Here is a 72,089-nt window from a genome sequence, read left to right as displayed (position 1 = left end):
ATTTAGATTTTATTTTTTGCAGAGCCTTCCTTTCATTTCCCCTTACCTGGCAGGCCACGTGCCTTGGTTATGATGAGCCCACCAGGGTATGGCTCAGAGGGAGATGTAAAAAATGACAAGCTAATCCCTACCTCTTTGGACATACACTTGTAGCAGTTTTAAAGCCTGTTATTTTGGGACTTTCCAGAGCTGAAAGTGAGTACTGGAAATTAACTTTTTTCTCAGTGGTATAAGGGTCATTTGAAAATCAGTGGCTCATGAAAATGTGGGCTTAGAGGCCATGTGGAAAAAATCGTTGTCTGATTAGGACACTCATGGTTCAAAACCACAGGTGTATCCAGGGTGAAGGAGAAAATATTAATATTGTTTTTGGATAGCAGAGATTGTCATAGCTTCCTTGAAATATTTTAGAATTTTTAGATTTATTTATTTTTTGATTTTTAGAAAAATAACAGCTGTCCAAAATATTTCTGAGACTTGGAAACTAGAATAGGTCTTCTAGGTTTTAAGAAGATGAGCACATTATCACCTGACAACTGTAGGACACATTCCTTATACTAATGGTTTGAAAATGGAAAAGAAAGAGTAAGGGGTAGTCCAGTAGTTGGAACTCATCAGTCCTGGCTTGGACAAAGACCTATAATATAACATAGGAAAAATAACTTCACCTTTAGCTTCTCTGAGTCCTCATTCCTCATGGCTTCACTGCTGATAAGATTCTCCAGAGACTGCTTTGTTTTTTTATGTGCTTCTTCATATTTTTATACATGTATTTATTAATGTAGAAAAAGATAGTGGTACCGCAGAAAGTGTGCAGGGACCTGTATTTTTAAGATCTCATCTGTCCTCTCTTTCACCAAGGACTTTTCATTAAGTCTGTAAATACATAAGAATGACTTTTCTGGGCAGTAGGATATCATACTTGTCTATTCAGTAGAAAATCTGGTGAAAAAGCACTGTCAGGAGCCTGTTTAACATATCAGATAGTCTGAGGAACAAAAAAGAGAAGAGCACTTTAAAATTACTTTTGTATTCTCTGCATGGAGATACAATCAAGGCACTTTTTAAGACTGAAAATTCTCTTTGTTATAGCTCAAACAATGATAATATTGACATGCAGTCTTCAGCCTACAAACACTTGTGATTACCCATATTTTGTATCATGGGGGTTTAGAAGGGTCATGGACTTATTTGGGCTCTCAAGTTCCCTCTGTCTTACTTGTCAGTAGATTTTCAATTTCCTTTGTGAGGATGCCTGTGTCAAATACTCAGTGACATCTTTTGGACTGTTTCATGTGCTCCTATACTGTGCATCAGTGGATAACAGGCAACTACACTAAAGCTTACATCAAAAGAAACGAGTAAGAAATGTCCTGCTACTCTAAACTCCTACAAAGCCACTTCCACAAGTGTCTATGGTTAATTTTGACTGGGGTGTGTGTGGATATTCACATCATTTCCCTAGCTTTAGATAATTTGAAAGCCTTTTCATGACAGGGGAAAAAGAGTAAGGGATAAAAAGTAGATGTGTCCTCAAAGGGACTATATTTTGGTAAACAACTAAAGTTACGACATTTTGAGATCTTTGTTAGGTCTTACAGCTATCTAGGCTTTATGATACCATACTGAGTACTCAATTCAATTTTATTATATCTCTTTATGAAACATGGTTTGTATGGTGTGTGTAAAATAGGAATATAGGATCAGATCCAAGTACTATGTCACCCAGAATAGAGCAGTTGCCAAGAGCAGAAACGGGAAAGTACGGGTTAGAAAATATGTCATAGGCTAATTTGGCACCCATATAGATATTTTCTTGGTTTCTAATAATTATTTTCTATTTTACAGAATTCATTCACTAATTATAGTCATCATATTTGTGTTGCTAGTTAGCCTTTTTGGTGTTTCTCTGCACAGGCATTACATCTCAGATATTTATCTTTGTGTATGTGTTCCTGGACTACAGCTGGATTTCTTTGATTTAACTTTTTTTTTCCTTTCTTGATAGTTCATGTCTGTGTAAAGTCATGCAGAAACTGCAAAACCAGGAACCTTCATCCCTTCCAAAATCATTAAATTTCATATGCCTTCACAGTATTTTATTATGAGAAATCTTTCTGGAGGAAATTGGCTTTCTACATAACTTAAAAAGACTTATGCAAGTCAAATTCACTGTTTTTCTTCAGAATGGTGATATGTCTTTCCAAATTCTTACCTTCATTACCGTGGAAACCCTCCTTTCTAATAGTATTTGCAACATGTGAGAAGAGTACATGTTCATTTTAGTACAGGCACATTCTCTACAGAAAGTCCACACTGCCACTGCAAGACCACCAGAGCAAAACCCATGAAACTGGAAGCTCAAGGATTCTATTTCTCAGCAGATATGTAAGCAAGGGGAGGCAGAACGTGGGAACAAACAAGATTAGTCATCCAATCTACTCCTCCACATAGAGTATTAGTAAATAGAGTTGTGTGAATAATTGATTTTTTCCCTTTGCTGGCTGAGCAGAACATTTAGAACAAAACATTTTTTCTAGATTTCTCTTTAAAATGAAAAAGCAGGGAAAATCGTTTGAGTGTAATATCTTTCTTAATTTAAGGCTTTTAGTAAAAATTTTATTTTCTCATAAAATACTCCTCTGAAACAAAACGTAAATTTCTGACTAATTACTATTTTTAGTTGAAACTGCTAACTGATTTTGACATAAATTTCTTAAATAGTGTGAGCTAGGATAAATCTGCATTATTCAGTGAGTAAAACCACTGATCAAATACTCCCCACTCTAACATAAAATCTGAAACTTTCTAATTGCTTTCTTCCTTCAGCTGCATGCAGTGTAAAAGAGTGTTAATGAAGCTGCTCGATATGGTGGAAACATAAACTTCATCACATTAATGTGCTGTATTTTACTTTTACAATACACTGTTGTTGCTAGGCAGGTGCAATTTGCCAGTATGAATCAGCTATTACTAATTATTACTTAAGAACCTATCCTCTCTTTGACCTTGTGCACATCGAGTCAGTTCTTCACACCTGTAGGAACACATCTGTCATTATGAAATTTCCTGGCTGAACTCTGTAAAAGGTGAGATTTACATAAAATCCATCCATTCTTTAAGTAACTCTCAGCAGACAAAATTTCCCATGAACTCTGTGCCGTTGTACATACAATGTTGCATCTCTCTTTTATCGCCGAAGAAATGTTTTCTATCAAGTGTTATTCCAGTTGGGGAGATGATGAGAGTAAATGGTTGTGACTGCCCACTGTAGTAGAGATATAAGGTGTAGGTATAAAAATACATTCATCAGTCGATGTACAATAATACTCTCAAAAATGTTATTTACCGCTGGGTGTCAAAACCACTTTATAATAATTTTATATATCCTACCCTAGATTTCAAATTGATTGTCTATGTCACTATTATCCTTGTTGTTTTTGCTGTTATTATTATTCTATGAGGCCCTAAAGGCAACAAATAAACATTTTGAATTAGATTCATTACAAATGGAAGTATCTATCACAAGAACTCACAGTCTGAAAAATCTCAGAGTGATTTAGAACAGTATAAGATTTAAAACCTAGATAGGATACAGAATTAAAAATGTCACTGTAGAGGCATAGGTTTTTTTCTAAGAAGCATTGTGTTGCTTTGCCAAAGGATTTACATTTAGTTTTGACTAATTTTTTCTCCTCAGTTTTTAGGAAGAATAAACAATATCCACTATAATCTCATTGCCACAAAATAAATATTAAGCTCTTACATAACACCGACTCTTTCCACTCTGGTAATGATTTTCATTAGAATGTTTCAGGACTTTCTTTGGTTAAAGAACATTATTTAAAACTGAAGTGAAATCTAGTCAGCTTTTTAATGCAGATATACTTTCAGGAATTTCAGTTCTTTGTTAAGACATATTGCATTATTAGAGCTAGTCAGGGTTTAGCCTTGAAATTGTTGATTCTTCCAATTTTGATGACAGCCATTGAATATACAGGTTCTCAATATCTCCAGATGTGTTCTTTTAATTTTCTATAGAGAGTTTTGCAAGTTTAGAGAAACTACTTTAATCTTAATTACTGTAGGAAGAAAAAAAAAGAAAAAAGCTAGTTTCAAAGGCTTTCCATCCTGATTAAGAATTTTTTGTAATATGTGAAAGCAATCCACGCTTTTGTCCAAACCAGGAGCTATGTTCCTGGTCAAGAATTTCTCCTGGAATGTCATTTGCTTTGCAAGTGACAGCATTTGTGCTACTGAAGAGTGAGGTTGTCCATGAAGGCCCATCACCACCAACAAATGCAGAGACATTATGGTGCCATCATCTGATGTGCTGCCTGGACAGCTGGTGCCCCAAGATGGTTTGGTGATGTTTGGTGAGAGCCCATCCCTCATCTGCATCACTGCTCCATCGCTGGCATTCAGACCCGTGTGCAGCCAGTGACAGGCTCCAGGCTGGGCCAACAGGAATTCAATGCTCAATCCTTCAAAATATTCAAGACTTTAAACTCCAATCTTATTTCAAATACAAGGAAACCAAAGCCTATCTAGTGTGGGAATTCCGTATCTGTACATATCAATGTAAGCTGATAGAAAAAGTGAAGAAGAAAATTTAATAGAGCAGAAAGATTCCGTTTTTAGCCTTTTATCATTTAGATAGATAATTTAGATTAATAATAGACAGTCAATGTACAATTTATGCAAGAACAAAGCAGTTTAGGCAACTTAACATCGGTGAATAAAGCTTCAAAAAAACTTTAAAAAAAAAGCCATTCCACCATGTCATTCTGCTTACAAGTGATCATGTGCTAACAGCACAGCATGGCTTACTCCCTTGTAAACTGTTTCTCTTTTGTATGCAAATTCTTGAAACCATTTAAAATGTGGAGAAACTCAGTCATTTATTTTAAAGACCGTTTAAGGAGACCAGATCTGGGAAGTAATGAGAAGCTTGTTTGTTGTGATTCTGGTGGATATGATTTCAAACACTGGCTTTCCTCATCAGCAAATGTTTATCTGAATACATCATTAAATATAAAATGAGTTAAAAATTGAGTTAATTTCAGCACATTTATTTGAAAGTTTGGACTACTTAAAATAGGACAGTAAATATTGGGAGTAATAAAGAGAATGTTTGAAAAAAATATTGTGTGTTTTGCAATATGATGTTCAAACAGCCTTATTAAATGGATCTATGTTGGTTCATGCAAGGCAAGATGCTGGATTGTTGTCTTTCATCCGTCTTTTTAGAGACCTCTTAAGAAACAAGTAAACAAAGAAACAATTAGATGTTTTCTCATTATAGCATTGTGCTACTATTATAATAGTTATGCCTGACAAGGCATTTCCATTATTGTTTTCTATTGTCAGCTGCCACTAACTTTCTGAAACAATTATTCTTTCAGTTGAAATTTCTCATGCTTGTTCTTAATCTCAGAGGTAGGTTGTTTTGTAAAGATTGTAAAATTACTTTTGGCTGTTTTTCTGAAATATCTAAGCATGAAAAATTGATGTGTTTTACCAGTTATTGTATTTTTTCTTTATATCCTAAGTTCTTCTGGACAGGGATTTTATGTTCAGTATATTTTATTGCAATAGAAGCGAGACTGCAGCAATGATACCATATAAAAAAAGCTAACTAATTCTTCACAAGCTTTCTTTAATGATTTGGTAAGTCAAGTACATTTCTGTTCAGCACTTCAGGGGCTATGGATTTTTAAAAAGTATTAGTTTGTTTACAAAATTCTGTGTTATATGCATATAAGAATAATGGCCCAGATTCTCAGCTGAAAAGTGCTTCATGAAACTCAGTGTGGAATAAGACTCTCTACACGTAGGAATTTGCTATATTTATTCTCCCTGGGTCAAGGCTGTTCTCATGCATTCAATTCCCTGTCATTTCTGATGATAACTGTGGATTCATAGTTGTAAGCAGCATCGTTGGAACTTCACCTGTGAGGTGGCCTAGACTACATGTTTGGACTTCCCTGGATTTATAGCAGATGAAAATCTTGTCTTGTGTATGTCTTGTGTCGAAAATCTCAGAAATCTCTTACCTTCCCTCCATTCATATCTTTCAGCAGTGGGAGAGTTTTTGTATTGCTGAATTCTTTTCTATGATCTATCTCACCAAGACTTTTTCATAACTCTCAGCTCTTTTCTTCTCTGTCATTTCTTGGTTCTGTGAAATACTACTTGAGGTTTTTAACTTCCCTCCCCAGCCTCATTTTGTTTGTCTCTTCCCTTCTAAACTTGTTTTACTATTGATGTCTTCCTTACTAATAGCAGTTTCTTTTTCTTGCAGTTTAACTCATTTGCTACCCCTAGGAGACTGTTATCCAATTTTTGTGATGCCTAGAAACTGTTTAATGCAAGTATGGACAGTAGAAACACATTTATTCTTCTGCCAAGGTTATCTGCTTCATATGCGGCATGAGATCCATTTATTTTCCAGAGAACTATCAGCAGTCTCCTAGAAACTGCTTTCCTTCAAAAGGGAAAGTTAAAATCAGTATGTAGAAAAGTCAATGGTTTTTCTCCACCCATACGTTGTATACCTCCCTTACCTTTGCTTTCCTTTATTCCATTCTTTTATTTTTCCCTATATATCCGCAATCATTTGATGTGACTCTTACCAGCTTTTTTAATCACTGGCAAATTTCAAACACATTAAGAAAAGAAATGAGAATCCAAAACAAAATACTTAAAAATTCTATAAAAGTAAATAAACAAAGAGGAATAAGAACTCTGTATTGCTTTGCCTGAGTGGAAAGGTTGCAGTAGAAGATATATTTAGAAAGACATCTCTTGCAAAGTCTGTTTTGGGCAATAAGCTTAAATGTGAGCTCTCTCTTTGACATCGTGATCAACTTTGAAAAGATTCAAGGCAGTAAGCGTTGAGTCCCATACCCATAAATCTTTCCAGATTTTTTTCAAATGTATGTGAAACATTTCAAGATCTACTCCATAAACTTTAGCAGTGGGAATTGTAGGGGTACAGTTGGGGTGGGACACCACTCTGTTTGTACACAGACACGTGAATTAGAGCTCAGGTTGAAAATTTGCCTGTCCAGATGATATTGAGGAGAATTTCAAGCGTGGAAGTCAAGAAGTTCATCACATGGAGCCATTATATTCTATTGGAGTCGAATGCTGTGAATGCAACAGAACAGTGAAAAGAACTCACCATCAGGTCTGGATGTGCATGCAAGTTTCCCTGGAAGAGTATTCGTCATAGTATGAGATTGCTCAAGATCCAATTACTTTAATGTCTCTTACCCTCACTTTTCATGCAAAACACCTGCTAATAACACAGCAGTAATATCACTCTCAAGGACACTGTTGTATTAGGGGTGAAGAACATGTATATATTTATGAGATGTAGACACCTTTTCAAGTGATAGTGTTCCACCAGGGCTATATTCATCTCTATTAGCTTTGAAGGCTAATTCAGTAGCAATTTTTTCACCAGTTTGAGTACTTCAAAGGAACCAGAAGTAGATGTTTTTAAGACACAGATTTTTAAAGTAATTTAAGCACTTGTGTGACATCATTAAAAACATTGTAAAAACCCTTTTGTCATAATCAGTTAATTTCTGAATGCATTTAATGCAATATTTTGATGTTGTCAGGATGCATTGCTGTTAAATACCACTCTTCATATGCCTTATTACAGAAATATGGATCAGATTTTGAGGGTTCACAAATGTGAGAAGTACAGTATGCTGTACTTCTATATATAGCTGTTCAGTAAAGACTATTCTTTGCATTTTTGTGTGGATTTTAGAAGTGCATCACCCTAATCTGAAAAAAGACACCTTTGTCTTAGAATAATAAGGTCTGAATAAGGCATTATTGTTATCACACTCTAAATTTATGCTGTGGTGGTTTTATATTGACTTTCTTAGTATCCTTATGTATGCAAGCCCTGTATGAGAACAAGATTGCAAAAGCACAACTCTCTCTTTTTATAGATAACAGCAAAACTGTGATTTGAGGAAATGAATTTAAATTAAAAAAATTTGGAAGTATGTTTAAAAACTATATAAAAATAGATGTTAAATAGTATGCTTTACAATTAACACTTTTAAAATACAAGCAATGATTCACCAATGGTATTATAATAATTAAAGGTAATATTACTGAAGATAAGGAGGAGAGAAAAATAAATTTTTTTTGTTTAAAGTTCTCTGTGACTGTCGAGAAACACCAGTGTTTTTGTAGGATTTTCAGCAAGGATCTGCAATTTAGGCTCTTGTTTCTGCTTTAAGACATTTTCTTTCAGTGCCCCTCACCTAAATTCCTGGCCTTCCTTCCACCACTTATTTACTATGCCCTGGATTTCAGCAAGAGAACTATGACTACACTGTTTTCAGATTAGCTGAAACTGAGATCATGTTTAGTACCTAATAAATCCTCCCTCTCATTGCTAATAATATGCGGCCACATGGTGCCTCAGAACATCATCGTCAAAATACATGAAGGGAAAAAATGTACAGACTGTTCCATGAAGGTTCACTACAAGAAAGGTCTTTGGCTTCTGAATCTGTGAGCTGCTTGGTTTCCTGTTCTTGAAGAACACGCCCAGAGCAGGGAGGGTGCTTGCAGGAAGCAGCAGGAACTGGAACAATGGTCTGAAGCACATCTGGGAGCTTTGGTGCTGAAGGGCAAATGAACATGGAAAAACTAAAGGGCACTGTCCATCAGAGGGGACATCAGCACTGCAATAAACTAGACCACCACATAGGTGGGATTTCCTATTTTTCGGCCTTTCTGAGTGGAAGAACCTTTTCCAAGACATGTAAACAGTGTTTCAGAGATGGATACTATCAACAAAACCTAATTAAATACTAATGCATAGCATAACTTAAGGTAGGCATACTGCATGAATTTCAGATGTTTGTAAGAGAGGAGTAAAGACACACCTATGCAAAACGTTCATAGACATGTCTGTGGATCTTCAAATACTTACCAAGTTTCTCCCCTATACATGCTGGGGCAGGAATGACACACATTGTCTTGATTTCTATTGTTATAATTCTATTCAGATGTTTTCACATAATTACATTATGTGGGTATTGTTTTTATATTTTGAATGTAAATTTCTCCGCTCCATTTTTCACTGAATATGATGTATATTGAACTTCTTGTATAAGCTTTCATGAGGTAGGAACCATTAAGACATAATTTTATTACACATTCCTAAAAAGCTCATTAAACATATCAGGGCAAAAAGTCCCTTTTTGTGTGCACCCTCTGAAGTTATTTTACATCTGTGCATGTTTGAGTGTTGATGGGAGTAAGCTGGGACTCCTTGTTTCTGTTTAGTCTGGAGTAAGCAAATTTCCTGCTTCGTGTTTTGCAAATACCACCAATCTATTTACATCAATCATGGTTAAGAAATTGGATACATGTGTATCTACATTGCATTCTGCATATACTACAATCATTAGAGAAATATTTTAGCACAAAGTAGAACAGATTATGAATGCTTTTTCATTAGAATCTCAAAGTGGGAATTTAGACATAATTATGTTTTGTACGATCAGTAACACACAATCGTATCATTTAACTACAGACTAAATTTTAAAGTGAAGGCAAATCAGAGCTATCATTATTTATGATGTGAATATGAAGTAGTCAGCAAGTCCATACAAGTACACATAGCTAAGGAAAACAGCTACTCTCCACACATGATTCAAGAATGGCAAGCAAGTATACCAAATAATTTACTCCTAAAATATTTCAGAATCATAGAATCATCAAGGCTGGATGACACCTTAAAGATCTTCAAGTTCAACTGTCAACCAACACCCCCAATAGTTTTGATAAAAAGCTCAACAAATTTGAACAGACAACTGAATTAATTTTCAAGTCCACATTAGAAGTGGCAAACGGTACATACATTCTACATTTTAAAGTCAATCTTCTAAGTAACAATGAAATAAGTTTTGAAACATGACATGCAGTCTTTTATCAAAAGAGTAGGAGGTAGGTAAAGGAACTACAATTGCACAGAGGAAAATCTGTCATACTCAGTAATCTGAGACTATGTTTTCTAGTTACTAATGTAGTAGAGAGATTAATTACTCTTCTGCTTCCTGAACTAATCAACCTAGAAGTGGTTCCTTAGAACAGACAGCAGAAGAAAGTGATCCATTGAGTTTTCGTCCACTAACCCTGTTCAAAAATCCTGACTGTACAGTCAAAACTTGGCAAGAGGTGTACAGGACCACATACAAAGGAAAACAACACAAGAGCATTGTGACATTTATTGTACTTGAGAGAATACAAAGCCTCTATCTGAACTCATTGAAGGGGAACAAATACTGTTTGCAATAATATGAACCAAGTTTCCCAAACATCAGGATGTATAGAGATACAATCAAAGACAACAAAATACCTATGAAAAAGTGCATTTGTTATTTCAGTTCAAAGCCTTGTTGCCATTTCTATTCTGATTTTACAACAGGAAGAGTAAATGCCAATAACTGTAGGAGTGAATAAAATAATTTATTAAACGTACATGCATGTTCAAATGGGAATGGAGTATCTTGTCCAGTAAAGGAAATCAAATACCACTAGAAAGTTATTATGGAAAGTAGTTATTGTGCCTCCATCTACTGAACTGTCTGAAGGTTTGAAAGATTACATTTTGTTTATAACATTTCAAAGGTGCCTGATCCTTTTCACACCATGTGAGCATTATGTATGCCAGTAGGTTAAGATTTCCTTTATCATCACCAAAACAGTGTTGAGTGTGAGCTGGTTTTTTGCCTATATACTATCTACTATCTACTTTTCAAAAGAATATGGTTGAACTCTGCAGTCAGACAGGGGAAGAACAGCTGTGCCCTCTGAGCCTCAAGTCCTGTTCTGCTGAAACCTCCTCTTTTGGCAGTTCTCGTGTGCTGCTCCTGCTAACGCTGCCCACAGCAAGCCTGTGGGCTTGGCTCACAGGATGGGGTCCTACATCATGGCTTAGTAAAGAAGAAGGATTTTTTTAATGGTTATCTGCCTTTGACATAGAAGAAACACTGTGAGATTCTGTGGTCAATATTTTCATCAGTCCTCTCCTAACTCAAATGATTATGACTATTACAATTCAGTGAATGCAATCATGAACTGTATGTGCAGTGTTACCATTCATCTGTTAGATTAATGTGTACTGAAAAGCATCTTTGTGACACAGGCAGGTCTTTCATTTAGAGACAGAATTCTACTCCATTTATAATTTTTAACTTTTTTTAATATATTGAAGAAAGAACAAGCTGTTCCCATGATTAAAAATTACATAAATTTCATGTTACTGTATTACTGGAGGCCTTCGAAACAGTGCTTTCAGATTATCAGCCTCATATCCTGATTGTTCCATGTCTTGAGGAAACTAGTCTGAAGACTTCAAGATTGCAAAGTCTTGGGTAAATTGACTGCAAAATTCAGTTCAAGAGAAATTAAAGCACGGTTATTATAAATTCCTAATTTATGAGTTTTGCAATTAAAATAGGAACTCACCTTCAATTTTGATATAAAAAATCTGGAGTGCTAAGAAACCTTTGATGTTCATTCTTCATCTGTATTGTCTCACAAGATAGTGTAAAAATGTGTGGTTTTTTAACATTAATTGTATAGACTTCAGCTGTCCTACAGCTTTAGGAGGCCTCTCCTCAGTAATTAATGATCCTTGCCAGTCCCTTCCAACTCAACATATTCTGTGATTCTTCAGTGAATTAAGAAAATAAATTAATTACTATATTTTTCCATTAACCCATAGTGCAGGGGCTTTTTGGTCTGTATTTTGTAAAAGTTCTTGTGACAATGCTTGTCTTGAGATAGGTTTGATAGCTTGTGGATAGAATCAGTATTTAGGTTTTACTATATATGGTCATTTTTTGCTATACTAGACAACTCTATGTCCTGCTCCTGTTTTGCGATTGTGTTTTATTTTTATTCTAACATCAATAAATGCCTTGTATTTTGAATTCTCTTTAAGACTTTGAACAGGTAAGTTTACAAAAATAGTCGTATCACAAATATCATGAAGGACAATTAAAAATCTCTGTGAATTACAAGCCTGTATATAAAAGGATGTTGGACATTTTGGTGCTATATCAAAAAGATGTATTACCCTGAGAAGCAATAAATCTTCTAACCATTTATACAAAATTTATCTTTTTTTTTTTTTTTTTTTTTTTTTTTTTTTTTTTTTTTTTTTTTTTTTTCTTCTTTCTTGAAAATGCAAGCACCTCGGGAAAATCAGAAGTAAAACAACAGAGCAGAAATCCTGGACACACTATAGCTCTCATTACAGTTGGTTCCAGCCTAGGATGGGAAATGTGCAACTGGCTTACAGTGTTTGTCACCCCCTTGAATAAATTGCACTACTCTAAATGACAGAAAAATATAAAGAAAAATAAAAATGTTAAGGGTAATTTGACTACTAATGAGACTCAATGCTCCTGCCATCTGATGGTTCTGGGACCATGTGGGTGGTCTTCGGCTTAGCCTTGGGTTTAGAACTCCAAGTTATTTAAAGCCATTACCATAACAGAGTGGGGTCCTTGGATGACAAAGGATCTAGATTGAATGACTAGAGATGTATATTATTTTAACTAATGATTAATGAATAGTCAGTGTCTGAGCTTATAACTAAGACAAGTCCTTAATTAAACAACAAATTAGCTAACATACATCAGAACAAAGAGACTCTGTGACAGAATGAAGCCATGCTTTCACTATGGCTGATCAACATGTATCCAGCTGATTGCCAAAATATTTGTTGGAAAGCTTCAGGAGTTCCTCAATTCAGCAAAAGCTTTAAAGGGAAGTATTTCCTTACAAGGATGATTGGAAGAATGTTGATATTTGACCATATATATATTTCTATACTGTTTAGATATTTGCTGAATATCTAATATAGGTAACATAAATTGAAATAGTATATCTGTACAGCTGTAAAATCCCAGCACTTTAGAAACTAATTTTTATATATGTTGATTTTTCATTTTTCTTTTGTTCTGTCCAGCTTTGCCTGTGTCAATTTATATAAATCAGGTTTCTCTTATTCTTCAGCAACAACAAAATCATTAGCAAGGCTTATAATATAAAGTCATTTTCTGTTGCTGTCGTTATTGGTGATGAGGTATGAAACATTTCCAATGAACCTAAAATGCCAAGAGCAGCAAACAGCTTAGTTAGATTTTGTTTTCAAGCTAGACTATGGTAATTCTCTCTCAACTGCTAGTCTCCCCATGGGCAAATATAGCACCTACTACTTTTGCACTACTTTGTGCAAAATTCTACCTTTTTTTTTCCTCACATAGGATCTCACTAGAAATTATCACTTGCACACTTAATCTGCTCTGTTTTATTCAAAGTCCATGATTTACAAACAGATTTTTTTTCTACCATTTGCCTGAGATCTGTCCCCAAAAATCGATAGCTGACGCTGCATTGTGAATATTGCATTTTATCCTCATCTTACTTGTTCTCACATAGGCATTTTATTTTCTTCTTCCATTTGACTCCTCTGGGTTATTTCTCTTCAACTGATGAAAGATGTAAAATAGATTGAAAACCAGTGCCCAACCTTTCAATGAGAACTTTATTCTCCAGTCCTAGAAACATGCAAGGGTAGGCTGCAGTCACTGTAACTGCAGTTGGGAATGCATTCAGTTGTTCCTAATTACTGTCCTTGGACCTTCCTCCAACATCATATTGGGCTAGGGATACATACTAAGAATTAATTGCAAGTATTACATGCCTGTTTCATTTTAGGCATAAGCTAGATGAATTTGTATTGAATATTAACATCATGTAGCCACGGCAGAGGCTGCTGGCTTTATATAGTATCTGAAGAAGTTTAAAGTACTGGACAGTACTTTATATATAGTATATATATAGTATAGTATATAGTATATATATATATATATATACTATATACTATAGTATATATAGTATATACTTTTATATAGTATATATATATACTATATATAAAGTATATACTTTATATATAGTATATATATAGTATAGTATATAGTATCTGAAGAAGTTTAAAGTACTTATCTTGAGAGCTGCCAGCGAGGTGCTTCTGCTGAGCCTCACTCTGGCTGATGAAGTGAAGGTGTTCTCAGTTCTGGGGAGATGGCTGTGGCACAGTCTGAATTCTGGACTGACCACAGTTGACCACTGAGTGCCCAGCTGGCCTGAAAGCATCTCTGGCTCCTCTACATGAATTCTACCTAGAAAAAGTGTGGTGGAGACCCACCCTTGCTTTAGTACTAGCCAGGCTGAGTAAATGATTTGAGCATGAGGTGGTACACGAACTCAGGAAAGAAAACAGGTTGGGTTGTCTTGCTCAGTCACACGGAAGGAAATATTATTAAGGACATAATCCAAGTAGAAAACTGGACTAGTGAATGATTTAAAAAAGCATATTTTCTGTATAGATAGATTAAAAATGTCAAGTCTTGATCAGTTGTTTGGATATCTATGACTGTATCCATGGGTCCAAGACATCATCTGTCAGGCTTAGATAAGAACACTTTTTTTTTTTTTTTTTTTATCATCGTCTGGCATAGTTCAAATTTGCAACCTTTTTCTCCCTTTAATTCAAAGGGTAAAACACTTGCATTGCTCCCAGAGGGTAAAAATATCTCTAAAATTTGCAAACTTAAAGTAAATTTCAAACATATGTTTTCTGAACTCATTACACTGTTCTCTGGTAACCAGGCTCATAGCACATTTCTTTTTTTAAACCAGACAAGTGGGACTCCATTTATAAATATTTTGTTTGAGAGTGTAAATCTTGAAGATTAAAAAAAGAGAAAAAAAAAAGCTGCCAAAGGAAGTGTACAGACCAGTATTGTCCCAGCTGAGCTATAAAAAACAGTCCTTCAAATATTTGACTCAGGAAATATGCATGTTTCTGCAAACGTCCCTTTCCTCACCCCTGTTCTTTCCTTACCCCCTCATCTCTGCTAGGTTTTATAAATCTAAAAGCCAAATATTCTATTTATGTAACGAGCTTCATATGTAAAAGGTAAAAAATTGCCCTTTCAGAGATATATAATTGAAAAAAAATAGTTGAAAAAATTTATTGGGGAAAAAATTAATATGCTACCTGCTTTCTGTTTACTATTGGCATTTTGTGCCCTTTTCATTCTCAGTGTATGTCCATTTCATCATTTATGACACAAAGAGATTGGTTTTTTACTCTGAAAAAAAACCCAACCAATGGGAAGGAGCTCATTTTGAAGTAATTCGTTAAAATCTAGTAATGAAAACAGTGAAATGGTTTTGATTTTCATTATACTTAAGGTCATTCCCAGGTCACGTTTGACACAGATTCAATGTTCATATAAATTTAATAAATTCTGTAAAGGAAATTCAAGTAACAGCTGCGAAAAAATGTGATTAATAGGAGCCAAAATAAGTGTCACTTTGAAATTTGCCAACTGCTGATGGATAGTTAAATGAATAAAACTATAATGTCTCTACCAACTTTCAAGAGCAGAAAGCCCTGGGAAATCAGTCACTTAAGTGATAGAAACTTTGCCTGCTAGCAAAGCTGTAACAGTTACACTGTTCATTTTATATCAGATTTCCTACTCAGGATTTAAATCATACTGTGAGTTATTTCATCACACTCCTGGTCTTTTGATAACAGCATAGTGATAAAGTTATGTTAAATAGCTCTTTTGCCACAGTAACTGATTCTCCAAAAATACTTCAAATACACTCCTTAACCTATGGATTCAAAGGAGGTATTAATCTTCTTGCAGAACTATTCAGCCTTCATCTTAAAAATAGAATCCCTTAAGGATGTTTCCTGCATTTCCAGGTGCCTCTGTGCTGTGCTGTGGTGGTGTCCAGGACCCAGAGGCAGGGATTCTCCATAGCTGAATCCCCACCCTGGATGACAGTAGGGAGCTGAGAGGCACAAGGTACACCACTGTTACAGGCACAGTCAGCATAAAAGTACTTAATATCAACCTCACTACCATAAGGGAGAAATAACTACATTCATATAATCTTTCGAGTGCAACTGCATTTATATCCTTTTATTTGTATGTCTACCCTTTAAAAATGTTATATCAGTATATTTAAAATAGCAAGATGTCTCCTCACCAGTTTTACAGCTTTTCAGCTATAGTTTAAATGGAGTAAAATATTCTGAGCCATTCAGAGTCAAGAGAAATTTCAAAGAGAAATTAGAAGAAATTTCAATTCTTCAGAGGATTTGGACTGAAGCATTAAAGCTCTAGTACTGTAGCCTCTACATAAATTCTCTCCAGATACGTTTCTTAAATTGGTCGTAGGTGAATAGAAAAGCATAAGCAAAAAGCAATGGTGAGTGGTTGGGGATGTTGCTGCTGTAATAAAAATAGCATTTATAGTAGTAAAATCTGTTTGAATTTAATTTCCTTGTGTTTTATTACTTTTGTGGTTATCAACTGTTATAAGCAGCTAGATAATACTTAGGAGTGTATCACGTGATTGACACTTGTCATGTCAGATATGAAAAGCCATTCAGCTGCAGATGAACTATCCTTAATTCCACTAATGTAAATGTATGTGTGTGCAAACTGCAGTGACCCCAGTATGCTTTCCTCAAGGAATCAATAATGTTACCAGAAGTGCCCTCAGGGCCCCAGCATGTGTTTATAATATGCATACTTCCAGCTAAAATCAGCATCTGACTTACTGAAATATGCTGCATTATAGCCTCAGATAATGTAAATCAGCATAACTCCCCTAAAGTCAACCTAAGAAAGCTGATTCGCAGCAGCAGAAGACCCAGCTTGCTGTAGCTAGCCTGTTGCATTTTGCTTATTAAGTCATTAACCCATTGCTACATCATATTTTGTCTTTAGCTTCAGAAACAGATTTTTCAGGGGCTGAATGGACTTGTACCTATGAAAAGGAAAATCAGAAAGCTTAAAGAGTAATTGACTGACTTCCCAAGATGAGTAAGAGAGGTCAGTAAGGCTCCATGACTAGTAGCAGGCAGTACAGCCCAGCAGGAGAGGACTGGAAAACAAAACTCCTGGATTTGCCTCAGCGAGCTGTTTTGGAGCAGGTCTTATCTGATCTTGTGAACTGAGCGAGCAGGTAAATCACATTCATGCTACCTTGGATTACCCCTTCCAGTTGACGTGCCCTTGAAAGAAACCCAGTTTGTGCATCCTGAGACCACTCAGAGAAGTGAACCAAAGCACAGTGGCTGGGGCTGAGGGAGATGAAGCTCTTGAACGAGTCAAACTAAAATGTCAGTGTAGACTCGCTCTAAACCCCCAGTCATCGCTTCTTTTACTTTTTTTCTTTATTCTCCCCTTCTCTCTGTTTTATTATCATGATTTAATAAACCACAATTGTACTACATTTAGAATGACAGCTGACTCCACTGGGGACTTGACCCTGTCCTCTTAGAATTGCAATATTCAACATGAAATAAGTGGAAGCTGATATGACTCTGAAAGGAACATAGAGCTACACAGAGGGGCTGTTTGCTGCAGGAGCTCATATCAGTATGTTTGTGGCTTGGCAGAATCTGGTCTTGTTACCTTATAGAAATACTATTTGTATTTGCTATACCATTAAAAAATGTGTTAACTGTGATCTGCCTCAGATTTGTTGAATTTATGGATGAAGAGACTGGAATATATGAAATATTTCAGTGAAAGTGCACTCAACATGATAGAAAAAACCATTTGATAATTGGTCATAATATATAGTCATCTCCTTATAGTTCTCTCTAATTTGGGTTTCAGATCCTAGTAAAAAAGAAATCATATGCTTAGATGAAAAAGCTTTCTTTTTCTGCAAAGTAGGTGCTGCACACAGTGTGTTCTTCAAGAGCTACTTACACCTCTTAGGAAAGGATCTTAGCAGTGAAATATATTGCCCTGATTAAACTGTACCAACGGTGATGGCTGGGGACTATGTACATGTATTTGGAGTACCACTGGAGATGCTAGTCTGGAGAAGAACTATGACACGTGTATTCTTCTGGGCAAACCATCTGGGCATTTACCCAGCTGCTTCAGTGAGTTTGAGAGCCCATAGCAGGCTTGACACTGTTGTGGCCACTCTTACAAGCACTACTAGAAACATTACTTGCAATATCTTAATTAGTGTGATTAGACTAATTCAGACTTGCCAAGGTGACCTGTCCCACCCAGCCTGTGTTTGTATGGTTCAGAGTGGGCACAATATGTGGGACAATTCATGGCCTGTCCAAGCCTTACCTCAGCATCTCATCGCAGTCCTTGCACTGCTGGCAGCATGACACAGCCTTGTCTGTGGGCTCACAGGATCTATCTCCATGTCTGAGCCTGCAGCTGAAGCTATCATACCCCTGGATACTGACTGCAGCATATCCCACACCTCTGCATTGTGACTGTAGGAGAGAAAGGAGAAAAAACACTGCACTTTTTGTGTCATCGAGGAAGTTCCACTCATGATTATGAAATGATGTCTCAGAGCTACTTTTGCTTTTCAAAACACAGTCAATTTGACAAAACCTCACTGAATTTTCCATGGAAATCAAGGTAATAACCCTTCTAGGACCTCTTATGCTGCATACTTCTGAAGATAGGCCATTGTAGAATTTCTTAAAAATCTGAACATTTGCAGTACATGAAATAACTGACAGCACAACAGTGGATTCTAAGTCTAAAATGCACTCTGTTTTTATCTGCCTATGAAAATTGAACTCCAATTAATTAGGAAAAACATCAAAGCAGACATGAACTGGTCGACTGACCCTAAACCTAAATCTAACCCAAACCCTAACAACTCTAACCCCGTTGCCTCATCCCGATTCCCAACCCCAACCCCAACTCGAATCCTAACCCCAACCCCAAACTGCAACTGCAACCCAAACTCCAACCCAATCCCCAACCCAAACTTGAGGCTGAACCCCAGAAACCGTTTACCCAACAAGCCCCTGCTGCAGCCGAGTCCTTTAGACACTAAAGGAAGTGACAGACACAACCCATATTTTGTGTTCTTGTGCTTTCTCAGTTTGCTCGATGCACAAGCCCTGTTGGTTTTCTCTTTTCCCAGCAAGCAAAGAAAATACTGCAGCAACTTTTCTGCCTTCTCCAGCACTGGGTGAGATTCTGATAGTCAGAGTACATACCAATAAATATCAGCTAATGGCATTTTTCTTCAACCTATTTTCCCATTGAATTCAATATCAATGGGATCAGGATTTGGTTTAATTTCCCTCTTTAATGTGTTCATTGCAAATCATACAGATGACAAAGAAATTTGCAGGTCCATGTACAGTGGCCAGTGTTGTAGTAGAAGACTGAATGATTGTTATGTACTGGCTAAATGCATTATCTGTGCGAGATCATGCCAAATGCAAAGTGAAAGTATATCTGAGAACACTGTAGATAGGACTTTCAAATGGCCAGTCACAATGTGGCTTCATCTGCCAAGTTCAACTGTTTGGTGGTTTGAAAGGTCATAGACGTATATTAAATGCAGCTAATTTAAAAAGATTTAGCTTTTTACACAGACATAAATATGCATTTTTTAAAGGCAATCATCTTTTGTCCTCTTTGGTTTCCTGATAATTATCTTGGGGATTCTCAGTTTCCCATGAAGCAGGGCTTCTCATAGGTTCTGACTTCACAAAGCATTCAAATGTCTTGCTGAACTGAAGCTTTCTGAGGAAACGTCAGGCTATTGGAACTGTGGTGATCAGAGAGTGGTGAAAATAAGTGGTGACTTTTCATTTAGTAACATTGATACAAAAGCTGCATGCAAGAACCTACAGCTGTATCTTGGCATTTGATGCTCATAAAAGGTATGGAAGAGCAATCCATGAAATAAGTGAACCCGCGTCCACGTGGTCCTGCCCAAGAGATGGCAGACTGCATGGGGTTTGTCAGTCTAATTATAGTGTAAGTAGCTACTTGGAGCTGACATTGCCATCAGCATTGTTTATAGTATAAGCGTTTGTAAATAACAAATGTTTTAGGTCTGATCAGATTTAGATTTATCACTAGTCCCAAACATCATCATTGTAGGCTGTTGAGGGTAAAGCTGTATTAGAAGTGGTGCTTCATATTGAGGGCCCTTCCAAAGTCTCCTTTTATCATACTTTAAAAATCATTCCCTTGTTTAACAAAGATACTACCAATGCTCTTTTATTCTGTTCAATTATATGGAGCACACTTTTTTCCCCCTCCTTTTTTTTCAAGGGGGTTAATCTTCAGGGATGAAACAGATTACCAGCTTTTGAACCACTTTAAGTAGAAACTCCAGAAACAAAGCCAGGACAAATAATTATTGGCAGTTCGCAGAAGGCATTCTGTGCCCACAGCTCTGCAGGATGCCATTAAAGTCAGTTCACTTGTCTTAATGGGAAACACCTGTAATCTGGAACACAAGAGGAAAAATCAAACTAACCATGCTAGAGACACTGAAAATAAACTGAACATGAAATCTTCCCTCATGCCCCTTCCTTCCTCCTTTCATCTGCACTCTTGAGTCCCCAGACTATCACTAGTATCCCTCCCTTCTTTTAAAACAGATATGAAAGCCTGCCTTGAAAATTATATTCCTTCATAGACACTGAAGGATATCAAGCAAGTGCAGTTGCAATATTAAATCAGAAGAAAACTTAATACAAACAAAAACATGTTTCATAAAGGCTCAGTTGGAACTAGGCATTAAAGTGAATGCAAACCATCTGAAAATGCTTCTCATAAATAATGGCTTAAAACATTAGAAATACATTGGTCTCTAAAATGCCAAGAATTTTTGCTTTTCTATTGCTCTCTGAATATGTTTCGGACAATGCATTTCTCTGGCTATTTTAACAGGTTACTGATAAATAATAGGTGAGAAACCTGACCTTGATATTCACACACAACACAAATTTCATAATTTCATTTGGAAAATCCAGTCGCGTAAGAATCATATTTAAGTGTAAATGTAGAGTTATGTCACTGGATTGGAAAGTAATCCACATAATGTCACAGTTTGAATTAGAAAGGCTAGCAGAAATTCAGGAACAAATTTTAATTAAGACAGTCCCTGGTGAAAAATGAACATGCAGGTTTTTTGGCTGTTTTTATTAATGCATCCATGAATAATTTTGATCTTTCCCCTTTCTCTATTACTTTTAATTTTATCTTTTCAACAGACATATCAGGAAGAAGAAATCAGAGAGAATAAAATTTGGTTTTAAACATTTGCAGTTACAGAGAAGAGGCCATGACATGGAAAGATGTTGAAAGAAGGCAATCCCTCAGCCCCAAATTTTTAGAGGTCTAAAAATACACCAAACTATGAGAACTACCAGCTACACTTGCAATGTGGTACAAGTTTAAAAATGTCGCAACACATAAAAATGTGTTCTTTCTACCTTAAAGGCTGGGGCATGTTATGTTAACTTCTGAGTAAAGCTACTGTGGTAACCTGAATACTTTGAATATGCATTCACAGCATAGAAATAGTATGAAAACTGGCTTTCATCTAACTTTTCATGTGTCCATGAAACAGATTTATTCCCCTTTTTTTAAATACTAAAAGGAACTGTTTCTGAATTCAGAAATTATTTTAATCAATTTTTCCCTATCTAAGGTGACCATTTTATTGTATTGATAACTTAAAAAACCCCAGACAATAAATCTGAAAGATAACCAACATAAGAATGGCATGAACAGGGAAACTAATCCTTAAATACATAAAGATACCCAAATTCCAAAGAATACAGGGATCCCTGAAGGTATCCTGTGCAGATGGAATGCCTTGCAGTCAAAGGGATTTCCTTTTTGGTATTATTCAATGTACCTCATTGTTGAAAGAATTTTCCTTTTATTATAGGGCCACAAACAAAGGGATCAGTGTTCCACGTTGCTCTTTTACAGAGTTTTGAGCTGTTTTAGGCCAGAAGGCAGGCTGCAGTGTAGTCTGTTCATTGTCTGATACACCCCATCCTGCCCGGGGAGATGGTGCCAGGAGGTTCCAGGTTACCCAACACTGCCACATCCCCAGGCTGATGGTGTCTTGTCCATAGTGCCCTGAGGCTGTTTTGGCTTGCCTTCTCCTCTCTGTTCCCCAGTCAGCGTGGGAGCTGGACTGGTTAACAGGATAACACTGCTGCCCATGGCTAATACAGAAAACCCCACTCCAATAGAGAAATGGAGCTTACTGTGGATGCAACCATTCTCTGAGTTGTGCAGCTCTCCCTCACCCCTTTTCACCTTTTCTGTGTCCCTCCCAGCTCAGTGATCTAACCTGAAACTGCAGTGGCTACAGGGAGAATAGATGCAAGGTATTTTTCCCACATGGGATACCATCAGCCTGATGTATGGTGTTCCCTCTGGAGGAGAAAATGTGGCAGGCAGAACAGTCCAGTATTTGCTCATTGTCATGGTCTGTGTAAATCATTGCTTTTTCTCATACCTTTTGTTATTAAGATTGTGGCTGGTGCTGTTAATTTTCTTATCCTGTTTTTACCAGTAAAATGTTCTTATCTCAGTCCGTGATCTTTGTCTTTTGTGCCTCCAGCTGGAGGGGGAAGGAGCAACATGGTGGTTTTAGTGGGAGCATGAAATTGGAGTCCATTCCTAAACCACGACAGTGGGGCAGCCAAGCGAGGACAACAATGGGAGTACTTTGTGAGGCACCTGCAAAAACAGAGCAGGACAACGATCCTGGCAAAGTATGGCTGTACCTGGATCAGCTGGGGACAAATTGATGGCCCTTATTTTCAACGTTTCCTGGGACTGAGGCACAAAATTTTATTTCCAGCTTTATCTCTAACGTGATCTCACAGGCAAGGAGATGCTTCCTGCTCCATCCTGCAGGTGGGGAACAAGAACAAAGCTTGTTCATTTGAGAACCAGAGTAAGCTGTATATTCATTTTTTGTCAAGTCATTTCAGTGCCACATGCCCTTTATTTTCTATAACCTCTCTCTTCTCTCCTAAGAAGTACAAAGGTGTAGTGCCAAAGCCTGCACAGGGCTGGGAAGGCAGGAATGCTGCAGTGGGCATTTCAGAAACCACATGATATCCCTCATGGAGGACAAGCTGTTGCCATAATATAAGACCCTTCAATTCTTATTGATGCTTATGGTTTAGTTTTGTAAATGGTCAGCACCTTGTAAAACTACTCTCAGATCTCTAACACCTATTACTCCAGGGTCACCTCACCCTGCAGCCCTTTCTTTTTTTTTAAGGACGAAAAGGGTGAAGAGAAGGAAAGGAGCAGTATTATAAGCAAGAGGGGGCTGGACACAGTCTGTTAGATTCTGCGATTTCTGTGCAATTAGAATTGAAAGTGTAAGGAGAGACTCAGCTGTGACAGAAATTAGGTTTATCACAATAAATTCAGCAGAGTTGTACAGGCAAAAATGCAGTGTGGAGGAGAGGACCATTGCATAAATATTACCTGAATGTAAAGAGTTTTTATAAAGTTTTTGTTAAAACACTGGAGAAAATATTTAAGAAATTCTAATCTGTGTAATGGACTAACAAACTATTTTGAATTAATTATCATTGTACAATATAGGATAGGTGGCATAACTACAATTAATTTCAAGATAGATGAAATTTATCCTGCTCCAGAAAGTCTCACTGAACCATGGTCCACCTTTAAATCAATAATAAAGAGACATGGCCTTAACCCTGATTCCCCTCCCCATATGGTGCATGTTCACAACTTCTACAGAGGGCAATACAGAGCAGTAATTTGTGTAAATGAGCAGCCACGATTAGCACCTCTGCACATTTTAATCAGCTGAAACTGCCACCTAGCTTGTACATTTGGACAGAAAAGAGTTCTTAGCCAGAAAAAGGTAGCAGATCATGCCAGAAGGAGCTATTGTGTGTAAAAACATTTTAACTTCTATAGGAACAAAGAATAAACAGTAATTTTTCTAATTCATAGCAAGACTTTTTCAAAATATAATAAAAAAGGAAAACTAAGTCATTTTATGAAAAAAGTATTTTTATTTGATTCAAACCCTTCCAATCAGGCTTTTACATTTTGTATTTCCTTGTACGATGTAGTGAAAATGAAAACCAGAAATATTTCTATCAAGAAAATCCTGATCAGAAAATTTCAGGAATATTAAGTCGTATGTCACCACTTTTTTTCTCAAAAATTATCCCCTGTCAAATTCAACATATTTATGATAGGTGTTTTATTTGAGAAAGTCTAATCTGCTAGCAGAGAAAGTTAATTGAGACACAATGCAAATTAATACTAGAGAAAGCTAAAGAAAACAAACGAAAGCAAATATTTAAAGCAGTAAAATCAGAGCAACTTGAGTTTGACGTAAAAATGGGTAAAATAAAATGCTTTTTTGCTCTGATTTTCCTCCTGATATTCTGACCAGGATAGTGTACTGTGGTATTAGACATCTGGGTTAAACTCTAGAGCTTACTGGATTTGATCAAGGCTTTTTCTGTCATTTTAATCTTTTAAAAACACCACCAAACAGATATGGTAAAAGATTATGGAACCTAGTTTATCTGTTGGAGTCTATCCTCTTTTGTTAAGATATCCTTATGCTTCAAAAGTTGAGCAGATATGTCTCAGAACTTAAAAAAGATTAATCTTATGGTGTTTCTAATTGTGATTTGTGATGTCCAACTAAAGAAATTATAAACCATAGAATTCTACTTAGCCAATCTGATCCAATCACAGGGAACACTTTAATTTTCAATAGAGATGTTAAACTCTTGCTCTTCTTAGAAGCAGCATGTGCCAGCTTCAGGCAGAGATTTGAACACTGGCACTGATCCAGGAACAAAGAGGAACTTGAAGTGAAGCTGCCACTGAAATACAGGCACAGCTTCTTCAGAGGAGATGTCAGCAGCACTTGTTCTTATGTCTGATAATGAAGTTTTATTTTTCTCAACTGATGAATTACAGGACACATTCACATAAGACATTTAACTCGTCCACGAGAGGCAGGCACCTGAAACTGCCAGTGGAAAGAAAGCATTTAACTCAAGGCATAGCTGTCCTACTGGTAAACCACAACTTCTTGTATTGCCACTATAATATAAATTAGGTAGAAGCATAGCTTATAAACTCACACTATGACCCATACTTTATGTTCATTTTATGTCTCTTGGGTCTTGATCACAATGAAACCTTCTCAGTCTAAAGCAATTTAATGCAAACATTCCCGCGGAAGGCTATAAAATGTGAGTTTTGCAGTCAGTCTTTTATGGGTATTTTGGATGAATACTGTATACCCAGAAGAAAAAAAAAAAAGGCATGACGAATGTAGACATTACGACATATGTGTGGGGTTTAGCTGAGTCTGTATTTGCACATGAATATTAACCCTGGTAATTGAGAAAACCTGTCTCTCCACACATCTTGTTCATTTCTACAAAAAGCATGTGCATGGATTTAAGACAGAATTAATGTCTTGCCTTACTTAATTACAAATTTTCTGGCTATGGGGCTCCCCATGCTAACTTCTCTGTGGGGGCAATGGGCTCAACAAATGCCATGTTACACCTACTGGATGGGGATAAATCTACTTGCTACTGAGCACTAACAATAACACATGGAGATGGAAGTTGTGAATCAAGTTCAGCAGACAGCATGGTTCCCAATCCTTAAGCATTTTGCAGCAAAACTAAAAAGCACCATCAAAGATGTTCACGAGTGGTATCATTGCAAATGTTTACAAAACATGTAAAGAATGGTAAAATATGTGCTTAAAAAATGTACTTGTTGAGAGCTTGAAAGAAAGGCATGAAAACACATGGTGTTGAGACACAGACTTGGTTTCCTGCATTTTTAATCAGTAATGGTGAATTCAACATCGTTGAATGGTCACAGGTCACATGATGTCCTGCCTTTTCTCTGATCAACTTGTCTTTGTGATCCTGTCTGTATGATAAGAGAGAGTAGAAACAAAAATAAATATCCAAAATGGAAGTATGATGTCTTTAATATTTTTTGTCTTGGACAGACCACAGTCTTTGATTTCCTTGCCTTCAGACATTATAAAATAAAATTATCAATTGAAATGTGATAAAGACCTTTTGAAAGGATTTTTTTTTAAGTTTTAAAACAACAGTATATGAAATGACAACAGTAAAAATAACAGAACACAAATGTTACCATCCTCAGCTGTGTCTGGCAAAGAGAGGGGCAGCTGCCCTCTGTGACACCTTTCAGAGATGCAGCAACAGACTACAAAAGTTTCTGTTCGAAAATCTTGGTAAGAACCAATTCAATGAACAGCAGAAATAAATGAAGCTTATGAGGAAACATAATATTAGTCAATGGCCAGACACAAGGGTCTCTCCAGGTTCTGGTCACAGACAAATTCTTATTTCAGTTTTCTGTTCTGCTTCCTCAATAAAGTAATAATCTTATCACTCCATTTACTCTTCACAGCTGGCCTGCAATTCTTGGTTGGTATTCTGCTGCAATTTTACCTGCTGGTGTGTGGCTGAGATATATACAAGAAATCAGAATGTGCCTTTTACAGAATGCAGTTCTGTAAATTTGGGGCTGCTGCACTGTGTCTATTCAGGCATACTTACCTTTGAGGACTACTTTTTTTTTTTTTTTTTTTCATTTGTGAGGCACATTAAGGGAGGCAATATTTAGGAAAAAGGGCTCTGGTAGGATCAGTGTCTGAGTGTGCTTCTCTTACTCTCCTCAGCAGAACCTTCTCTTATCCTAGCAATGAATTTGTAATGCTCTGCTTTTGGTATTTTTCTAATCACCTTAATGGGATTGGAAATCCTCTCTTCCACCATAACTGCAGGCCAGTTAGAGATGATTATTTTGTCTTTCCCATACAAGAGCCAAAAAAGTACAAATTAGGTTCAGATTGTTGGTTGATACCTGTCTGATGCATCAGATGAAGATGCGAGGGCTCGTTTATATCTTTTTTCCTGAATAGTCTGGAGAAAGGATTTAGAATTGCTTAAATGTAACAAAGAGGAGAGGCAGGAACAGTTTTTTTGCTGCTTTTGTCCTCCTTTGAAAGAGAATTTCTAAAAGACCCAGAACTGGATTTAGAAGAGGGATTACTGGCAATCCCAGGCAGCGGACAGGGAAGGCACCTGCCCACTGTGATGCTCACTTCCAGGTGAGTCCCAAGCCTGACACGATTATGGCCCAATTATATCACATTTATACAGCTCTTGTTCCATGTCTGAGTAACACAGCAGCAGCGCAGTGCCTGTACGAAGGAAGCACAGCCCATTGGGGCCAGATTCAAACACTCTGAGGAGTGATATTACACAACCAAGAGTGCAGATCTGAGTCATGTTGCAGAAGGCAATACTCCCAGCCTAATCTTCCTCTGAACGTGACATAGCCCTTTATTCTGTTCTTGAACATAGGCATTTTATGCTGAATCATTCATTTTGGCATAAAAGCTTAATTGTGCACATTGATTACAAAAATGCACATAGTTTAACTGTGTGAGAACTGTAAGGTGTAGGCCTGGTCAAGTTTCAGGTCATAATGCAGTCATTAATGGACAAAGGTAATTAAAAAGTCCACTATAGCTGGATAATTCCATATTTTTTCACTACTGCTCTACCTTTATAAAGTCAGAGGGCAGTGGTCATCATAAAATTACGTAGTTATACAAAATTCTAGATGGTATGTCTTTGGTAGTCATTGTATTCCTACATATTTAACTAAGTGTTACCTATGTGAACTGTTTAAAATACAATCTGAGCAGTAGGTATGAAAATCTGTTGATAAAATTCCTCATCCACCTACAGTCAAAAAAACCCCACAGTCCCATGGGAAAAAAAGTAATTCTTTTCCTCTAATAGGGGTTCAGACTCTTCAGAGATCTGAATGTCTTTATTCCGGTGCATGGTGTCAGTTGAGGATGTAAGAGCTTGGCAGAACAGGACCCTAAGAATGACTGCAACATGGCTTCTTCCAGTGCTGTCATAAGATTAGTTATTTTAATCTGTAAAATCTTTTAAAAACTGTTGATGTCATATATCATGAATAAAATAAAATTTGTGTCTAGGCAGTCTTACAACTGAATAGTTCTGTGGGATGTAAAAATCTATGCATCACAGTTCGCTTGAGTGAATCAACCTGCATCCTGAATGAAGCTGCTACATCATTGAAGGTTGGGTTTTTTGTAATGTCTGAAGAGACCTAGTTCCAAACTGTTTAGATTTAAATATAATATTTTAAGTCTAAGAGAAACAGGCCACTGTAAACATGTCTCTTCTCTTAAAGACACAAAGTAGACAGAAAATTATTTAGTACCAGAAGGGTAAAGACTTCAACAACTTTCAAAAAGTTATAAGAATTTAAATACTCTGTAAAATTTTAATAGAGACTAATTTTATGTATAAACATTATGATTTGATTTGGTAATTTTCCGGTTTACAGATCAGGTAAAATGCAGGGCTGAGCAAAATTGTAATGACTTTTGAAAAACATTTGCAATTTCATTTGACAAATTCATTCCTTCAAAACCAGCTTTCAACAAAATTCATACAGTGAGGCCTCTGCACCAGAATTAGGTAGACATTTTTCTCCATTTGTTTGCAAATCAGTTGCCATTCAAGGAGAGACCTAATTTCAATTGCAACATTTTTTTCTATGTTAACATGACTTACATTAATTTCAAGTATTTCACTGCTGTGTCCATTCAGCACTTGCTATTCAGCCAGAGGCTTAAAAGGACACCCAAGGTCTCAAGAACATCTCTGAGGTGCAGACTCCACTCTCATAGTAGATAGTTTTAAGCTGAGACAAGGTTTTGCTATACCCAGGGGCCTGTGGTTCAAACACTCTCCTGTTTGCTCAACTAATGAGGTCAAAACATTTTTATCAGCTATGAAATGATTCTTTCTTGTAACTTGCCTCTAAAACAATGCACCACAAATGATGCAAACAAAACTAATATAATTATATATTTTATTAACGCGGAAGTCTTCAGCACAGGATTCATGAAATAAAGTGAAATCTACAGAAACATTATTAGCACAAGATGTAGGTCACACTACAGGGTTGTTCTGCAGAAAGATTAATGAGCAGTTCCATTCTGGTACCTAGGTATATAAAGATCACTGGAGAGCTTTTGTCTGCCTCAATCCCAGAGTCTGCCTAGTCTTTAAGTGATTAGTTGGCAACCATTCTTTGTTCTGATACAAATTCAATGGACTAAACCCACAGTTGTACCACAGCTGAGCTGGGTACATTCAAGAAGAATATGAGGAGACAGAAGCTTTTTAATCCAGTATTGCTTCCTGGTTGTGTTGTCTGAACTAGACCAGCAGCTTCTCTGTGTTCTGGGGGCTTGCAATGACTCCCCAGTCTGTTTCCTTAATGGAAATGGCTCAGTGGAAAAGTTCCAGAGTTTCCCTTTGCCCTCACCCTGTTAGGCCACTCAGGCAGGCAGTCAGAGGAGCAGTTCTGCTCTGCCTGCACCAGCTGGAAAGGTCCTCGTGCCTATCCCCTGCTAAGCACTGATGCACTGTTTGGGTCAGGGCTGTCCTAGAAATCCCTGGTCCTGGGTTCCCATATTTTGCAATGCAATACAAATATCCAACTCCAGCAGAAATTGTGGCCCTTTTGAGCTCTGGCCTTTCAGGACAAAAGTGGGGAACAGGAAGGACAGCAGTGCTAGGGATGAAGTCTGGAAGCCTGGAAAGGCAGAGGTGAGCACTGGCAGTGACATTGGGCAAAGTCTACAAAGGCCAATAATAGTAAACATTGCTATATTGAATTTTGTAAAAAATGCTAAGAGTTTATCGTTTTTAAACTACTATTTATGATAGTAATCGTAATAAATTCATATCCACTCTTTCTGTGTGTGTCACCTACGTGTAAACTCGCAGATATTTTCTGATGAATGCTGTTTCCATAGACCCATACAGAGAGATTAGAATGAAGGTATTATGAGATACTCTACAATAAAGGTACGTATTGTATGTGAGTTCAAAACACTGACATCATGCACAACACAACTCTGTGATATGAAGTGGAGGCAGGTAGGCAGCAGTGGCAGTGAAGATGCACCAGCACAGCTCTCAAAGCAGGGAGGACCTCTTTGGAAGCGATTTGCTTTCAGCATCCTCGTCAGAAGCTGGCATCAGTGCCTGCTGAGCACCCTAAGTGCAGCTATCAAGCGTACTTGTCGTCATTTGTATCCAGCCTCAACGTGACTGCGGGGCACGTCCCTGTCATTGTGCCTGGGTCCTTCCCTGGGCTCCACGGCTGCAGCCTTCCCTTAAGTGGGAAGGATTTGCCTCTTGTTCTTCAGTGAGCAAACCAGAGTAGACTTAGAGGCTTGCTCACTTTACCAGTCATTATGCAATTTCCACTCAGCTGTAAAGAAGGGTTTTGTGAAAAGATGTGGAGCAAGCACAGTTCTGAACACACTTCTTTCAGTAGTTCGTATGATAAAATTATTGTCATTGAACAGTCGCAGATAATAACAGAGTTTATTAATCATTATAATATATTAACCATATATTTAAATTTCATGGGACATTAAACAAAAAGCCACTCTGTATGAAACAGGCTTTTCAAATATACTTCAGGGCATATGCAAGCTTCTGTGGGAAAAAAAATGTTTTCTGTTCAGATTCTACAGTTCAGTGTACTATTTAATTGAATCAGTCAGTCAGAAATACCTTTCTTTAGACCCTTTGATCTCCTAGGGCAATACTCTGCCATATTAATTTGCCTGTTAACCAAAATCCAACATATTATAAACTCCAAAATAAGTACTTAAAAAAAATCACATTGATCCTTTTTCTCTACATGTTTGTTGTGTATGTTGGTTTTTGTTTTTTTTTGTTTTGTTTTGTTTTGCTTTTTTGATGCAGGGAGGAAGACAGTGATAGAGGAGTGCATGGAGTAGGAATAAACTAGGTTGGAAGGGACCTCCAGAGGCCTCGTCCAAAATTCTGCTTAAATCAGAGTATGTTGCTCAGGCACTGTTCAGACCAGTCTGGGATATCTATCATGATGGAGATTCCACAGCCCCTCTGGATTCCTGTTCTGATGGTCCTTATCATAAAATAATTTCATCTTTGTATGAGATTGGATTTTGCTGTGTTCCAACAGGTCTGTTTCCTCTTGATCTGTTATGCATTTCCAACAAGCCTCTGTCCTGTCTTCTGTATCCCCTGCCATTAGGTACTCAAATGGAGCTGTCAGACCCCTCTCTCTTTAATGCTCATTTTTAACAGCACTGCAGCCCTTGCTTGGAATCACTCCAGGCCATCAATACCTAAAGTGGACAGGAAAGACCAAAACCAGGCAGAGTAGGAACCTCACAAATGCTGAAAGGATAACTCAGGCTAGTGCAGATCTATTGCTCTCTTGTTTGGGAATGGCTCTCACCTTTCTCCTGTCTCTGCATCATGCCACAGAGCTGTGCACTGAGTGCTAGTCCAGACTGCATTTTCCTCCTTAAGGAGAATTTCATGTTTCGCTGATGTTTCCATAGAGAGCAAGGTAAAGAAAGCACAGAAAACTATTTATAGAAGCTAGTCCTTTGTCTCCTGTTTTAATCTGTCCACTGGGCATTTTACAAGATTTTCATGCTCTGAAATTAGCTTCATATTTTATGAATAATCTCAAGTCTCTGAAAGGCCCTAGGGATTGAAATGTCTTGCTTAAACAGCAGTGACAGTCTGAGGACTCAGACCAGCATAAAGCCCATCCAATATAGGCCAGCAGAACAAACACTGTGCATTAGAGAAAAAAGTGCTCCAAGTCATGCAAGGCCTTCTAGACTTGTAAGATGTAGACTTGCAGTCCTGAAGGTATTTTGACTATGCCATAGGCATGATGCTCAGATAGCTAAAGCTTCTTGGCAGTGGAACCAGGCTTCAAACCCACGGAGTCTGGAGGTGAGACTGCAATCACACACTTGGTCATATGCTTAGGAAGCCAATGGGCTTGTATAATTTCTCCTAGGTATCACCTCAATTCTTTCTCACATGCCTGTGGCACAGAAATTGGTGTCACCTACACTAGCTTAGTATGCCAGGCAAAACCAATCTGACTTTTTTCATTTGTTCAGTTCTGACCCCCAAACGTTTTCAACAGCCTCCCATTTGGACACTTTTTCTCTTTGTTTGTGACCATTTACTTGTCTTTTGCCATTTTAGAGGAGATCCCATAAGACCTCTATCACAGTGGGAATGCAACAAGCTGCTTTACTGGGCAGATTTCTGGTTCCATTTTTGTAGTATTCTAATCATCCATCAACCTCATACTTTATCCACCTGGGAGGCAAATTTTTGTCTCATAAAAAAGCTTAGTGCTCTGTTGAGTATAATTGTATTTAAAGATCTTGAAGGTTTCAGTTTGCAAAATTAACTTTTAAATAATTTCATGATGCATTTAAAAAAGTTAAGTGACTTTCTGCGGACAAAATTGATAATCAGAACTCCCTTCAAAAGGATTCCAAATTATAGCAAAAAAAAGCAAAATGAGATACCTTTTCATAAAAACTAAATTTTTACCTTCCTATCTGATTTCACTAATGTGAAAATACAATCAAAGTGAACCATTTGCCTATACAAATTAGTTTTAGCTAAATTTAAGTAAATTAGATAAGACATAATATCTGTAACTGGCTATGTCGAGGCAATTTTACTCAATTCCACCAAATTCTAAGGATTTATCAATATATCTGGATAAAAATCATCAAAATTTAATTAAATTTTAATTTTCAGATGAATACTGACTTTTCAGTGAACTATTTTATTCAAAATTCTCACTGAAATTAAATATATGAAAAACAATTCTAAATACTAACATGCAGCTAGGTATATATTCAAAACCAGTGGTTCTAGCTTGGCCTCTGAAATTATGCTTATTGAAAAGACTTGCAGTTTTGCAAGTTCATAATTCACAGATTTATAAATATTTATGCAATTAAAGATGTATATATGTTTATTAGGTTTTACAAACCCATCTAAGGAAGTCCAAACTAATCCTGTGGACTTCAGTAGGAAATCCTGCTTATGGACAATGCATGTTTGTCTTTATGTTCTTATATGTTAAACTCAAGCTGTGTATAATTTAATTTTCTATTACAAATGATGACTGCCAAAACTTTAATACGTATAAAAAGTACTCTTGGAAAATAAATCTGATTTAGAACTTTGTCATTGCATTCCGTCCAAATATTTTCTCTTTGTGAATGCATGAAAGAAAATGGCAGAGATGCCAATTTGGATAAAACAAAAGTAAGTGAATATCTGATTATTCCATTTTGGAAATGTAACTGGACAAGACTGAATTTGTTCCCACAGAATGGCACATACATTTGTGTAGCCAAAATTCCTAACCCGGACTTGTTCAAATCAAACCCACTGTCACTAGCAAAATCCTTGGATGTCTTTAAGTATTAAAAATTAGCAAAACTGATGACATTTTATATACTATTGCAAAAACTACAGGAAATTAAGTATTTGATTACTATATATTATTAAGGCCTTATCACTACTCTACCCTGACTTTGTAAGGTATGTCTTCCAAAGAAGCTCTCAACTGAAGCGCATCTTGAATGAGTTAATAAAGAAAGAAATTAAATAAAGGAGCACATATATTTCCCGTTTACCCAATCATGTGCAGATTGATATAAGAACATAAGAATGTCCATATGGAGTCGGACCACACCTCTGTCAAAGCTAGGATTCTGTCTTCAGCACTTGCCAGTACCAGATGCCTAATGAAAGTGCATGAGAGCAGGACAAGTAGATAGGGATATTATGTGCTGGGATACTCTGCAGAATACTTTCCAGCCATCTGTGACTCAGGTAGCTCCTGAACTGCAGAAATAGTGTCTGCATTTAATTGTCCTAAGCAGATTTTCCTGTCAGGAATTCATCTGCAACCATGCAAACTTTTCCATCTGCAATATCTTACAGCAGCAGTGTCACAGCTTAATTGCATATTCTTTGCAGAAGCACCACTTGTTTATTCTAGACCTGCCACCTGCTAATTTTATCTATTGTAACTCATTCTCTTTTATTTTTTTTTCTCTAAAGTGAGCAATCATTTACTAATTCATGTTCTTCATGCTACTCATGATTTCACTGATCTTTCTATAACCTTTCAGGCTAAGTGCTTCTAGTCTGGGAAGTGTGGTGCACTGGTTTTCTTGCCTAGACAGAAGCTGTTTCACACCTTTGTTCATCTCTCTCACCTTCATCCACATTGAGTTCTACTGTATAGTTTCTGAAAGTGGAAAAGTAGGAAAGAAAACTTTACATGCTTAAGAGGTGGATGCTACTTTATTCCATCCTAATATGTTTATGTTTTATCTCTATGACATTATAACAATCTCTTATATTTTACTTGACTTTTAACTACCTTTTAAAAGGCTCAACCTGATTTAAAAAAATATTCACATGCATTGTTGTGCATATTCTCATTCTTGAGGGTAACTGTCATTTCAGAAATAGTTATAACCACAATTAGGGGTTTCCCCCCTATATGTTTGTTTAGTTTTATGTAATTGTTTTTAATCTTCTGACCCTTCATGATATTAGAGGCTTCTGAAGCTCATGCCTGAATCTAACCTTTTCTGTCTTGAATATCTTTAGTGTCATCAGCAAAGTTGCCACCCCACTACTTCCCTCTTTTACAGACTATTTATGAACATACTGAACAGCATAAACTTCCACTTGGGAATACCCTTCTCACTCTGTATAAAAACTTAAATTTTAACCAGTTATTTATCTGAGAGTGCGCCCTTGGTAGTTTAATTTCCTTAATAGACTTTATGAGATGCTGTTTCAAATACCCTTGGGATTTGTTCTGCCTTGTTCAGTTTCTTGTTAGTGTCTTATAAAATATGATAATGCGAGTGTAACATAGAACTGGTGTATTCAGACTTTGCTGAGTGTCTGAAGACATTGCCAAGTTTGATCCAACTCACAAATTACATGAATGAGAAAAATTGCAAAGTAGTGGCTTGCTCTTTCCCTTTGTGTAAAAACAAAATGAATATGTTTATGTTAGTCAGACACAAAACCTTGCATTACAAGTTAGTTTTTAGCTTAACACCTGTCAAAAGGGTACTTGCGATTGCCAAGCCCACAGGCTTGTGTTTTGTACATTACAATTGAAAGCAAAATAGGATTCTTCTATTTTTTTAACTTAATTGTATATTCTAATTAACCTCTCAATACATGAAATAAAAGAGATGAAGCATTTTCTCCATAGATGCACAGATCAAATTTGCTCTGTGTAGGCAGCATTCAGCTCCAGAGTTGATCTCCCCTGTGAGCTGAAACACAAGTAATGAAATGATTACTCTATGAATGGATTTCTACTGATACAATAATATTAAAAATCTGACTATTGATGAAGTGTAAGGTTACACAGATAACTTGCAAAGGGATTATAATAGACATATATTTTAAGAGTGTTAGTACTCTTAACATATGTATCATGTATCATGAAAGAAACTTTGCATCAGCAAATGTAGAAACCTTATATTTACAGTTTGAGAGAGCCAGCCCCTTAAACACAAGTGGGTCAAGATACTTTATATTTACCTGGAGCAAGAGAGTTTATATGGGAAGTTGCTTTGGAAATGATTATTTTAAAAGCCATTATGATAAGGTTATAAACTCCAGAATAGGTCAGCCATACCAAACCAAAACAATGCTGTCTTCAGGAACTCAGAAAACTCTCACAGCTCCTTTGATTTCGCCCAATAATAGTCACTCTCACCTTGGATGAATCCAGACTCCATTTATCATGTTTTCAAATGCCTGTCTGTCAGTGTCTCTCACACTTTCAAATGTACAGTCTGCTTGTTTGTATGAAGCTTTCAGCGTGTGATTTGCACCAGATTTATGTTTAAAGCTTCACCTCTCCATTCATGTGTCAAATCCTAAATTAAGTCTCTCAGTTAGTTCGTGGTAACTCGTTGGTGCAGTCATACTGTACATCAGCTAAGAGAGTTTCTCCCTTGTCAGATGTGTCAGCCAGACTTTTTATCCCTTCCACAAACTGCTGCTCTGAAGTCTGTGCACGAGTCCCCAGACATGTGCAATACCAGTTTGCCCAGTCTCCCCTCAGAACAGGGAGATGCCCAAGCTCCACTGGCATTTTGTCTGGTCTTGAAGAAGTGTTGGATAGGTGCCCAGATGGTCTTTTTTTTGTATGAATATAAACAGAGCTTATAGGCAGTGAGATAGGAAAGACAAAGCTGATTGTGATGGCAGAAAATCCACTAGAAAAAGTAAACCATGTAACTTGTGACTGATGAGGTGTGAATACTTTCAAGTATATAAATTCAAGTTTGAAAGTTCTAACATTGAGAGTTATCTTAATAAAAATTGAATATAATGTATTTACTCTGGTTTTACACCAGGCATGTGAGATAAGAATTTGACTCAGTATTTTTACTCACACATCAGAGGTTATTTCTAATAATTAATTTAAATGTCATGCTTATAATTTTTTCATTTCCATGCCAGTCTCCCCCTCTGGCATGACACAAGGAAGTGACAATTCTCTTGCACTGAAGTGAATGTTCTGAGATACCACAGAGCAGGTATGGGCAGAATGGCTGCACCTCCCACCTGCAGAGCCCTCAAAGGTGGCACCCTCATCAGTTATTCCTTGACAGAAACTGTACAGGGGAAATTTTAACATTTAACTAACTGTAGGAACTATGGTAGTGGACAACGTTCTGAAAGCCTTCTCCTCACAAACCAGAAAAGCAGCCTGCACCAGAAGAGAAGCAGTAGGGCCTGCCATCAAACATAGTTTCTTTTCTTTTCTTTGACTTTTTAATGACTAAAAACCTGTGAATCTGTTTAATAGAGAAGTTATTTAAAATAAAAGCTGATATATTTGTGCAGTTCAATAGCCAAAAATGAGTCATTAGGTGGCCCAGTAACACCAGTAAATGTGGTGCGTGAGGCTGTGGAACTGTGGTGCACTGGTTTTCTATGCTTGAGAGACATACCTGTTTTGTTCCTGACCTAGTGAAGTTGTTAAAGACACATGTATTTTGCTGGCTTGGTAAGACATTCTTATTTTCTTGCTTTATTTCATCTGGAATAAAAGTGAATCTATATTGAATGTGTAGATATGGTTGATATTTTTTAATCTGAAAAACTTTTTGATAAGAAATATAAATTTATGTTGAAAGAATTAGAATAAGGAATAGGCTGATTGATGCTCCTAGCATTATAGTCATATATAATTTTTCCTGTCAGACAGTTGGCTTTTGCAGTCCAGATAACTTAATGCAGCTTAAGCCTTTCAGTATATTTCTGAATTTAAGAGCTCCACATCCTGGAGTCATGTGAGAAACATCTTTCATTTACCAGCAGAAAGTACAGTTAAACCCTTGCAGTATTACCAAAAAGCCTGCAAATATAAAATTAAGGTTTCAAAAACCAGAAGCCCCAGTTCTTAATGTAAACTTGATTATTCACTTTAAGTACCTCAGGATCTTAGAGGAACTGGGTTTCAATTTGATTTGATTTGTTACCACTGAAATCCTGTGATATTCATCGATACATCAGTCACTACTCTTGATTCAGATAAGAATTTTCAATTTGTTTTCAGATTTTTTTTTTTAAAAAATCATAGTTTTAGAAGTGAGAGGCGTGGAACACATGATACCTAATGGCATCAATTTTTACATACACAGGAAGATATATTCTTCCCAAACCTAATGTTATTTGGGCTTAAAACTCAGAGGAGAAAATGAAAAATGATTAAAGGAAGATTAAATGAACTAGAAACGTTGAATAAGATTAGGCAAATAAAATCTAACAGATATATGATATAACCACTCAGTTAAAGAAAGAAATGGAATTGGTTTCATATGCTTCATCCCTCATGCTGCTTTTGTAGCCCTTATTATTTTTCCCAAATATTTGGTTTAGTTTTCTTTGTCATCTCTGCTGATAAACACAGCATTCTTGTACTCCTTATACAATCTTTGGTTTTACACATATGGTGAAAAGTTGTCACATTTGATTACTGGCAACTGAAAGGCATGTTACATGGTTTTAGTGCTGCTTTCCCCTTATCGATTCTAGCACACTGTGCATGGCATTTTGAGGGAAAATAATTCTGAAAAATGTTGGCAAGCTTGTACTGTCCTATAGCTAAATTGCTTGGCAGAAAGAACCTCATATACCAGCTTTCCTCCTATAATCTCCATTTATTTGTTTCTGATATGTCTGCCTCTAGTTCAAATAACTGCACCGTCTTGTAAAATGGAAGTAAATGTCATAGCTAAATGCATTGTCAGTACATTAAATCCTCATTTTAGAAGGGTCCTTAAGCACACCTTTAAGTCTGAAATAATTTTTCCTATAGATGTGAGCTTTACCTTGAAAAGACCATGAACATCTTGACTAAACAAGGTTTCCCAGTGTAATAGAAACTCTTTGCTCCACATACAATTAATGACTTGAAATTTGTGCAACTTGGTTCCCCTAAAATCAAATGCAGTGACAATAGCAACAGATTATTGAGAGCATCCAGCAGTTTCCTTTCCATCTAGGATGCTAGATGTTTTTCCTTTGGCAATCCTAGATATACATATTCCTTGGAATTAGAAGCTATAAAATCCAGTTTAACAGGAAAGTTTGTGAAAATGACCTTTGACTGAGCCTGTAGCTCCAAACAAAGAGCAGCACAAGATTTTTTGCTACATTTTTATATTATTTCAGATTTTTCCTATTTTATACATACATAGCCTTCCAAAATAATCCTTAAAATGCATTTTTTAGCCAAATAGGAAAATAATTTCAGAAATTATTCCTGAAGAAAAGAAATTTAGGACTCAGTCTAAATACTGTTTTCCAAGGTCTATGTTATACCATCATAAATCATGTCACATGCTGTGCTAGAAAGAGTGAAAGCCTCTCAAACATATGAATGGTTTGTTGTGCTGATCTCTTGGAAGGCTTGAGTTTCAGTCTCAAATAATCAGTGGGCATGAATCAGAGTTTGGAAGCTTTGAGCTCTGAATAAAGCTGATTACTGATGTTGCTTGCCCTTCACAACTGTATAGTTTAATGTAACTTGAAACTTATGACCTCAAGTGTTCTATGTTTTTCAGATTTGGAAACTTAAAATAATTCAGTCACATGGGAGGAACTTAACATAGCTCTTATAATCCACAAGCCTTATTTTTGTTCGATGATATTTTTTAATTACCACTTTAATATTTTCATAATCTATCTTTGTTAGTAAAAGTGTATTTTATGTTTTGAAATTCAAGAGAAATTAAGAGTAGCAAAAAGGAAGATAGCAACTACCCTGTTGCAAACACCCAGAGCTCTCATTTTACTACCAAATTCTAGCTATTTATCTTAGGAGTAATAGTTGCTAATATTTGTAACCCCACCTTTAACCCTAAGACTATGGAGTGAATGAATAAATAAGCAAGCTCTAAGAATATATGCTCTCTATTTTGTGTCTAAAATTAGCGGGTTCATCCGGAATCTCTGGAAGGGTTGTCTAACATTTAAGCTAACTGCAGCCAAATCAACCGGGATTTTTCTACTGATTCCCAAGAGCTTTGGACTCAGACCCTAAATTCTTACAATTCACGAGGAAAACAAAATAGTGTGGAGTGGTTTCCACAAATATTGTTTTAACAGAACTTCAAGATTTCTTTTTTAAACTCAGCTTTGGTGAGGAAAGTGAGAAGAAGAAATAGCATCTGCATGGAGTGCAAGTTGGCAAGGATTCCAGTCTGCCACTTTCCAAATTGTTTTAGAAATGTTTGGCACGTCTCTGTCACAAATTACAGCTGATTATAATTTCACAGTATGTGCAAGCAGATGGAGGAGATGAATTGGGGAAGAGTTTCACCCCAGACAAATTAATTATTAGTAAGTATTTTCAGAGCAGAAGTTAAAAATTAAAACTGTGGTTTGAAATAAAGAATTATGGGATATCCAAATAATCTATCTGAATCTATCAAACTTTGAATCAGACATTTCATGGACAATTTGACACCTGGTCAGAATAATTCAGCATTTTCACAGATCAAAGTATATCTCATACTCAAGGAGAATATATTTCTGAAATTTGCAACCACTGGTCATTTTTTTAAAGTTACCTGTTAAATCAACTCATTCATGGGCAGTTACAACTCGAAAACATTCTTTGCAGGGGTGACATGGAGATCTTTCAAGCTTTCTTTTCCTTTTGTGGGAAAATACCATTCAACAGAAAGCTTCAGAAAACTGCTTTCACAGTCACTTTTCTATTTTTTATGTAATTCAAACTTCAGTATATAAATCATTACCTATTATCTATCTACATTTTTAAAAGCCGGGGTGAAGACACTAGAAGGGAAAAGATGTTGTAAATGAGATGAGGAGAGAATGGAGAAGCAAGGCAAACATTTCTGTTTGACATCTTGTATGGCTCAATGGGTGGCTGACACCTTGCTCTCTCTTTCCTATTCAGGAACTCATGATCCTCCTGTCGACTCGGGCCCTTGTAAAAATAATGCTGTTGAGGACTTTTGTGATGCTCTTTCTCTGGTCCTAATTTTCTGTGTTGGTAAGAAAAGCTTAATCTGAAATTCTGCAGTTGGTAATTTCTACATATACCTTATAAAAAGATTTTCTTGGCAAGAAAAATTTGGCTTGACTGAAGTATATAATATTCAACTGATAATCAAAAAATATTGAAAGAAGCAATGGTTTTATAGTTTCTTAAGAATTCCTTGCACCAGGAAAGTATTTGGTTCGAACAGAAAGTTAGAGGTGACATGACAGCATTTCTTTGAATGAGCAATAATGAACTTATTTTACTTATTTAACTTTCTTTTTTTAAACAGGATTTTTTTTTTTAAAAAAAAGAGGAAATTAGAGTTTGAAGATTAATTATTTGCAATTACTACGTGGAGGCCACAGTTTATTAAATAATATTTGTGAAAAGAACCTGAAGTGGAAAAAATTTTGTTTATTTGAATATAAAATCTCATATGTAATGGCAAAAGAAAGAGCAATGTGCTTATCATTGTATGCATATATTTATCACTAGTCTAGTTCAAGGTTTTCCTTATGATGAAGTAGACCTTTAAGTATTTTCACTAATTCATTATTTTTTTTCCTGTGTTTGACACAATCTGAACTACTTTATAAAGGAAAGTGTTTCTTTGCTCTGCTTCCAGTTTTCCCTGGAAAATCTTTTAATCAGCTGATGGTGCTTATGTGGTGTAGTATTTGTAGGGAATCAAAGACAATGCATATTCAATGACTCTTTCTGTCCTCTGAACAGAAGCTTTACTGGATCTTTGAGATAATGTCAAAAATTCACCGTGATAAATATTTTAAAAACTTTATAGTGTGCTACAGGCTGATATGAATATAGAAACATGTTGAATTAACCACAGCAATGTATCCTGCCAAATTTTTTTTCAAATTAAAATCTTTGCTGCTCTAGATGTTTAAATATTGTGAAAATGCTAAGAGATATTAGCAGCTATAGAAGGAACAATTTCCTAAATCAGTTTTTTCTTTGATGTTGAAAGGTACCTTGTACATACTTGCTGTGTTATTGGTAGCATCCTGCCTTTCTCTAAAACTCAGTTTCGTGGAGATTTGTAACTATGAAGAGTAACTTAAGTACGGATAAAAATTATGCTTCAGAGCTGCTGCTAGGTTTCTTTAGTCCTGCAGAATTTAAAACATTTGGGGGTTGAGGCTGGTCTAGACAACTACAGAGCAGATGACAGGCTGAAATCCTGCTGGCATCCTCGTGAGTGGGGAGTCCCCAGTGAGCTGAATTCAGCTCAGCCATTTCACCCAACACTCATTCAATCAGCGTGAGCTTTCTGAGCTCAGGAAGGTACAGCTCAGCTATCTGTACAATTTGACTTTACTAAATGGCAGCAAGGAAGTAACAATTTACCCAATTATTTTTTTTCTTTTTACACAGTTTCAAGTTAGTGAATGTCACAGTGACTATGATTAATGTGTTGCCATGTATAAACTCTGGGATATGAGTAAAGGCTCTTGAAGTTGCTTACACTGGAGCGTGTCATATCCTTCTTAATGTTTTATTATGCTATATCCTTTTAGACCTGCAAACACATGAGTAAGTGTGCACATAAAATAAACAGCACCATGACTCACCACAATGGATATCTGATTGTACAATAAAACAATCTTTCACACTAACACTGACTTTCCCACACTTGCCTACATTAGCTGTTGCAGAAAATACTGATTTACCAAGAATTACTCTTACTATTCTATTAGCGTAATAAAACAATAAAAAAAGAGATGCAAGAAATCTGTAAGAACAGAAGATTGACATTTATTTCATCCTCCTTCTTATAATTTTATTGTACACAGGTAAAACGTGTACTTGAGTGTTCAAGTGTCTATCTCACAAACAAATGTGTACTTTTATATATTTATGTGTTTGTTCAATTTTTATAATTTCTCAATAATTGTCCAGCAAATATAACAATAATAATGGTAAAATATGTAAGTAACTCTAAATTAAGTTTTTCAATTAATAAGACTACTGCATACTAGCTTTTTTCCCTAAATTGTCTTATATCAAAACCAACTTTAATTAACACTTCATAAAACAAATTAGTCTCTTACAGTGAATGAATTTTTTGCATGCAAAGGCTACATGTTTAAGAGGCCACCCCTGTATGTAAATTAGATACAAACTATGAGCTAGATCTGTTAAATACTAGAGATTTCATAAATAGAAGAAATAAATATGCAAAACACATAAAAATAAATTCAAATCTTTGTTACAAACACCCTGGAGAAAACTTTAACAAATCATAACTGTCAGAGGGATGGATGATGAAAGTTTTTGTCATGCAAAAAGATACAAATCACTCTTCTGTTGCAAGCATCGCTCTTTTATTTTCGTGGTTGTAGGCACATCATCAACTTTAATGATAAAAGCCTTCCACAAAAATAATTCTTAAGCCTCAGGAACAAACACCTCTTTGGCACCCTGAGAGCATGTTCCACAAACATCATCAATCTCCTTCTGAGTATGATTTACAGCCTTTCCCTTTGGCCGGCTCAGGCCGCCCATGTGCGCGGCCCGGCAGCGTCACATTGGGATTCTCCTCTGCTTTGCCCTCCAAGCTTGCACTGCTCCATTGACGTGCTCATGGTCAGCTTTCCAAACACATCTGGAAAATGAGAGAGGGAAGTTTGAGTGTAAACCCTTCCACGAGGACACTTCAGAAATGGACATGTCAGATGAGAGAAAAAAAGGAAGGAAATGCATACCTAAATTCAAATCAACAGGCCGAGTCCCCAGTTCCAGACAGATTTACCACACGTAGCCAGAAGGGATGTTTTAAAAGAAACATGCAATTCTCTCCCTGACTGTGTGGCTCCTCCATTTTATTTAATTGGCTGTATTTACTGAGGGACAGTTCATGCACTGAGAGAGCCAAAACGTGGAGTATCATTTAGTGAGATTCATTTTCATCTGTGACATGACTTTTGTGCCAGGTGCTGCATATGTATTGTGAGAAAGGTTGATGAAGGCAGCTGGACTCCAGCTGAGACTCCCCTGAAGAAGATTTAAGTGTTCTTTATCTTCCTTTGTTTTGCTAAACTGAAGGAGAGGGATATACTATGATTGCTGACTTCTGCAGAAACAGCCCTGATTTTTCCCTTCTTTGTACCAGCCCTGTGGGTAAGTATATATTCATTTAAGGGAGTACGGATAGGAAAATCGGAATCATTGTATGTGTTGATGAGAGACAGCAGGATAAAATAACAACTTAAGTCAGTGAAATTTAGCATCTGGGAGTACAGCTCCCTCTTCATGACTGAACTGCCAGAAGTTCACTTGTGGACTGCAGGTGTCTGATAAATGAACTCTTTCTGGCAGCTTTCCTTGAGTTTCAGGAATAGAGTCCATGAACTCAAGTTGAAGACATTTAGTGTTCTTTAGAAACTCTTACACCATGCACTCACTAAAGCAGATGTAGATTCATTAATAATTGTTGCCTGACTTAAGCCATTCTGAGGGAAAGTCTATATCCTTATCAGGAAAACATGTAAACATTATGATTAGTTGTAAATACAGACAGATCTTTAATATGTCTACATTGAGTGAAACAGGAGATACTTATGAGCCCAGTGGTATTTATAGAGGAAACAAAGTGAAAGAGAAGGATCTAGCAAAATAAATCTAGAAGTGAATTCATAAGATCTCTGGGACATTTTTACACAGGCTGGAAAAAACTAAGTGGATTAAATGTCCTGAACAGAGTGCTCCAGAGTGCTTCTATGATGAAAGGCTAGCTTATACAAAGAAATATTTAAACCATCTCTCTCTAGATGTTTAGACTTAAAAGTACTATCATAGAAAGCTTAGGGCTTGTTTGAAATGTCATTGGAAGCCTTAACTCCAAATTTTACCATCTAAGCAAGAGATTTAAACACAAACAATGGTCACCCACATCTTCCAGAACCATCAGCTAGCACTGACCTGTAACTATATTTGGGAGGCTGAAAAGCAAGTGGGAACTGAAAAGTTGGGAAATAAGAGAAGGAAGTTTTTGTATAAACCCTTCTATGTGGGCACATCAGAAATGTACATCTCAAATAAGATAAAAAGGGAAGCAATGTGTATCTGAATTCTCCAAGGAGTCTCCAAAGAAAGTAATCTCTCACAAAGCCATTGGGTACAAGCTGAAGTTGATGTCATTATCATGCCCTGGATGCTGGGCAAACAGAAATGCTCCAGTGCTCAGTGGTTGGCTGTCTCCACATCCTCTGGTGTTAAACACCTTTTTCTACTCTTCTGCGAATTGTAATCCTTACCTTTACCACTTTTATCTGTGTAAGGGGGATAATATTTCCTTAACTTCCAGCAGGTCTGTAGAAGGAAATAGATATTAACTTTTGCTATCTCTGGGAGCTGTGTCAAGATGGAATGCTCTCAAAATACTAATATGAAACTGCTAAGCAAGTGAACACTCCAGTCCATGGTTGATGATTTATTTCAAGCAATTCAATCATGAAGCCAGGTACTGATTGCATTTTTAATAAGACCGGCAGAAAGTTTCAGTGTTTCACTGAACTGAATAATTTTTGAGTGTTTTACAGAGCAAGTTTTAACTTTGCTTACAGTTTTAAAATATTAAAACTTAAATGTTAGAACTTGTAGGACCATTATGACAGATGTATTATTTTGTCAAAGGGAAACTCATTTTCATCTTGTTTCCTAATTATGTTATATATTTCAAACACAAAGTAATGTTATTAATATGATACTATCACCTTGCATTTCTGAAAACTTCAGATGACTTTTTGAAAACAAAATCATTCTTTATGCATTAAAATTGCTATTGCAGCTATTAAAGGAAATTTGTTTTTATTCTGTGTTCTGCAGTCAAATCCATATTTATTTTGGAGCAGTTAGTTATGGATCAAGTTACCAATTAGCTTTTTAAAAAATAAAAATAGTTGAAATTTTGCCATCATTGCATCATTCCAATGAATGGAATTTTGTGCAGCATGGAGGCAGCGCATAATTAAAAAAAATCAAATAAATTTCATGTGAAACAGTTAAAATAGCTAACTTCATCTTGAAGGAGTAAAAGCAGTATAAAATGCTATTCCAGTTTACCTACAGTCCATGACATCAGTGGTGAGAAGCAGGGAAGTAAGTGCTTGACCAATAATTTAAGTAAAAGAATTGAATATCTATTGAAAGTAGTGAGAGCTGTGATGACCTCATGGCTTTTGGAAAGTTCTTGTCTCCATGCAGTACACGTTATCAAGCCAATACATCTCATGGGGTTTTAGTATAAGGCTGAATCAAATAAATTCTTTCTGTTCAGCTGCTTAATTTCATTATCATGTATATTTTAAAAGCACAGAATAAAATTCTGAAGGCTTTGATGTGTAGAGTATGCCAAACATTTGAAACATTTATTAATTTTATGAGGCATAATAAAATATAATGATAAAAGTTTCAGCAGAAATTGTGGAGACAAATAAATTTCTACATGTGACAACATCCTTTAAGAGAATTTTTTGCAGTACTTGAGGTGCTGTGCTTTTCTTTGACTCTCACTATCTGATGGTACCTCAGAGTTGTATACTTGATTTCAGAATCCAATTAGGTACCATTATAGGATCTGATTTCCTTGGTTGTTAGTTTGTTGGGGGTTTTTGGTCTGGTTTTGTTGTTGTTGTTGTTGGGTTTTTTCTTTGTTTGAAGCTTTTTCAACCAAAGTGTCAGTCAATGTGTTACAGTAAGACTAGCTTTCTTTTGGCTCTCATGGCTATACACTGTGGGGAACAAATAAAAGAACTATGCTTCATCATCCTGTCAGGGAGGTTTCTTAACAAATTACCTTTACTCTCAAAAGGAAACACAAAGAGACTTTTTGTAGATTTTACAATTCTCATAGTTTTTATCTTATTTTTTGGCTATTCAGGGGAAAAAAAATACAATCTTTAGATCTCAGAGATAATGTGATACATCTCTTTAAGGTTCTATGAAATCCAGATACTTAATAAAACCATGAACCTTTAATTATTATTTTAACTCTATTTTTTCCTATAATATTGTGTCTTCAAAACACATTATTTCTTTGTTGACCATTTATTTTCAAAGGGCAGTATAATAGTAAATTACAATACAAAGTAGTACAAAGTAGTAAATTACAATACAAAGTAATACACCCTTTCTTTCTTTGTATGCTTGTTCATGAAGTACCTGATAATGACCTAAGGGTTATTCCTTAGTCTGGATGAAGTTCATTGCAGCAAAGTACCATAAGGCATTGTTTAGATTCTACTTAATCTTTCACTTTTTGAATGTCATGTAAGGGAAAGGGCCAGCTTTCAAGAAATTATTTAATATACAATCCAGTGCCAGCGGGCTGGGCTGGTCCCTGGAGGTCTGAATGTTGCTGGTACTGAGGAGCAGCAGTGCCTTTGTCCCCAGGCCCTGTCAAGCCTTGAATCACCAGTTCACCCAAAGCACACCTGCATTCCTGAATCACGAGGGGCCTGTGAGCTCCCTCCAGGCTGTGTCATCCCCACACAGTGGTACCAGTTTGCTGTGCCTGTGTGGGATATAGGGGCTTCATTTTTTGCTTTACATCTTTTTGTAAACTCAGTGTTTTCTGCAGGCATCTTACATTTCAAATTTATATTCTTATAAATCAGCTGAAGAATGAGTGTGTGGTCCTTCCATACCATAAATTAAATTAAGCTGTAATTTGTGTGGGATATTTTGCTAGTAACAGGTGGATATACTTAAAATACAATGGAAAAATTTCAAAATACGCAAGAGAAACAAACCCCAGCAATTTCAGCTGTGTTACTAGAAGCATACTGTTCAGTGTTGTTTATTTTTCCATGTAAGAATAATGTAATTCACTACAGGAATCCAAACAAACTCATTTGAGTAAAGTTGAGAGTTCTATCTTTTCTAGCGTATCATCAAGCAAATTGCATGAAGTACACATATATAAAAGACAAATGCATAAGTTCTTCTGAAATCATCCTCTGATGATTTCTAAGCAAATCTGCATCATATATACAGAAAAACCTGGTTATCCCCTGCCCAGGTCTGGGTCAGTCATAGTGTGGCAATGGCCTTGCCACTGCTATTCTGTGCTGCTTAAGTGTCTCTGAGTTTGCTTGGAACAATGAAGTTTGCATGGAAAAGCTTGAAGGGACTTGAGATGTCACTTTACAAAGGCGCCCTTAACCGCTCTGTACACCCCATCCATCCACAAAAAGAAGAGGTTGCTAAACTTTAAGAATGGAAAGATCAGTGAATAACTCCATTGTTAATTTTAAAAGCAATTTCAAATGCCTTTACAGTTAAGCCATTCAATTTCCATTGGTTTAAGTTTAATCATTTTTCATTAATGTAAGCTAATTTGCAAGCTAATCTAATAAAGTAGCATGAAACATGAGCAGCAATGCATTGAAATGAAGGAAGTTCAGCTGCTTGCAGCTCATTAATGTTCTTGAAGTTTAGAGGACTAATTACTGACTAAGAATGATTTTGTTTACCTCTACATTTTGAGAGTTCCTGTTTTATCCTACAGTTTAAGACTCATGGACCAAATTATCAGTAGGTATAATTTGGTGGAGCTCTAATAATTCTCCCCAGTTAAAAAAAAAGAAAAAAAAAAGAAAAAAAAAAAAGTAAACTGGTAAAAGCATTCACAAGTGAGGTTTTAGCACAAACCTTAGAAGCCATAGTGCCACATCTTGTGTCTCCTAGAGACTAAGAAAGAAGCCATAGTGCCACATCTTGTGTCTCCTAGAGACTAAGAAGCATTTCCCATTGGTTTCAATGGGAGAAGCTTTAGACTCTAAAATTCTTCCTATAAGAACAGGAGAGTTGTTCTGGTTTTCTATAAAGCTGAAACTTCTCTTAATTAATTTATATCTGAAATAGAACCCAATTTTTATAAAGTAATCTATCAGTCCTGACTTACCAATTGCTAAGGAGAGCAACTACATCACAGTCATCAGTGAGCTAATTACTCTTGGTGAGAAAGGTGCATTAAACCATCTAAAGTTTTCTCTCTTCAAATTTCAGTCATTTTACCAACTAGATTGAGCAGTTTGTTATTAACCAGATTTCTGTTCTACAAGTGGATTGCTCAGGTTGTTGTTAAATTAGCCTTGTTTTCCTGTCATACTGTTCTGATCAAACATGAAGGTTAATTGCAGTCTCACTGTACTTCTGTTGTTTATTCACTTATAGATATCCATGGTCACATGGTCAGGAAATCAGGCAATACGATTCAGCCAGGTACTGAGCTTGATTTTAAAGCCTTTGCAAAATTGCCAGTCCTGTGAAAGCTGCATTTTCCCATTTTCAGAGGCATAGTGTTTACTCACGCCCAGTTTAGCTGGTGATCCGGGTCATTCTGCTCCAGACACTTTCTCCTCCTTACTTGCAATGATTTTAAATTACTTTTTTTTTCTCATTAAATAACATAGAAACAAGAACTATTCCAAAGTACTGCATGTGCTATGAGATAGCCAGTTTGGTATGAAATCTTGACATTTAAACATAAATGTGGCGGCTGTGTGGTTGTATAAAGTATTGTAAATACTACATGCCTAAAATATAACCAACCATCCCATACTGTATTCCTTAAGGTACTATAAAAATCATCCCAAGCTTGGTACAATCAAAAGGAATCATATGATTAGCATTAATGTAACAATAAGCATTCCTGATTATCTTCTTTAATAACATGGGAAATGTTTCAACCTTGAGCAGGAGAAAAACAAACGCTCTTTTCTCACTTATGCTCCCTGTCTCTCAAGCCTCTCTCAGCAGCATCCTGTGTGAATTTCACCCACTTTTTCAGTGGATGGAAGAGATGGATGGAGCTTGTGCCTTAGGGATAGCTTTAAACCTGATTCTGACACAGTTTCTGTTTGCTGGCTTGACCTTGCTGAGTGACCGAGGGCCTTAGGGACCACACTGGGATGGAGACTGCCCCAGTACCACTGGCTCTGTTTATCTGTCTAGATCAGTGCACACATCTAACAGGATGATTTTGCCCTTAAAGAGCCACAAATACTGCTGTGAAGGCCAGCTGAGAGTCCTCCTGCCCAGGAATGCTACTGAGCCAAACTCTGGTCTTGCAGGGCACTTGGCAAAGAGCAGTGGGCAGCCTTATCCCAAGTGATATTTCAGCCAGGCATATACAGCAGATAATCAAACACTGCTGTCTGGGGGAGAGGCAGATTGGAAAATCTGTTTTATCCTGATTTTCCATAGTTACAGAATCTGCAGGACTGTACAACAGTGACAACAGTAATTCTAGTTTGTGAATAGGATGTGAAACTGAGAATTCAAACCTGAGAGGAAGAAGACTTGGATTTTAGGCAAAATGAAGCTTACTGAATTTTAATGACTTATTTAGGAATAAATTAGGATCAGGATAGGACTGTTGGAATAGCACATGAAGGAAAGCAAATAGAATATATATGTTATATATTTCTTTCCTCATCATCACAAAAGACAGCTGTATTTTCTGCTTCTAACACAGACATAAAGTGCTGACTTTCTTTTTCTTTCTTTCTTTCTTTCTTTCTTCTTCTTTCTTTCTTTCTTTCTTTCTTTCTTTCTTTCTTTCTTTCTTTCTTTCTTTTCTTTCTTTCTTTCTTTCTTTCTTTCTTTCTCTTCTTTCTTTCTTTCTTTCTTTCTTTCTTTCTTCTTTTCTTTCTTTCTTTCTTTCCTTCTTTCTTTCTTTCTTTCTTTCTTTTCTTTCTTTCTTTCTTTCTTCTTTCTTTCTTTCTTTCTTTCTTTCTTTCTTTCTTTCTTTCTTTCTTTCTTTCTTTCTTTCTTTCTCTTATCTCTCTCTCTTTCTCTCTCTCTCTCTCCTCTCTCTCTTCTCCCTCTCTTTCTCTCTTTCTCTCTTTCTCTCTCTTTCCTCTCTCTTCTCCTCTCTTTCTCTCTTCCTTCTCTCTTCCTCTCTTTCTCTCTTTCTCTCTCTCTCTCTTTCTCTCTTTCTTTGAAGTGTAGTATGTGGCCACAGTAAAATCTCATGTGTAAAAAATCCTATGAAAAGTGTTTTATGAGCAATGCAACCATTGTGGCTGCACTTACAGATTTGACCTCATGCCTGTGCTTGAGCTGCCATCAGAATAAGGCAGATTCTTATTGTCAGAATGTGGAGAGAAAGTAAAAAATTAGCTGTCACAGGGCTGACTTGCTTGGCATTGTTCTAACTTCAAAGCAGGCACAAAGAGGTGTTGGTTTCGGAAACACTATGAAATGTGTAACAGGCTGCTGCAGGGGTGTGTAGCCCTCCCTTTCTGTTGTGAAGGCAATCCCTATACAAGAGCTATTTTCATGAGGAAAGGTTAATCCAGCATTGTGGGCTAGGAGTTTAGACAGAAACAAGCAAAGGAAAATTCTACTGCGAATTCAGTGGGCTGGGAAATCATTCCCATTGTAGTTCCCATAGTATAAATGGAGTCTAGAAACATTCATTCAACTTTTAAATTGCAAAGCAGGATTACAAACTGAGTTAAAATGATTTGCTAGAAAAAAGCCTTTTATAAAAATTCAAGTCACTGAATATGAATAATTGCGCATGCAGACGTTCACACTAGAAAACTACTGTATTACAGGGGTATGAGAAGATTGCTATTTTTGTAAGAGAATGGCAATTATTAAATCACTAGGAACTGTTTAAATATGTTGGATTGTGGTTGTGACCATTAGCAGCATAAACAGGTAATAGATATTTTCTTTCTTCTCCTAAAAATCGAATTGCTTTCTGCTACATCAAGAGGAAATTCAGTATACTGAGGGATTCTGTGAGGTCACTTACTGGATTTTCAGTAATTTTCTTAGTAGAATTATCCTCTGAATACTTTTAAATTCAGCCGAATGGGAACAGGTTTTCCATTTCATAAGAGTTTTAAAAGTTTTGAAATACTGAAGATTACCAAATGTTTATGAATTTCTGTCTGAAAACAAAAAATTAATAATTGAAAGTATTTTCCAGATAAAAATACCCTTCTATTCCTGAAATAACTAAAGCAGGGTTTTCTTAAGATATTTCAACTAAGCATTTCCTAATGGAGATATTGAACTTGATCATTTTATTTGAATAAAGCATCTTGAAATAAAATTCTATTAAATTAAAACAAAACAAAACAAAAAAACCAAAAGAAACAAAAACCTCACAAAAACCAACCAACCAAACAAACAAAATATTGGAAAATTATAAATGAATGGCTGCATGAGGAGATCCAGGACATCTATGTCACAAACACTTCAGCTGGAGACTCAATTTATAGAATGCAAAAAGTGAGGTTTTTCAAACTGAAGCATGCAAGCAACACATTTTTCTTGTGCAGGACAGATATCAAGGCCTGTAAATCGGCTTCATTTCCATCGCTATATTAGCATGGGAACAAATTATTGGAGTTTGGCTCACATACTAAATTGTTCATATATAGACAACGTCACTGCAGTAAAAGGTTCCCATAACAGCACATGCTGGATTAGCTCTTCCTTCAATGTGTAATCTCCTTATTCACAGAGGGCATGAAGACTGTTTTGCCCCTCTAATAATTTGAAGGCATATGAATGTGTTTTACCTGTTAGGAAAGAAATAATCCTAGTATAAATCAAACCAGAATGAGCTGGTTGGCTTTGCTATACCTAAGAGCTACATTTGTCCATTGTGCCTTTGCTGGACACAGTAAATTATGTGCTATTCTTTAAGGACGCTTAGAAAATCTCCACATGGGTCTGTAATCTATCTGCAACCCTTGTGCCAGCTGTTTAACAGCAGCAAAAGGGCTGGTTTCAGTATGTGTCAATTCTCTCCTGAAACATAACATAACCAGCTTGAACCATGAGGAAGCTTAACATCCTGTCTCCCAGTACCCTTTAGAGTCAGAAGCTTGACACACTGAAGTACTCTGAACCCATGTGCACACTGGGGGAAAAAAAAGCTTTATTAGAAGAATGGGAATGGTCATAAACTTGGGAAATAAATCAAAGGCGTATACATATTTATTTACATGTTACAAGCAAAGTACTTTCCCTCATCTTCCACCTTTTTTATCTTCAGTGGCAGGTTTTTCCTCTGCTCACAGAAGGTCCTGTAGATAAGGATGTGGTGGTGTGGTGGCTTAGAGCTCTAAGAAGCAAGAGAGGTTAATAACTATTTCTTACCAGATCTGCTGCCAGTGGCAAGGAAATGACTGGTATGAATCCTGAAAGACAGCATTATCCCCTAAACCTGCTGTAGATTTCTACCCTGCCTTGTAAGGACAGCAGAGGCCAGGTCCACAGAGGTAGGGCTATTTTATAAGCACCTTGAGTATGTCACACTGTCCCCAGTGGCACTCCTGTCTCTATTGTTTAAAGAGGGTCAGAGCACTCTTCCATAGTGTTTGGTGAGTACCACGCTTCCCAGCACATTCCTGGCCCTTCATTACTCACCATTTCCTGAACATTCTCAGGCTCAGTTTGGGTTGTAGGAGGGAACATGAAATGTCATACAAACAGTTTTCTCACCTTCCTCTTCAGAGTGGAACGCTCAGTATGGATCAGCTTGTAGAGAATTAGACAACATTTCTCTCCTCAGAGTTCTGATGCTATTCGTGGGGATTTGCATGTGTGGGTTAAAATAATCAGCATAGGAGCAATCTAGCAAAACTGCAAAATGTGCCTAATGTCTTTCAGGTTTTTGGGTGATTGCAATGTTTGAGCAGAATCCTTGCTAGGTGGAGAAGAGCTGTCTGTCCCAAATTGACCATCTGCTTCCTGGTCCCTTGTGTCCACACTTGAAAAGAGTGACCTCTCAACCCTTGGTGGAGGATATAAAGATAGGTGCCCAATGAAAATGTAATTCTTTAAAACTTTTCCCCTTAGCTCCTAGAGAGGAGCTCACAGACCTCATATACATGTACACTCCTGTGTTCAAGTTTTGGTAGAAGAGTTAGAGGTTCCAACTCTGGATAAATAAATTACTGCTCAAGAGGAAATTTCTGCCTGCTCTTCTACACTCTTTGGAAAGCCAGGAATTTATGAGGCGATGCATTTAGCAGCACTGAAAGCGTTACTTGATCAGCTTCACTGTCATCAGCAGATGTCACTGCAGCCATTAGTAACTAATGAATTGTTTAAGAAGATATAATGACTAATTTGTCTGGTCAAAAAGGCATAAACACAACCTTTGAAAACTGCATTCTATTAAGTCAAGAGAAAAATCGAGTTCATTGTCCTTTAATTTTCAAATGGGATGAGATCCAAATCCGTTACAGTTCTGAGACAAATTACCTGGCAAATTTGTGGCATCTTGTGAGATGTTAATGAGAAAAGAATTGTGAAGTACTTAGGGAATTCCAATGAATCAGGTAAAGAAGCCAGAAGAGAGATTTATATAGTCTTAATATGAGTAAGCTGGCCCCCAAAGGACCCCGAATAAGATGTGTTTATCCTTTTGCTCTGCTCCCAGTGGGTTTTAACAATGAACACTTCCACTAAAGACTTCTGCCCTTTTGTATATGCTTTTGAGTGGCCAAAAAACATTTCATGACTGTGAGTGTTACCAAGTCCTCACTGAGGAAAAGGTTACTACCTTGTTCCCACAAAAAATAGACAACAGAGATGAATATGAGACCCTTTCTCTACATATAATGAAACTAAGATCTATTTCCTTCTGATACAATTCATTAGTAACAATATTAGTGGTCACTGGGTGCAATCTAGAAAAATAACCAAAATAAACACTACTAAAAATCCACCAGGATTAAATTTCTATCAGTTTTAATATCATTAGCAAGTAACTATGACATGATATTCAATTTTTACTTTTCCTGCTAAAATACTAATTAAGAGCCTGTACTCTAAAGTGGGAGGTGAAATATTAAGAGAGGGTGTGGTAAATGTGTTCAAATATTTAAAAAAAAAGGTTCTCATATTAAAGATTCCTCAGGCATGAAACTGAAGCAATTAGTTCTTATTTTCTATTTAGTCAGAATATGCTGTCAAAAACTAACAGTGCAAAGAAAAATTATCTGCCATGCAGCAGCAAAAAAAAAGGTAAGAATCCAAGGGTCAGCTAATCAGATGTCTAAATCAGCCTTGTGCTACTGAAATCGGTGGAGCTGGGCAAGTTCACAGTGGTGGACAATGTTATTTCTTATTGGAATGTATGTGTGTGCTGGGAGAGAACCACTCAGAGGTACAGAGATGGCTGCAGAAGGGGCAAAATTAATTGAGAAAATGTGAATTGATGCATAAAAAGGAAGTAAGAAAGATGCATTTCTTTGCTAAATATTAACTTCTACATGTAAGGTCTATCAAGGCACTGAAATATTTGTACACAATTGCTTGCTTTGTTTTGTTCACTGGTATGATTTTTCAACAGTTGAATGGAAAGAGAAATGAAGAGAAATCAAACTCAGTCTTTGTGAAGACTTGCACAGCATTCTTCTTGGGTTTCATTAAATATTACTATTCCTACTCTGCATGAAACTGTAATACAACATGCTGATTGCAAGCCAGTGGTAACCAAATCTGTAGTTGTGTCACCAGTTACAGAACATATATTTGTTCTGTGTTACTCATGATGGGGGGGAAAAACCAACCATACTTCAGGAACAAACCTTAAAACCCATGGTTTTTATTTAAGCAATGAAATTATAGGAATGAAGTAACTTGGTAACATGTAACATGAACTGTGTGCACAGGGGCACCACCTGGAATGGAATTTTCCTGGGACAGCCTGCAAGACTCCAAAGTCAAGGAGACAGCAACAGGGACAGGTGTCAGGTCTCATGGCATATAAATGAGAGAAAAGACACAGAGAACAAATTCTTTCTAAAAAGTGAAGAAATTCTATTGCTGGAAGATTTCCTCCTCACTGGTAACTGCTAGGCTGCTTTGGAAAGTTGTGATGAATTAAGTGCCTTGGTAGTTTGGATAGTTTCTTAAATCACATTTTAAAAACATTTCACTACTGAGCAATATTATTTATAAACAAAGTTCAAAATTTATATTAAGAGACAACTGCTCTTTAGGCTATAACATTTTAAAAAGGAGACTTTAGAGAAAGGTTATCTTCCTTTGACAGAAAAAAAAATAGGTCCTTTTAGATTTATTTACAATAAACTTACTTTGGGTTATGTTCTGCTTATCTGTTGAGAGTGGATTATATGGGAGAGAAATAAAGTCTATTAAGTCTTCTTGCCCTCTTGTACTTCCATTATTTACACAGGCAGTTGAAACCCTGCAAGGATTTTATGCGATTTTTTTATTTGAATCAGGAGGAAATTCTAAATTTCTCATGTCCTCCTGAAAATCTGTTGGCCCTGGATATGAGAAACATTTTTAAAAACGAGCTGTGTGCTCTTTAAATGCTTAGATTTTAGTTTATACACTCTAGTATCATGCCTTTAAAATACTTGCCAGTGTTGCATTTTAAACAGATTACCGGGAAACCAATTAATTTAATAAATGCCCTAAAATGACAAAATGGAGTGAAAGGCATCTCAAGTCTCCTTTCAGTCTTCCAGGCAATATCAACAAATGTGTCAATGTTGACAGGGTGATTAATCTTGCTAGTCTTTTCTTAAAAATTTACAGTATGGAAAGCTGCATGGCATCGCCAGCTAATCTAATCATTGTACCTCTCTGTTGTAAGAAAATTGGACAACCCTTGGTTGTGCTGCTAAGGAAGGTGAATGATGGACTGCAGTGGGATGTGGCTGTTACTTACTGTTCAGTAAGATTTTCATGCTGGTCTGTTTAATACTGCTAACATGCCAGTGCTAATATGATGAGAATATATTAGAGTAATAATGATCACATCAGCTGCAGTGACCTCTTAGCAAGTGGACTTTACACTCTTCAGTTCCACCATGGTTTTAGTCAGAAAATCAGAGAGATGGCAAGTGGCTATAGGAACTAATCTGGTGTCCAGTAACCAATTTCCTCAAATACCACCAGTCAGTCTGTAGGATGGGCTCTGAAGAAGAGGAACCCTGGCAGAGGCAAAGCAGTGGCATATGATAGCAAGCTAAGCTGGCCCATCAGGCAGCAGCCTCTTTTATTTGAGGAACACATTAATTTCCACTGTGAAGAATATTGTTGGGCTTTCCTGCTTTCCTCTGCCAGATAGCAGAAAACATTCAGAAGGACAGAGAGACACAATCTCATTTTCAGGAATTGCTGTTCATACTTAATAATCAATGTACTCAATCTATATAGTTTCAAAAAGACTAAGATAATATTACTCTGTCTTTTTTTTTTCTTCTTTTTTCTTCCCTCCATGGACAGCACCCACAATGTGACAGAATGATTAAGAGATCTCTGTGATGTTTGTGATTTTTGTCATGCAAAACAAGTTTTAGCACTCAGCATTATCCTCACAGGACTCATTCTCTTAGGCAATAGAAATAGTTATTTAAAAACTCTTCTGTTTGCGTAAAAGTGCTTCTTTAGAGCTCCACCAAATGTATTTGGGGGGCAAGAGACTCGTATCATATATTTATTTACCCATGGTCACAGCTGTGCTAATACAGCAGAATATTAATCTGTATTTTTACACTCAGAAAGGATTTTGGAACAGCAAGTTGCTTCTGAAAAGGGCATATGCAACAAATATTAGCTGTAAATAAATAAAAAGTGGAGGAGCCTTCTAGGAAATATTTGTGTATGTAAATGCACTCACTCATGTAGAGTAGGAAGCCAGCCATGCTGTATTTATCCAGAAAAAATCTATGCCATGCTAACCAAGTTCTTATTGAAAGAGTCTGTGTGTTTGTTTCTCTGTGCTGTAATACAAGAGCATAGAGGCCACGGAAAATACCTTTGAATTTGTCAATTCCAGCAGCTTTTATTAAATTAGGAAGTTTCAGAAAGCTGTTGGGGGCTTGGTTGCTTACTTTGTTCTCAGTGAGGTGTAACAGAGGGCTCTCTCTCAGGTTCAGGTGCAAGATTGTTCTTTTAAAGGAACAAATGGGAATCCAATACATAAAACTTTGCAATTTTATTTGTAAATTTGTATTTGAAAGTCTTATGTTCATCTGACATCTAAGAGAAGTTAGAAATGTGGCAGTATTCCTATAACTAAGGATAAAACAACTAAGAAGTTAAGTACATATTGCCTTTGGAATAATACAAAATATTGTTAGTAGAGACTTTTCAGACAAATCTTGCTCTGTTTTAGATACTGGTTAACCAAACTATTTTATCTCATAATTTTTTATTTACAAAATACATTATTGAGAAAATATTTCTTGACTTTTGGGAATAACTTTTATCCAGAAAAACTGAACTTATTTCCTAAATGATCTGTAAAAATTAGTCACATTGTGTTAGATTTTTGGCTTCCCAGAGGAAAATCAATGCAATTCTTCCTATGCTTGAAAGGATTATTTACTTAAATGTTTGTTCAGTTTCGGCACTGTGCAATACTATGCATCTAAGGAAAAAGGTCAGATTCAGATTTGGATCACAGATTCCAGTGAAACTCAATCTATTAACAACACATTGTGATGACATTTATGCTGTGAGGGTATGGTATAATGACTCTAAGTCCAACAAAATTAATTTGCAAATGTAAGTGCAGAGTTTGACAGGCTAGAATACGGCTGTCCCAAACAGCGTGGCATTTTGATGTGACATATTCCTTGTGGACAGTCTGATGGGAAGGAAAAGGCTGCTAGAGAAACTTGATCAAAGTTTTACTGAATTTATTTCATCATACCTAAGAATCAACAGATATAACTTGAACTTTAATCTTCATTTTTTTCAACTCATGCAATGAAACCTTCTTTGCCAGGGTCATTTCTAATTGAAGGACCTGTGCTTGTAAAAGAAAATAAATGCTTTGGGGCAGCTGGGGTTTCATTAATATCTGCAGTGTGATGGAAAGGGTGGAAAATAAGGCAAATGATGGCCCTATCGCCACTTTTTCCGACAGGACTTGTACAACAGGATGATTATTTGAGACAAGTAAAATTATACTGGTCTAAACATAGGATCTTTGCTCTAGTTTTTGACAGACAAGGCAACAAACTTTATTCAAACTGAGGAAGTGTCAAGATATAATCCTGTTAATTCCCTAGTTGATGGGAAGTCATATCAATGCAAGAGATAATGGGAAATAATTCATATGAGATTGTTTAACAGTAGTAGAAAAGGAATTAGATTAAGTGATATCACTATTATAGTTTCTTATTTATAAACATTTTTTAGCTCTTAATATCATTAGTTTCTCCTTTTTTTTTTTTTTTTTTTTTTCTTTTTTTGAACACGATAATATTTGATTAGACATTGCTACATTGCTGTATTTTATTTGGTACTTGTGTGGACATCCTTTTTATGTTTCATTTTATTTACTGAATTATACAAGCCCAGTATAATATATTTAAAAGGAGACTTCATCAACTACATAAATCATACTTTATCTGTAGCATTCCTATGTTAAAACTGAATTGGTCTGTCTATCTAAGTCCTGATTTGGGAGATTTAAATATTTCCGCTTTTTCTCTTCTAGGCACAGCCAGCACTTATTTTATTTTACTGTGTCTCCAACTATCTAATTCTCCAGCCAAGGTACTGTAGCTCAGAAACAACAAGCTATCAACCCACCCTTGTCATTTCAATTTTTCACACATTTTCTTAGGCTGTATGTTCTGTATCTCAGTGAACTCTTATCTCCCTGGTCCACTGCCACAGCTTTGTGGTATATAACAAAGCTTCATCTCTGAAATGTCAAAAAATAATGAAAATAGGAAAATCACAAAAGAGAAATTGGCCACAGCCAATTCTGTGGATCCAAAGCTCTTAGACTTGTGTTCATCAGCAAATCTTTAGTGAGGCAGTTTTTCCCATCACCTGCACTGCAGCTCTGCTGTCACTTGCCAGTCAGGTACTACCAAGCAATGAGCACTTCTGGAGGAATTTCTCTGTGCCAGTGTTCTCTCTCAGCTGGAAAAAAGACTGCACATCAAAAAGGGATCTCTCTTCTTTTTCAGCTTTTACACAATTTTCTTGAGAGTGTGAACCAAGTTACAGGAGAAGGTGACATAAGAACATGTAGAACTTATAAAAGAAGGTGGGATTAGGAAATTTATATGGAGCTTGAAAATTTCTCAGGAAGGTCATTGTGGGTGTAATCCTCACTTTGATTACTACATTTCATCAAAATTTCAATCATCAATTCCTTTTAAAAGGTGATATGTTCCTTCCACTTGGAGATGTGAACCTTCCCCTGGGATGAACTGATGACTAGCCATTTCATCAGTAATAAACAAAAAATCTTCAGTATCTCTTGATGTTAAAACAAATCATTTTTAAGGGAAAAAAATGCAAGAAGGGAGAACAATGGATGATGTTGTTCCCATTTAGCAGATGGATTGAAACTGAAAAGCTGTGGAAAGAAATGAAGGACTCAAATATATTGCCCACCCTAAAGGCTGAAAAGAGTGAAGAAATATAGGCCCATTCCAGCAGAATGAGGGAAAGTAATAATTTTCTTCATAAAAATAAACCAGCATTTATCTGCAGAGTGATGTGAGACATTTGACCATTATCTTATCAAAGCAGCAAGGCAGTTATCAATGTGGCAAAAGATCTAATTGTGAGAATTCTTCTGAAACTAAAAGAAGAAAAATATCTAGAATAAAAAAACTACTGCTAAAAGGCATCCACTCCCCCACAACATACGTATTTATGCAGATTTTTCCATGCAGTTTTAAACGTGACATACATTTTATGAAAAAAGCCCAAACAAACCACGTTAAATTTTGAATAAAATTATGGATGATGCAATGAAAGCACATTAAATTCACTGTATCATCCTTATAGCTGTGTGGATGAGACACTGGCTGTTCTGTGCCTTTCCCTTTCCGATGTCACATGTCATCAGGATCAATTAATGATTTTAGATGGACCCCCCCCCACACACACAGCCACACATGCAGTAACTAACACGTCAGTTAATGCAGCACCAGAAATTGCAATTTTAGTGAATCAGAGAGAAAAAAAACACACCAAAAAAAAAAAAAAAAAAAAAAAAAAAAAAAAAAAAAAAAAGCATTATTGAATTGACAGATCTGCAAACAGAAAATCTGGACAGTCAACATTTTCATATTTTAAGTACGTTAGTGTATAAGTAACAATCAAAGGATCAACTGACTATTTGTGGAAGAATAAAATAAATGATTTCAAATTAAAGTGCCAGCAACTACACATAAATGGCCCTACCTCACCACAGCATGATGAAAAAGATTAAAATTACACCAGCACAGTGGTTTGGTGGTCAGCCTTTGAAGCTGAAAGCTCAAAAACATTTAAGCAGAGATTACTATGGGTGTTCTGTGGTTGGAGTATCAGAGAGATTTACTTTCTTTACCAGTCTTATCTCGGATCATCTCCTTCCTGAAGTGGAAAGCAATAAAATGCTGGGTAAACACATAGGGGTTTGTGGGTTTTTTCAGTTAAACATTTACCTTTTTGTAAGGGTTTCAATAGATTCAATATGATACTGAAAAGCATGAGTCTGGGTCTTGTGTGCATATAAAGAGAAATTTGAATCCTGAGTCATACCTTACTTTAAAATACTCTTTGGAAGCTTCATATATATTCATTTAATCTTCTCTTCCTGTCTGCTTTAGTCCTCTCTCTCCTGGGTCTCTGCATCTGATTACAAATCCATTTTCTCCCCAAAACACCAAATCCTATTTTGAACATATTCAGGACACAGCTTCTGAGTTTGAAGCAATCTGTCATTTTTATGAGGAGTTTTGACTGATTTTTATGGGAAGCCTAAGGGACAAATGGCATGCAGCATGCCAGAGTGGAGTGATTAGCCTGCCAAACTTGGAATCTCTAGCAAACACCCATTGCTGTTCTAATTAACTTACTACATTCACCATTTGCATAAATAAATTGTTTAATTGATGCTTCCTGAATGGCATGACTTTGCACAAATTTTGCAAACCAGAAATATCCATGAAGGCCTAGCAAATTGTATAGCTTTTATAAATAACTTCTTTCTTTTATGGAATCCTCACTCGTAAACCATTTACTAGTGTTATTTTATTTTTATGTAAGATGTTTCTTTGGTTGAATTAGGAGTTTTATAAATAAGATATAAATGCCACGCCTTTCAAAATTTGTTTTTATAATGAACAGGTCAGTGATTCTTTAAGTAGTCAGCCAAATTATGGAATTCATATCTCATTAGTAAGTATCTTTCTAAGACTTCACAGGAATCTCTTAAAGAATTTAATGGACACTATAAAGAGATGCAGCTGATTTTCTGCATTTTTCATGAGAAACAGAAAGACAAGGGAATTGTCAAGTCCACAAAAACAAGTTAGAAGTTAAATTTTAGTGGAACAACCATAAATAGAGTACAACATAATTGGGAAAGGAAAATCTCATTTGTGAAAATCACATTGCATCCACCCTGCTAAGACTAATACCATAAAAAACCTGCAGCATAGAAAAAAAAAAGATAAAAATAGTGAAGGTAGAGTTTTGAAAATATCCTGGGCACACCCTGCCTTTCTCAATATTTCTTTGCTCTGGGAATAGCTTATACTACAAAAGTAACACATCCTGAAGTAATTGCTCACTTACAATTAAGAACAAAGCAGCTGGGGAAAGAATCCTTTAGTCACAGGAGAAATCAAGATGAGTAAATGTAATAAAATAAAATATCCCCATGCCTGAAAATAGGTTTCATAAAAGCTAGAGAAATGGGGAGATTAAGCTCAGCTTCCACACTTAACCATCTGCAAGCAATTTCATATATGTGGGTGACTTCACCATTCAGTACCTAACCTGGCAAGATCAGACCAGAATGACTTCTCTTCCAAAAGCCAGATAAACAGGCCATAATATTTCTGAGTGTTTCATCAATTCAAAAAGATGACTTAAATTACAAGGACCGTACCTAAAGTAAATGGTACAAGATATCTCCAAGTATATGAAGAAATGTAACTCACACTGTTTATTTATTCCTCCAGGACAGTACTGGTGGGGGGAGAGAAATTCAGGGTTAAGGTGTTTTGTGTAAGCCATTTCCCACTGAAGTGTCTGTGTCACTGATCTGCTTAGTAGAAATGCTGTGCCATGATGTTCACAGCTTTTGAGCAAACAGAAAAACTTTAAATTATGGACATTTTTGGACTGTGATGAAGCAATCTCAGCAGCCCAGGAAAGCTTTGTCATCTGTCTTCCATATCTGTAACTTGTCTCCCTACCCTTTGTTGTCCTCTAGAAGCCTTTGAAATAAGTTTGGAATCAAATCTTGATAGTTGATGCTATCTCAGGGCATTCTTCAAGTATGGCAAAGACAATATAAATCTGCTGTGCCAAACTTCCCACAGAACAGCACTCCGTTTGGGATCAGTACATGGTTTGATACCAGCCCTGTGTCATTTCCTATGCAGACACAGAAGACTGTTGAAAAATGAGACACATGAATCAAACTGGAGAAGACTCCCTACTTGATTAATCAAAATAAAACATTTCTAGAATTAAAGCACACAAGATTTTTACTTTTTAGGAAAACTGCTGCAATTCTGACAGCCTGTTTAATAGAAAGTCACAACACAAAAGGTATTAGTTATTTTAAATCACCTTTGGTAGTCATTCAAGCTGCTCTAGCTAAATTGACCTAGCAGTTGTGTGTAAACTCCTAAATAAGCTATTTCTGGTGAGGGAATGCCAGCTGAAGGAGCAATTTCTTAAACTTACACGTCAAGTAGATGAGCTGTACACACTGTTCATGTGTCATCAAGACCTGACAATCAGTAAGGCTGAGTGAAACTCATCAGTTCTTTCAGATGCTCCAGGTTGCGTATTATGCATAAAAGTCCTTTCTTACTTTCATTACTTTGTACTTCAATAATGATGCCTGATAATGTCAGGATGTTTCTAAAAAATGTTGTTCCTTTTAGACCTTTGAACAACTCTCCCATCACGTTACCATTCACTGTCTTTGCATTTGGTCATTTGCAAATGAGTCTGTGCAGGAGAAAGCTTCAGGTTTACAACTTCGCATAAAAGAAAAAAAAATATTTCTAAAAATGAAACCATAATGTATATGTATATATATAATGTATAAGACTTTTTAATGAAAAGCAAAACAGGAATCTTGACAGGGAAGGATGTGTTTTTAACATCAAACAATGATTTCATCGGCCTATAAAATGTGTTAAACGCAAAGTATAGTTAAAAATTTCTCCTAAGAATCAAAAGCTAGAACTAATTAACATGATTGTCTACTTCACGAGGATAGAAATTCCCACAGGATACAGCAGTTACAAACTTGTTTAATTCTGAAGTGAAACAAAAAAAGGAATCTCAACATTTTCTGCAGCTTTTTCCGCCGTATATCGGAACTGGAGTGTATCTCTTTAGAGTTTTGCAATGCCACTGGCATTCCCGTAGTTTTCTGTTTTTTGTATTTGTATTTGTATTGACACCAGCAAGCACCAGGAGCCGTGAGGCTCCTGCACAGGTCCTGAGCACGGGGAAGTGTCCCCAGGCTGCCTGCAGGGTGACAGTGTGGGGGGCACGGCGTGCCGGGGGACTGCAGACCCCTCCAGCCAGGCAGGGTTTCAGAAAGATCCCAAACAGACACACCCCTGCCTCCATCCCAAACCTGTCCCCAAACCAGGCAGGGTTTCAGGAGAGATCCCAAGCAGACACACCCCTGTCTCCATCCCAAACCTGTCCCCAAACCAGGCATGGTTTCAGAAAGATCCCAAGCAGACACACCCCTGCCTCCATCCCAAACCTGTCCCCAAACCAGGCAGGGTTTCAGAAAGATCCCAAGCAGACACACCCCTGCCTCCATCCCAAACCTGTCCCCAAACCCAGTCCAACCACCCACCCTGAATGAGGGCCCCCGTGGGAGGGGATGGCACCAGGGACAGGCCTTAGGCGCTGGGACATGCCCGGTGGGTGGCAGTGGACAGACTCGCGCTCTTTGATGATGGCTGCAGCGAGTGCTGAGTGAACATTTCAGTAATGTCTGTGCAGTTCCTCACGGGAGCTGTGCTGGGGTCACTGGGCCTGTGCGGCTCCGCGGGCCCAGCGCAGCCGGGACAGCAGGAAGGGCCCGGACTGCCCCTGTCTCACACCTTCCTCTGCCTCCACCTGCAGACACTTGACGACTCTCCAGCCTCTCTTTTGGTTCTCAGAATGGATTTAATAAAGGAAGTGCTGACACAATCTTCGCTACGGCAGCATGAGTCCTCCCCTCCAAAAAGGGGGGAAAAGCACGAATATAAAAATGGCTTTCTTTGTTCAAAAGAGAGCAAACCAGATGGTTTCCCAGACTATCGTGGCTAAAAACTCTTTCACTGATTCCAGTGTGTACAGTATAATAAAAGTGTTCAGGGGCCTCTAACTTGGTACAAGGTATTTTATTGTCTTTGTTCACTGGTCTGGATATTTGCCATGATGGTAATTGAACCATGAAAATCATATATTTCTTTAAAGCATATTATAGTGCAGTTTTTAAGGCACTGCTAATAGAGCTTAACGTAAAAGGGTTTTCATTATTTAATGTTTTGGGACAATTAGGACAGTATAAAATAAAACTATTTTATATCTAAAATGACTATGGTATTCAGCACTGTCATTTCTCAGAGCAACATTAAACATAAACAACATTTTGTAAACTAGGAAAAGCTTGTATGTAAGAAATGGATTTCTATGCATTTGAATATTTTTATTAATGCTTTTACACTATGTACTAGCATATTATTAGCAGAAAAAAAATATTTTCTACTAATTATATTCCTGAAGGTTAGATACCTTTATCAGATTAATCTTATCATCAGGATATCAGCTGATAAAGAATTACCAGTATCAAAAAAAAAAAAAAAAAAAAACCAAAAAAACTGTAAAGGAAACCTTGCTCAAGAGAAAGTTCAAAGGCATTCTTGTACACTTTTACCCAGAGGAACTACACCACTGAAGCTGTTTAACTAGGGAGCGCTGTGAGTAATCACCATATTGGCCCCAGATATGCATTTTCTTCCCCAAAACAGTAATAAGGAAGAAAAGATAAACACCTCAGTGGAGCAAGGGGAAGCTTTTAGCAATCCCAGGTGTGCAGAGTTTATAAATAAGAAAAAAAAAAAAAAAAAAAAAGAAAATGTGAGTAACTATCACTTTACTCTTTTAAAATTAAATTAGGTGATGTATCCGTGGAGTTTAGGGAATAGGAACAATTTTGAGGAATGCTCAAAACCACAAGATTTCTTCTATTTGTAACTTCTGTGGGACAGTAAAGCGTGTGTTAAAACATCTGTGGTTCTGCATTAAACGTTTGCTCATTTACCCTGTCACCACCTCATCCCCATCAGCACTGCTTCCCAACAGTCAGGTGCTTAGGCACAGCAGGGACAAGACCGTGGCACATCCTAATGTGAGCCAGGAAGTGCCATCTTGACAGTGTCATGGTTTTATTTCTCTAGAGAAAACAAATTGGAATTGAGCCTTAAAGCTACATGACAAGACAGACCACCATGGAACTGTGTTTGAAGATCTAAACAGAAAAATCACCATATATTTCATACTGGACAGGATATTTCAGGCAGGCAGCAGCTTTACAGTATTTGTGTTAGAGTGTGAGTTAAACAAACTTTTGGTAAACCAGTTGCCCTCTCTATTGCAGCTTTTCTCACTGTAATTAGCTGAATGTCTTCTTCTACCACATTTACATCCACTGTGGAGGCTGGTCCTTTTGGATGTGTCACCACGACAAGCATGGGGTCTCCAGGCTGAAAGGATGAACCAAAACCGAAATTGATGTAGAAAGAAATTACCTCAGAAGAACCATGGAGGCATGCTGATATCTCCTCACCCCTCCCAGCACCCAGTGTGCTCTCTGAGCTGGAGAGACAAAGGGCTTTACAGGTTGCTATGGAAGGCTTTTTATAGGTGAGGTTTAGACAGTAACCACTGTCAAACCACTGCTTCTAATTTACTGTAATCTGCCAGTCTGTTGGGTTCCTGTGCTGGTGGGAGGGAGAAGAGAGCAGCAGAGGTTTAGATGCTTTTGGCAGAGAGTTAAAGCATAGAGATATGTAATGTAGACCTTGCAGATACCTTATTAATGATTCAAATAAGGAAAAGTTGCAACTAACATATTTGAGAAATCTTAGCATTAATTCTGAAAACATGTGGGACCAGCTTCAGAGAGGTCTGCATTACTCCTGTTGAGAGGGTATACTGTGCATAGGCCTTTGGGGGGTTTTATTACAGTGATACAGATAAATATTTGGGAAAGAGAGAATGTTGTCTATCCATATTAAAGGGAAGAAAATTCATTTCTCTTTAGATTCAAAAGTTTAAGGAGCAGTCAAAAGCTTGTTGGAGAAATGGGTTAACCTGCTGGCATTCTATCGGGACCTACAGCTTTTAGGAAATAGTTTTCCTGTGCAGGTATGTATTTCAATTTTGTTTGTACATTCTACAAAATTCATGTTAATCAATTATACGTTTAAGTTTACAGGAAGTTATGAATAATTTGTCTATCCCATGGATAAGGAAGAGAGATGGAAACTTGCTACATCTGAGCAGCATTCTGAGCTTGGACCTTTTTCTGTATATGTGAAATCAAGAAAAGAATTCTAAAGTTAAATGCTGGCCATGATTAGTGCATCTTAATGTTCTCTACAAATGCTGTCAGATTCTATGGGACAAGCCTACAAAATATCATAGAAAAGATTTTTTTCAGCCAGGATGTCAACCACCCAAGGAGTTTAAGTAAAGAAAAATGCATTGCATTGCTATAGCTTATTTCAGTTAGCTTAACAAATATGAAAATAGCACAGTTTTCTTTGAAATTCTAAAAATTACAAGTACATTTCATAGAAGCCTAATACTTTCCATAAGGCTTTTTGGTTTCATTCATCAATTTCTACAATTTTTTTTCTGCAGAAAAATTCTCACCTGAGGCATCTGTGGTATTAATATGTTCTGCACTGTCCAATGTTTTCCCTTTGCTCAAACACTCCAAATTACTAGTTTTCCACTGTAAGTTAGGATATATCTGCCTCAACCAAGATGAGAATGAAATTTTATACATATTTAGGTTCAGTCAAATGATTAATTCCAGCTGAGTATTTCAGAAACGATTTCCCAGGTTGAACAACTTAGATCTTGATAGCCAAAACCACCACCCTCCACACTGATCCACACTATCCAAAGCAATTCAATCTTGTTTTGTTTACAGTTATTGATAGAGACATACCAGGGGTCTGGCCTTCATAGCTGGGTGAAAAACCTTGGGACAGCATAAGAAAAGTGGCCAAGTGGGCAATGTCTGGCTCCATAAAATTTTTCCATGCTTGCAGATGTAGCACACCTTATGTCTTTGTTAGACCTGAGCATCATAATCTTGAAGTGATATGCCTAGTTTTAGGTTCTAACTAAATGGGGGTGTAGATATATGGCCTCAATGTTGCAAACAAAAACTTTTGGTTTTGTTTGCAACATGTTTGGATTGCATTTGAACTCTTGTGTAAGAGGAACAAATCCTCTTCATATATACTTGCATATTTTACATAATTAAACAAAAATCTTTCTAATTGCCATTTGAGATACTATCTCTAAAAAAAAAAACACCAACAAAATAAAGCAAACCTGATTGACACGAGGCTGTATCTGTAGGAACTGATTTTTACCTGAAGCACTGGAGTGCAATAACCACAGAAGAGAAGCCTGAAGCGATATCTGCACAGGCTTTCCTTACAAATGCATTCATACTGCCTTGAGGGGCAAGGCTTGAACTTGAACCAGTCTCTCTTGTACTTCACTTCCTTAGACAGCAGCTATCTGACCCAAGCTGGGACTAGGAAAGAAAGACAAGCAAAACAACTGCTCTGGGAATTCATTCCCATGTGGCATGTACTCACCCTGCTCTTCCTGCAGAGGAGCTGGACCCCAGTCACATCCCAAGACAGGTAACACCTGGCTGGACTAGGAGCCAGAATTCAACTGTATTTAGAAAGAAGAGTAGATGTTTCATAAACCTCACTTGACACATAACTACATTGGTAGCACCTGCATTCATAAGGTCACTGCCTGGATGTATATTAAATCCTGGTAAATCCCCATTCCTATAGATATTTTTTATCTGTTTGCAGTTTTCTCTTTTTTTTTTCCTATCTCTCATCTGGGATTAAAAATTAAGTCCCTTATGTACATTAACATTATGATTGATACATTTTATATCAGCAGTCCTTTTAGTCTAAGAATTCTGACTTTTCTAAGCAAGGTCATCTGTCTCTAGAATGAGATGAAAAAAAGCTGCTTCAATAACTGTCAAAGAAAAAAACAAGTTTAATTTTTTTTTTACAACCCCCCTAATTTTAGTACTCTGTGTCAGAATAAAAGCTACTTCAGCAATTGCATATCTTTACTTAAAACCAGGTTTTCAGCTATAAACATTTACCTAGAAAGTCTGAAACCCCATGGAATTCTATCAAGAGGGTTACTAGTCATCCTGCTGTCAATTGCAGCTGACATATTAATCCATATCTCCCTTGGCTGCACTATTTTTTTTTTTAGTTTCTTCTTTTTTTAAAAAAAAAAAAGAAAAGAGTGTGGGAAAATGTGCTTTTCCAAATTTAGCTGCAAAGAATCTAATTCAATCTGAATGAAGATCAAATTGTACTTTCTGGAAAATATTAATTTATTTAAAATATCCATTTTACATTTGCTTCACAATAAATAAAAAATTAAAAGAAAATATTGACAACGTTTTTCTGTATAATCTTGAAATATGATATGACTTATTCTTATGGTGGTTTATTAGGAAGATGACAGCTTAGTAATTCTTCAGAAAAGAGAGGGAAGACAAGTAAAGACAAAGAAGGGAAAAGAGAGAAGGAGAGAAGGAGAGAAGGAGAGAAGGAGAGAAGGAAGGAAGGAAGGAAGGAAGGAAGGAAGGAAGGAAGGAAGGAAGGAAGGAAGGAAGGAAGGAAGGAAGGAAGGAAGGAAGGAAGGAAGGAAGGAAGGAAGGAAGGAAGGAAGGAAGGAAGGAAGGAAGGAAGGAAGGAAGGAAGGAAGGAAGGAAGGAAGGAAGGAAGGAAGGAAGGAAGGAAGGAAGGAAGGAAGGAAGGAAGGAAGGAAGGAAGGAAGGAAGGAAGGAAGGAAGGAAGGAAGGAAGGAAGGAAGGAAGGGCAAATTGCAAAGAAAAAGCCATGTTTACATAGAAGGGAATTTCCACCTACAGCCAAAGTCCTACTATTCAGTTTAACTCACATAAATTCAATGTTTCTTGCAAAGTCTTTGAAACAAACAAAAGAAACCCCACAATTTTTCATGTTTGCAAATGACTAATATTATGTTTACCAAATATGATTTATTTCTGCTGGTATAAACAGATATTAGAATATTCTATTTCCCCTGAGACCTGTGAGGCCCTTTTTGTAACAAATAATTTGTTTACCTCTGCATTTTCAGTTTCCAAATTTTGTATGTTCTTAATAATATCATGGTAAGATTTTAGGAAATGTTTAAATGTAAGTTCTAATAAAGACATTTAAAATCCATATATTCAGTGAAGCATAGTTTCTTTGAAATTCTCAGCCTACCAGAGTAAATCTTACCCTATTCCCTTGCTCATCTAGTCTGTGGCTCCAAAATAAATATCACAGTAATGGATTTTTAGCACCCAAAGGGCTTTTGGCTTTGGGCAACCTGGGGCTAATAACTTACATGCCAACAGCAATCTTAATATGCAGTAAAGAGAAAGGCAGTAAAAGAAAAAAAAATATATATATAAAATACTGAGAATGCTGTTTGCTGTACAGAAGCTTCTCTACCTGTGAAAGCTTTCAGGTGCTCTTCAAAGGCTCCCTAACATTGCTGGGAGGGTGGAGAGGAGGGCTGTTCCCTTAAATGATCAGTTGTTTTTTTTTGTCCTGTATCTAGTAAATGATTTCTGTGCTGTTTAGAGCTGACATTAAGACTCCCTTCAACAAATCTGGGTAATATGAGTCACATTTCTTCATTCCAATCCCTTATTTGGGGGTTTACCAAAGTAATTTAAGGTAGTGCTTCTTATTAATATGTCACAGCCTGTCAAAGAGCTGGCCTAGAGAGAAGCTGTGCTGCTTTCTAAGAATTTTTCTTGGTAGCTATAGTAGAGGAAGAGTGACACTGAAGGCCAGATGTCAAGCATGACAGTCTGCATTATTCTTGACTGTCTTGCAAGTGTCAAGGTGTGTTAAGAGAGCTGAGCAGAAATGCTACATATGCACGCTCAGATAGTGCTAAACATGCAGGGCAAAAGAAAAGAGGCATGTGTGGTACCTCCCTGCTCTGGAATTCTCCAGACTGAGGGGCAGAGCTGGCAGGCTCTGAGCTGCAGAACCTGATCAGTGTGTGGTGGGCACCCCTGGGTGTTCCCTGGGCTCCTGCTGTCCCCACTGCCCTCAGCCTTTAATGCACAGATTGCCACAATAGTCCTAGAGAGTAAGAACGTGCAATTAAATTTGTTTTGCCAACAGGAATCAAGTCACAAGCAAATGACTGAACTCTAGGTTTCAGGCGCTTAGTTAGGATTTTGTGATCCTGGAGGAAAGCTGAACTTAATATTGGAATTAATCTCTGGTCTTTCATGCCATGAATCATTGCTCACACTAGTAAATCTTGTGTCTCATTCAGCATTCAGAAATAGAAAGCCTTCAGAAAATGTGCATTCAAATACCTCTTCACATTTAATCATGATTATGATTCTACTCATTTGTGATAAATATTCATGTCAATACACTTTTGTTCATGTAAGTTACTAAGCAAAAATATCTACATTTAGAGTGAAAGAGGCTATTGATACACAAAGGGAAGTTTACATTTCTGATTAGCATTTACTTGTTATTCTTTTTCTTTCAAAATATTTTTCTCAGCACTGTAAGGGAAAAGATGTTTAGCCAATTCTAACTGCATCTCTATTCTGTTAAATACATGTTCTGTTTCTGTAACAAACATTCTCAAAACCATTTGAAGTTTGATTTCAAAATGAAATTGAATTGTTGAATTATTTTTTCTGTGCATACTGCATGAACATAAATGGTTTTTGAAAACAGTTTTCAATACCAAGACACACTGGGCATTCTAAACAGCACTGCAAGTATACCTGCTAGAAATTTCCTTCAGCAAGTGGTTAAACAAAACTAAGCAAATTATAGTTCAGCAAGGAATATGAGGGTCAAAAGTTTAAGGACTACTGTGAACTGAACTCTTCCTGATGAATAAAACAAATTTTACTGCTAGAAATAATTTCACCAGAGTTTCAATGAGGACCTTGGCAATACCAGAGCTCCAAAGGAGACTCTTCCTAGAAAGAACAGATCAAGCCAAACCAGTAAAACAACAATTTATCTTTGCTGCAGCCTATTTCCCTGTTTTATTATCTCCTAATTCTGGTGTTTGTTGAGACTTTCTTTACAAGTTTTTCTTCTGTGTCTCTCAGGATATTAAGTTTCTAAGCTCTGTTCAACAGAAAACTTGATTTATAACTGAAATCAGTAAAAACTAAATCACTACTGAAAAAAGGATTTTAATGATTACAATAAAATTCATCCAAGCCCCTGTTCACTGTTTACA

This window comes from Prinia subflava, chromosome 10 (assembly GCF_021018805.1).
Source record: "Prinia subflava isolate CZ2003 ecotype Zambia chromosome 10, Cam_Psub_1.2, whole genome shotgun sequence".
Lineage (NCBI taxonomy): Eukaryota > Metazoa > Chordata > Aves > Passeriformes > Cisticolidae > Prinia > Prinia subflava.
This window is presented reverse-complemented; position numbering follows the sequence as displayed.